The 72,089-nt window shown below is 37.7% G+C and overlaps 4 protein-coding genes across 4 annotated transcripts; 2 read left to right on the top strand and 2 right to left on the bottom strand.

The window, feature by feature from the left end:
- Positions 1-19,226: 19,226 nt before the first annotated feature.
- Positions 19,227-23,620, top strand: LOC130722115 (uncharacterized). The gene is made up of 5 exons (XM_057572743.1): positions 19,227-19,556; positions 19,840-21,306; positions 21,515-21,709; positions 22,705-22,856; positions 22,941-23,620. The coding sequence occupies exons 2-5, from the start codon at positions 19,878-19,880 to the stop codon at positions 23,406-23,408; spliced, it is 2,244 nt and encodes a 747-aa protein (XP_057428726.1). The 5' UTR covers positions 19,227-19,556; positions 19,840-19,877; the 3' UTR covers positions 23,409-23,620.
- Positions 23,621-25,947: 2,327 nt separating this feature from the next.
- LOC130722904 (uncharacterized) lies at positions 25,948-30,143 on the top strand. Its single transcript, XM_057573787.1, has 7 exons — positions 25,948-26,445; positions 26,805-27,052; positions 27,669-27,824; positions 27,986-28,142; positions 28,216-28,358; positions 28,482-28,517; positions 29,150-30,143. Exons 1-7 carry the CDS (start codon positions 26,370-26,372, stop codon positions 29,822-29,824), a joined length of 1,491 nt encoding a protein of 496 aa, XP_057429770.1. The 5' UTR covers positions 25,948-26,369; the 3' UTR covers positions 29,825-30,143.
- Positions 30,144-30,925: 782 nt separating this feature from the next.
- On the bottom strand, positions 30,926-33,785 carry LOC130722905 (short-chain dehydrogenase RED1-like). Its single transcript, XM_057573788.1, has 3 exons — positions 33,273-33,785; positions 31,808-31,967; positions 30,926-31,479 (listed from the first exon to the last, which is right to left on the bottom strand). The coding sequence occupies exons 1-3, from the start codon at positions 33,637-33,639 to the stop codon at positions 31,143-31,145; spliced, it is 864 nt and encodes a 287-aa protein (XP_057429771.1). The 5' UTR covers positions 33,640-33,785; the 3' UTR covers positions 30,926-31,142.
- A 25,853-nt stretch (positions 33,786-59,638) lies between these two features.
- Positions 59,639-63,290, bottom strand: LOC130725014 (uncharacterized mitochondrial protein AtMg00810-like). The gene is made up of 2 exons (XM_057576278.1): positions 62,409-63,290; positions 59,639-59,851 (listed from the first exon to the last, which is right to left on the bottom strand). Exons 1-2 carry the CDS (start codon positions 63,288-63,290, stop codon positions 59,639-59,641), a joined length of 1,095 nt encoding a protein of 364 aa, XP_057432261.1.
- Positions 63,291-72,089: the final 8,799 nt, after the last annotated feature.

The raw sequence follows: 72,089 nt of genomic DNA, 5'->3' as shown, positions 1-72,089 counted from the left end.
GAACTTGCAGAGAGCCATAATGAAAGAGGGCAACACCATTGATGTGTTACTTCTGTGAAGTATGTCAATGCATTCAACAATGGTGTTGGAGAGGATGGCAGCAATACTCACTGTATGCTTAGTAAGTATGGACCATATTAAGCATGCTTTAGCCATCGGAATACCAGACACATGAGCAGTTGAGTAAATATTTGCAAGAATAAATTCATTCCAGATAAGGTCCCGATCATTCAGACAGATCCTAAGGACGAATGAATCTGATATTATTGGAAGATTTGGAATACATAGATATCTTCTCACTTCCTCTTCTTGGTGCCCACCTTCTTTGTTCAAGCTCGCCTTACATTTGTTGATACTGACACAATTCATTGGGTTTCTTCCATGGTTTCCATAGAAAATTGTTGATTGTTTGCTTGTCATAGGAAACCTTCACATTGTTGACCCAAGTATACCGTTTCTCCCTGGCCTCTTGAGAATAGAAATCATTCGCATAAAATTGAGTGACCACCTTCTCACTGTAATCTTCTGGTTTAGTTAACTTAAACCACTTTCCCTCTCTGATCTCATCCATGAATGCTGAAAATTCATTGGGTCGAAGCTCTCCCCTTCTTGGTTGAACAAAGGGCTTTGCTTTGATAAGCTCATACATTATTTGAGTGGTTGTAGATTTAAATTTGTCTTGATCATACTCACCACCTGAGTCACTCTCATAACTTGAATACAAGCTTCATCTGAACTTAAAGGAGAGGACCGCCCTCTTTTCTGAGTTGTATGTTTTTTGTTACTCCTGCAAAATAATCAGAAATTCCAATGTACAAGACTCAAATGATTAACATTAGAGAATTAATGGAAACTATTAGCAATTGTCTCTTTCCAACATCAATGAGTATTCCCTTCCAAATAAATTTTTCTTATGCATTAAATTTACGTTATTTTACACAAGAGAGCAATTAAGCCAATGGTCCACTTCCACTAATTCACACATTTTATCAAATAATTTGCATGCATACAGTTTTTAGTGAGGAACTACACAATTTTTACAAACCGTGCAAGAAAATAATAGTGCACTTTTTAAACCCAACCAAACTAGTTCACACAACTTAAGTTTCTATCCAACCATGTTCAAGGAGTTCAAATATTCACAAGTGCAAATGTACACAATCACAACCTAAAAATTTAATATCACACTCAACACAATAACTTTTGAAGTCCACAAAGTCAAACTCCTCAACATCAACACTTGGGTTTATGAGATATTTTCAAATTAGAAACCAAGAAAATTCAAGCAATTTCATCATCTAACATGCAAAACCCATTAAGAGTAACCCAAATTACAACACACAATCCTCAAAATCCAAAACCCCCAAAGTTTAGTTCTAAGGTTCATGTCAAGAATATGATAAATCCCAAAATTAGAAACTCTATCACACATAGTAACATGCAATTAGACATCTAACAAGGAAAACTCAAAGACTTAATACCCAAAATCCAAACAATTAAAAAATCTCCAATTTATAACCTAGAATTTGAAATTCATGGAGATGAGAAGAAGAAAATAAAAACAAAACTTACATGGAGAAGAAGAGAGATAAACACGTGAGGAAGTGAATTATTGATGAGTGGTTCTTGAACCTTTGAGAGAAGGAGAAGAGATTTCATGTTTTGTGGGAGTGTGTGTTGAGTGTTGTACGTGTGTGTGTTTTAAAAACGAAATCAGTGACGGACACAGAGTGTTAAAATTTCCGTTACAAAGCATGTTAGTGACGAAATTTATGACATAATATCAACCATAACAGAAAGTCATGTTACTTACCCTTTGTGACAGAATTTGTGGTTCGTAACAAACTAGTGACGAAAACTATCTGTAACAAATAATAACATTCCGTCACTAAAATTCTTAAAGTGTTGTTGGAACTATCTGTAACTAATTAGTGACGGATATATTTCGTCAATAAACTGTGATGCTCTAAACCGTCACAAATTTTGTTACGAATGACTTTCCATTACAAATTTGTTATCTGTCATAAACTTGTGACAAAAAATTCCGTCACAATTTTTTTTTCTTTTTCTTTTGGTATTTATTTGAAATTACAATTATACTCATTTAAGAAACCTGTAAAATTTGAAAGTAAATCAACAAAAATAAATTTCTAATAGCCATCTAATGGGCAAGTTTAATAATTCATTCAAATTTCAAATAAGCAAGTTCAACACACTATTTGCTATGTCATGCAACACAAAGGTAAACTCCATAAAAGTACTTAGTCAACTAACAATAAGCGTAAGGTATCAAAATACTCTTCCATCAAGTAAGTCACATCTAACACAAAGTTAAATCAACATAAGACTTGATAATAACCTAAACACAAGTCAAATTGATCCAAAGTCTCATTCATCAAACTCGTCATCAAATTCACCATCATGATCATTATCTTCCTTCGTAAAAACAGGTGGAGGTGGATTTTGAGAGCGTGGAGGTCTACGTGGAGTCAATGCAGCTGGAAAACCATGAGAAATACTCTCCATAATTTGATACATTTGCAGTCGAAGCAAACATGATTTCTCTTGGGAAGAAAGAATCATCTCCTCATGAGATTGTAGTATAGTACGCAAATTTTTATTTTCATTTCTCATATTTTCATACTCTGATTGAGTGAGAAACACCATCAAATGATGTAGTAGAGCTAGATGGTTTGAATTTTCCACCCACTTGGCCCAAGCCGTACATCTGTCCCCTTTTGTCAACACTAACAACATCTAAGAAAATGCTATTGTTAGATGGTTGACTGGACACATCATCCGAAGGGAGCTATTGTGAGTTCCTTTCTGCAATATGCCGCTGATACTCATCCTAAAAATAAAAAGGTTGTTGTTAGTCCTTAAAACTTTATAAAAATGCAAGGAAACTTTTATTTCAAATTTTATAACTTACTACAATCTTTTCAGATTTTGAGGACACCCACTTTGAGCAATCTCCCTTCACTGTGTGGATCTTTCGAAATAGATCCCAACAATCTGGTTCCATATCAGAAGATGTTTTCTGCAAAAAGAATTATTCATCAAGAAGTTATAGAATATCAAGGGTCTTATTTTACCAAGTAATTCCCAACTTATGAAGCAATAACTCTCAGACTCAGAGTAAAGTAAGTCAATGCAAGGGTGAGTAAAACCAATCAAAAACCAAAATGAGTAAAATCAATCAAAAACCAAAATGGACAGAAACGAAACTCACAATGTTATAGAGCAGAGTTACCAGGTGCTCCTTCCTGTTTGCACGATATCACACCAAAAAACAATAGAGCAGAAGAAATTAACAGTTGTAAGTACTGTTCTTTTTTGTCAAAAGCTACAAATAGGTTTGGGCAAAAATTTGAATACTAATGGAAGCAATCACTGCATGAATATGTGGCAATCATGACTTTTTATGCCAAACAACTGTGCATCCTTCATGTCAACACATCTAGCTAGATTGGAAGCATAGCCATCAGGAAGTTTGAGATTTTGAACCCATTCACAGATGGCTAGTCTTTGTCGTTTCGTTAATGTGTATCTTGCCTTTGGTTTTCCCGGTTCTCCAATCCCAGCAAATTGTATGTGAAGATCTCTACGTCTACAATGTTGTTCCAAGTCTCTCCTAACTATGTAAGTATCCTTTGTCTTGCCTTTGGTGTCCATCACTGTGTACAAGATATTAAGAAATACATTTCGCTTGATATGCATTATATCGAGATTGTGTGGGAGAACTAGACTTTTCCAATATGGAAATTTCCAAAAGATACCTCTTTTGGTCCAATTGTGCTCTACACCATATCCTGGTATACATTCTTCTGATAATTCCTCCTTGCTTGGTAAATGTTTTACTCTTTCCCACATTTCTTCACCACTCAACCTTCGTGGAGTAGTTGATGTCTCAATTTTTCCTTTTTCTGAAATTGTTTATCTTCATCCTATACTCATGAGCATTTGGCAAGAACTGTCGATGACAATCAAACCATGAGACTTTTTTACTATGTGAAAGGAAGAATGTTTTCCCATTGTCATCCAACTAGATAGCATCCCATAAGCTGGAAAGTCATTGATTGTCCACATTACTGCAACATTCATCACAAAGTTTTGCTTCAAAGACACATCATAAGTTATAACTTCACTCGCCCAAAGCATCTTCAACTCATCTATAAGAGGCCGCAAAAACACATAAATTTTTTTTTTTGGGCAAGACGGGCCAGGAATTATGATGCTTAAGAACATAAATTCTCTTCTCATACACATCCATGGCGGCAAATTATTAGGAGTAAGAATGACAGGCCAGTAGGAATAAGACTTTCCTGTTTTGAGAAATAGAGCAAAGCCATCAGAGCATAAGCCTAATCTAACATTCCGAGGATCTTTAGCAAAATCAGGCCATTTCTTATCAAAAAATTTCCAAGCTTCTCCATCTGATGGATGGGACAAGACACGTGGATCCCTTTCCGTTTCACGATGTCATCTCATTTCTTTAGCAGTTTGTATTGAAGAATACAGTCTTTGTAGCCTTTGAGCAATCGGGAAGTACCACATCTTTTTTAGTGGAACCAACCTCACCTTACCTCTTCTTGCAATACGCTTATAACGTCCGTACTTACAAAAGTTGCACCTTTGGAGGTTCTCATCTTCATTGTAATACAACATACATCCATTTGGGCAACATTCAATCTTTTTATACGCTAATCCAAGTTCAGCAACTAACTTCTTGGCTTGGTAAAAATTTGTAGCTATTGAATTGCCAGAGGGTAATGCATCTCCCATAAATTTCACCCAACTATTAAAGCATGCCTTTGAAAAACCATAGTCTGCTTTCAAACTTAGGGCGGTTAAAGCCGCTGACAATGCAGAGTGTTTGTCACAACCATCATATAAGGGGATTGTGCAGCTGTCAACATTGCAAAGAATCGTTCTGCTTCTGGATTAGGATCTTCCACCATTGTTTCTTCTTCATCATGATCTTGCTCAAGTAATTTTCCGATATCTGGTCCAGCGGCATCCATTACTAGCTGTTCATAATTATCAAAAGCTTCCTTATGCCCACTGCTACGTTAGTATGAGTGATCGACAACCATTGGAGGAATTTGAGGAATCGGTTCCCCATGGTTCATTCAATAACAATAGTTACTCATGAACCCCTTCATGCATAAATGCACATTCACAGTGCCAATGTCTTCGTATTTCAAACACTTGCATTTCTTGCAAGGACATCTAATCATCTCACTTTGACGATGTTGGCTTTGATCACACGCGAACTTGATAAATTCATGAATTCTAATTGCAAATTCTTCAGTGACATTGTTAGTACGATCTAATCTATTATCCATCCACATTCTGTTTTCAGGCACTTCCATTTCTGACTCAGATTATAATATGAGAAACAATACATGCCTTAACAGAGACAATATTGTATAAAACTAGAACAAAATTATTTAGATATCACTAATATTATAATATTATATCACTTTGTTATCACTCACCTCAGTGGTCAGTGATAACACACACATATAGATCAGAAGGCAATATGGTCATGCCTAAATATAATTCAAGTGTAGGACATGTCTGACTATCTCGCAAGCAGCAGTATCAGTCATACACAAATATTCCTAAAGTCTAAAGTGCAAGAATTGTGCATACCTTCAAGTGTGAATTGTACTCTCTCAAGTTCCAATCATTCAACTGTCAGCAACACTAGTATAATTCCAAGCTATCTGTAGGGTGCACATTACCATCAAAGCTAATATTATTCATCAATCTCATCACAATATCACACACCCTGATGGTAACACCAGGACATCAATTCAACTAGAACTCACTATATGCCATATCACTAAAAACACAAAAAGCATGTTTATGAGTTAAACTGTGTAAACATAGCTAGTTAATAAATTAAACTTACACTAAGCAGTTAGTTCTTACATCTAAACAAAAAGCATGTTTCTGTTTTTCTGTTATGTTATAGCTTTCATTCCCTTTGGATCAGTAGCTACTGTTGTACTATTAATCAAGCTAAGTAGAATAATGAAATTCACTACTTCACTGATTTTCTTCTATTCTCTTTAAGTTTGCCTGATACCATAGTTTTCAGCAACCAATCAAAGAATGTTTTGAGCCTTGGACCAATGGAATATATATTATCTTGTCTTCAAGTTTTGCACTGGTTCCTAAATTGGAAGTACATTAATCTGTGGCATTTCAAGTCCTTATGGAGATAAAGAGATCCAGCTTCAAAACCAACTATAATGATTCAAACATAAACATAACAGAATTTGCAATCCAAATTAATGTACAAGTTACACAGACTATTTTGAATGGCATCTAATATTTTCAACACACCAACACTTCTAAAATGGAACAAAACTACTATGGCCATCATGTGGTATACAATGAGTGAAGTTGCTATTTGACAGTAATACAAACTCCTGCTTCCAACAAAAAAAGCACCTAGAAATCAGACCTATAGAACTAATTGTTGGGAGCTGTGAGACAATATTTCATGCATAGTTAGTTAGGCCCATCTTATATATTTCTAAGAGAACAATGTGCACTATTCCCTTAGGAGGCAGTACACAATCGAATCCACCTCTTCAACCTTTAATTATGCAATTTCTACTAGTATATGGTTTATCTTAGTAGATGCCACCTGAAAATAAAAGTCAGTTATCCTACCATTCTCAACCATCCTAACTATCACCTCAAATTTGGTTTAGCATGATTTTCCAATAGACTAGCAATGATTAAAGAATTATAATCAAATAAATCTACAAGCACAAGCATTTTCTAAAATCATAATCAAATAAATCTACAAGCACAATAACCAAGGTTTCCAGCAAAAGAGTAGAAATTACCTTAGGAGATTCAAAACCATAGTTCTCAACAAAGAAGAAAAAACCACAGTAGCAGATCCTACATAATCCACTGGTTAGCCTGAAAAATCAACAGCAAGTAAGAATCATGAACCGAGAATTGAAAATCTAAGCTACAAAGAAATGGTGATTGACATAATCAGAAGTGAATCTTGGTAGAAATTGAAGAAATTAGGGAAAACACATTGGGATTTTTGGCTACTTGCAGCTCCAATTAGTTGCTAGAGGTTCGTTTCACATACCTTTGAAGCTAGGGCATGAGCAGCACCAATGCCATGGCCGAGAGAAAGAGGAATCTGAGATTGTTGGAAGAGAAAGAGGAATGAAGTGTGAGCAAGAAGAGAAAGATGAGTGAAGTGTGAGTGTCAAAATGCACGAGTGAAGTGAAGGTTAACGCGCGAGAGAACACGCTGAAAACATGAAAACTTTTTTGAATTTTGAATTTTTTTTCTGAATCTTTATTTATTTATTTTTGTTAGTTGTTTTTTTGTAAAAAGTTTTTTAATTTAATTAAGAAACCATAATTTTTTTTGTTAGTTGTTTAAATTTATTGAGATATTATTTTAAAGAAGTTTCAAAACGGTAATCAACGTGTTAAGTGTGGAGTACAAAATTCCAAATTAATTAAAATTAGTGATGACAAGATTTCGTCACTATTTTCATCACAAAATTTAAAACATGTGTTCTGACGGATTCAGTGACGAAACTATTTAGTGAAGGATAATTTCGTATCAAAATTCGTTACTAAACAAAAAATTAAAAAAATTAGTTACGAAATTAGTGATAAAAATTTTAGTGACCAAAATTTCCGTCACTAATTTTGTCACTAAGTACTTGAAAAATTAATCCGTAACAATTTTATCAAATCTGTCACTAAAGTCGTAACTATTAGCTATGAACTATAATCTGTCACTAAATTCCGTCACTAATTTGCCTTTTTTAGTAGTGCTTACGTCGATTCGGGCCTTACAGATAATCAGGGCTAATTGAACCAATGTGATCGGTATAAAACCGGGAAAACCGAAAAAATCGAGGTTGAACAGTCCAACCGGTTTAATAGTAAGAAAAAAAATTGTTTTCCCTATGCCAGTGAATTTAATGTTTTGTCATTTGTGCTAATCCTTTAATTTTGCCTAGGAAAAAGTAGTTGGGAACAGAACCCATTTATACCACTTTATAAAACCTTTCAATGGTTATTAATGTTGAGAATAAACCGAAACACGACTACAATATTGTTGGACTTTGAAAATTGCCTTTTCAATTTTTTTTCAATTTGGAACCAACAAATCCATATCTGATGCTTGAATATAATTTGCTATCCTAAAATATATGACTTGTAACACTAAAATATGCAATTGTTTGTAAAGTTTTAAAAATTAAAATTGGAAAAAAGTAATGATATTCTTTACAGCTAGCAAAATTAATATAAAAATGTATTTATTTTTAGTTTAGTTTTCTTTGTTATGTGAAGTTATAGCGCTAATAATATTTTAAAATAGTATTTAGTATATTATATAATAAAATTATATTAATTATGACCTAGTTCAACCTTTGTCCAACCAATTAAACTTAAACCGGTGCCTCTACCGGTTCGATGACCGGCCCGGTTCTGCAAACATTGGTTTTAAGTGATAGAGAGCAAAATAATAATGAACAAATAATTTTATTTTTTTTAATTCTAGGTCAGAGATGTCGGGCGGTTACTCAGAACCGTTGGGCGCCCTGCCCAGTACACCTCTTTTTTTAGAAATGATGTAAGTTCGTTGCGCACTCATTTATGAGTGTCGGGCGACCATCATCAGAGTTTGATGCCGCTGGGCTCCCTCTTTGATGTGTCGGGCGCTACACTTGCAGTAGCAGAGCGTTGGGCTTTCACTAATAAGCGCCCAGAAGACCTAGACAGCGGAATGACAATTTTCTTCTTTTATAAAGCAAAATCACAACTTAAGTGGTCAAATTTTGATATGATCACTTCTACGATATGAAAGTCACTCCAACCACATACAAGTAACCTAAGAAATTTGCGCCAAGCTTAAAATTGATTGTTTAAAAACATTTAACACAAAAGTTAGCTTAGGCTTCAATTAAAGTTCATTTCACACTACTTACACAACCTAACATCCCAAACCTTTCAAATCTCACTCTCTCCTCAAGTTAGACCTCAGTACAATTGTATACCACATTTGAAACTTGTTGAAAGCCTTAAAATACATAATTAAGCACAACTTTTCCAAATTACTCCTCAAGTGTCACAAAATGCTTAATCATTATCCAAAGTACTGATTGACTTCAAAACTCACCAAATACAACATGAAGCTATTCTAACACATAAAGATTAACTTGAAAACCCAAGATGGAGCTTGTCCAAAGGTTGGAAATCAATCTTTCAAAGTTTATGCAGAAAATGGTTAGGAGGGACTAGTCTTTCACTTGGAATTCACAACTTCACACCCCAATTTTTTAAAAACACACAAATCATACAAACCAACCATCTAGTTACAATTCAAAACATAATTTGGACTTGTTTTGACATTCAAACACAAAAAATTTCAGCTTTATCACAAAATCCATCTTTCATTAAGTTCTCAAGTAAATCACAAGTCACTAACCTATATTTGCAAATCTATCAAATCATTGATCCCTAGGTCTTTGAACAAGCTCAATATGATAATTACAAACTATGAAGCACTTGAAAGCAAAAATTGAACTGAAACTTCACAAAATTACCATGTCACTTACTAAAACTAGTTAAAAACTATAAAATTTAACTGAAAACTAGGTTGCCTCCCCGGAAGCGCTCTTTTAATGTCACTAGCTTGACACAAAAGAGTTATCAAGGTGTCCACTAATGAGAAAGGAAATACATTCCCTTCCTCTTCTTTGGCCTCTTCATTCTTTTTACCCTATTTTTCTTCAATTTCGCACTGCTCCACCCTAATTCACTTTCAATTCTTGTAATCACATCAAATTCACATATGAATTGGTTATTATATACAAATATGCGAATTGTTTTGTTTTCCAATTTTTCCCTGAAAGCACTAAAAGAATTAGGTGAAGTGTCATGTTTATCCAACATATCACCAAACACAAAATTAACATATTCAACACAAGAATCCGTACCTGTGTTTTGGTGATCATCATAAATTTTGGAGTTTACCTCATCCTCTACTTCTTCCTTTTTTTTTCTAGCAACCTTCTCACTTTGCTCAATTTTGTCACTATCAATCTCTTCATCATTGGTTGTTAATTTACTTTGTCGTTGCTCAGTCAACTTCTCCACCTGAATCTCCAAGTTCTTGATGGAAGCCTCAATATTCTTTTGATTTATCATTGATACTTGCATGAACTGAATCAAGGTATCCTCCAACTTTGTAATTCTATCTTGTTCTGGTGGTTGATATGGTTGGTGTGATGGTGGTGGCCAAATGAAAAGTTCTGGCTCTTGCATTCAAAAGTAATCCATATGTTCTTCCCGTGAAGCACACATACCAGTAAGGTGAGTTCCAAAACACAATTCATATCTCATTACCTTTTGATTGGAAGATGACTTTTGCATTTTCATGAGCTGCTTAGGAAGATTGATTAGTTTCCTTTCAATCTCCTCTAGTTGTTGTTGCAAGAGCATATTTTGTGCCAAGATATCATCATCCAATACATGCTCTATCATCTTTCCTTACTCAAAGCTTAAAAGAGATGTGAGCATAACAAGATAGATGAAAACAAAAACAGAAAGACAAACTATATACAACACATATGAACCATTATATTCTTGATTCCATCACCTCAGTTCTTATCTAACTCATTAATTTCTTGCATGAGAAGATTAACAGTCTGCTATCCTAATTCTCGATGTCTCGCATAACTAACAAAGCGAAGCGTGATTGATTCGAGTGTTTAACGACTAACAAACCTAACTCTATGTTTAGAAATTAGGATTATTAGATGATATAACCTAAATCCAATTCAAATATGTATTTTTCACTCACACAGCAAATCTTTAATCAATTTCTAATTGATCAAGTTAAAACAAGTATTAAGAACAAGATTATACCATTGAAATCAAGAGATAAATAGATTCATATGCATAAGAACTAAGTTAGATACATATGATCAAGGTACTACACCAAACCCCAACAAGAAAAGCTTAGTTATCCATAGCCAAGGATACTAAAAAAGCTTACAAGTGAAAACTAGAAGAAGACGAAGCTCCGCGTCGTCATCGCCATGTTTCTGGCTCGTCGGGAAGTTTAGAAACCCTAAGACCTCCTTTCCTTCTTCTCTCCTTTGAGCTCTCTAGTTTCTCAAGTAAGTTTTTTGTTTTCCAATCTTACTTTTTTAGCATATTTCTAAAGAGAGGGCTTAAATAGGAAATTTAGTCAAACAGAGTGCCCGACGATCTCTAAGGAGCGTCCGACTCTTTGATTTCTTCAAAATGGGGTTTCCATGACCGATAGGGGCTCCCGACAGCCTCTTAGAATTGCCCGACGCTTAGGAACTCTTCAAAATTGCTCTTTCCAACCAAAACTTGCCTTTTCTCCTTAATCTTCAATCCTACAACACATTTTGAGATTAGAATCAAACTTTGTGCACATTCTAACTCAATATCACATATCAACAAGTTCTAATCAAAAGAGGGTGGAGTTGTCAAATATAATTCATTAATCACAAAGATAAGTTCCTAAATTGCACATCAAAACTAGGTAAATATGACACTTATCAAACTCCCCCTAACTTAAAACCTTTTTGCCCTCAAACAAAAGGTATTGACAATCAAAATACATATATACAATTGTTCTCAAACAAGCATGACTCATGAACTACCATTGCATAAGATTCCTCAATATGCATGATTTTCTTTGCAAAACAAACTTCTCAAGAAAAGATCATGTGAAGCCCACAACAATGAACTAAAATCATGATACAATAGCATATTCAACATGAGATTCCAAGCACAATTTGAATTTCCTACTTTTCAATCAAGGATTCACTTAAAACTTTTCATCAAATACACAACTCAAGATATCAAGGGTAAGTGTTTCACTCAAATCTATCAATGAATCACACAAATCAAGTTTGCTACCCATCTCAGTAATCATCAAACTGCATGGTTAATCAAGAATCACATAGGTCTTTCTAGGATTGTAATGAGGTTTGGTTTCAAAAGAATATTGGTTTTTTTAGATATTCAAAGACTTCCAAGCCAAGATAGCATAAAATGACATCTATCACAACTATTCACCTTTCACTCTCTCCTTAACCAAGAGTCTCTCATTTGTCACCATTTCTTTATCATTTTTACTACACCTCAACCCTTTCATTTCTCAATTTTCTTTTTCCTCTTTTTTTACATACACATTTTTTTTAAGAACAAAGATGAGAAGATTGACATCGATCACTACACAAAACAAAAGACATGTTTATTGGTTTTTATTCCCCCCCAACTTACACATTTATACAATCCCATCATTCATGCTCTCTTAACTAAGAAAGTGAGGGAGAGACATTATTTTTCTTTTTAGGCTTTGGGATCATATACAAAAAAGGAAATTTTAAAAAAAAGTCGCTCAAATGGGGTAACAAAGTGATTTCCTAAGTAATAGTAGGCTATATGGCTAAGTAGTTATTTACACTAAGAACAAAATGTATTGATTTAGACAAATTGAGTCTATAACCTCATGTGAATGATGCAATAATGTCATGTCATGGTACCAAGTGAGTGCAGAACACAATGATCATGGATAGAAAAAGATTCGTTATGACCAATAATACTTTAGGAATAGTTGATTTAGCTTGTATCAGATAGATGGAGAGTCAATGGTTCACATGTGAGCTTTTAGCATGTCTTCATCATTCATTGTACTTTTATCAATTATTTTAATCCAAGAGTAGTCGGTATTGTGATGTACAATAAAATGCTTCTTGACTATTGATGCAGCTGTCAGATATTATTTTTTTAAGCAAATTGAATGCTTTAGGCTTTTTGAGACTTGACAACTTTATACTTTGCATTTGATTGTTGTGCTCAGATTTTACGCAAGTCACATGTGAACACATTGAGCTTTGTGTTTCTCTAATTCTTTTGTCACTTTTCAATAGACGATTTGACGTTCTTCTTACTCACCTAAGTCTCCATAGACGTGAATCACTTTGTTAGAAGAAAACTTTGTGTGATGATCATTTCTTATAAATGGAAGTGGGTTTGGATAGTAGCAATTCCTCTGATGTGACTTGTTCTAGCTTCTCGTTGATTGTGAGCTTGACACGTGTTTTGGTCAAACGATGCAGATGATAAACAATGAAGCTTTAGATAGTCCAAGTTATGGACAATGGATCAACAGACATTGTTTACTTGGACTGTAGAGATTGATTCTTCTTCAGACCATACTTGTGTGAACTATGCCAAAAAATGATGATGCTTGATTAAGATAGTTCCTTGGTTTTGTACACCTTAGTTTATTTCTCTTTGCTTAGTGACTTGCCTTTCCCATTCCTCATGCTGACCTTTAGTAGCTGTTTTCTCATTTTGTCATCATTTAAACACTCCTTCTCCTTATGTAGAGATCTCTTTTGACCTAACAACACTTTGCACTAGTATGCTATTTGTATGTGTGTTTCTTTGTGTAACATATGTCCTAGCCTCACATGAGTTATGACAGTAAATGCATCAAGCAAGCATGAAATGATAGTAAAAATAAGGCATTTATCATGCAATTTTGACGTGCACCACTCACTCCTTTGATCCCATCCTTCTTTAGAGTGTTGTTCTTTTACAGATTAGGATTTTGTTTGAGACATTATCCTCTAGTAGGCTTTTTTTTTTAGTTATGAGGCTTCACTCTACCAAAAATATTATCAACTCTACACATAAAACATATCCACACACCAGAAAATAATTATACAAATAACACAACCACAATTTTGATTTAAATGTCTTCTTAAAGAAGATAACTACAAATTTTTTAAATATCTTAAAAACTAATTAAGCAAATGCAAACAACATTGTCTTATATAATTAAATTGTATATTTTGTCTGCGAAGGATAGCTCAAGTGGTAAAAGCTCGGTGACATATGAGTTTGGGAGAGAAATGTCCAGGGATCAATCATTGGAGGGTGTAATTTATCTTTTCAATGTACAAAAAAAATTATATATTTTTAATGTCTAATCCTACCCAACCCAGATTGACCCATCAATTTAGTGGGTTGTAAAGTGGACTATTGTGTTAAAAATGTTTAACCCAACCACCATTAAACACATGTCAAACTAGCTGGTCTAGCAAGTCAAGTTCATTTTTCCATCACTGAATATGATTGGTAGGGTAGCGATGTGGGTCAACCCGAACCGACTTCAACAGGCAGAAACAAAGGGTGGGTTGGATCGACCCTCTTTTAAAATATAGGTTGGAGACCTTGCCTCGCCCTGCATTGGGTTTGGTTGGTGGGTTGACCCACCAAATAAAAAAATAAATAAAAAATAAAAAAAAGTTTGAGAAATGAGAACTGTCGTATATAATATATATGTACCCAACACTTATCAAGATTTAAATTTTCAATTTTTGTAGATGTTATCATTTTATTGCAATTCATTCAAAATGAAATTTAGTATTTACACTTTTATAAATTATAATCACACACAAAGCTTTTTTTTAGATAAAATAAAATGGGAGTAGTGGGCCAAGTAGAATTATTGTTTTTTCTTGAAATGGAAAATTAAAAAACAAACTTATATTTTAAAAAAAGTTGATGACTTGATGGGTCAATGCTTCCAACCCGTTTTAAAAGTGGATTAGGTCAAAATAAGTTGAAGGGTTAGATTTGTCCAAAAATATAAGTTGAAGGGTTAGACATCTCATCCCACCCGCTTCGTGTATATTGATTGTTAAAAGTCTCACATTAACTAGAAATCTGACATAAATAGTTTTTCAACAATGATACGTTCACACCTATTTTTATACACTTCATTAGCACCTATTTTAATTTTTATCTATTATATCTCATATTTTTTCTTTTACTTTTTTCTTTTCTTCCTATCTCTCTCATTTTTTCACCTCTTTCCATCCCAACGAGGCGTGTGAATGCAACATTATTCATAATTTTTTATAAAGAGTAAAACAACCTCATTTCTTAAGATAACTTTTGAATTAAGTAAATTCTAATATTTTTTATAGGCAAATGTTAGTTAGTAATGTTAGTAAATTTGAACCCTATACCCTTCACCATTTATCCCACCCAACCCTTATGTCTTATAATTCTTACCATTTTAAGCTAACCCTCGGGACAAGTAAATTCTAATAAGCGGTTATGGCTTGTGATGGGGATAAGGCTCCTGGTCCTAACAGATTCAATTTTACTTTCTTCAGAGAATTTTGGCAGATGATCAGAGGGGAAGTGATGAAGATGTTTCGTGTTTATGTTCATGGTAAACTTATGAAAGGCCTGAATGCGTGCTTCATAGCATTAATTCCCAAGAAAAATATTTCGGAGGTTGTTTCTGATTATCGCCCTATTAGTCTCATTGGGAGGGTATATATACTGATAGCTAAGGTGCTGGCTGCTCGTCTATAGAGGGTGATGCATGGGCTATTATCAGATAATCAATTTTCTTTTACCAGGGGAAGACAAATTGGGAAGACAAATTGTTGATTGCATTTTTTTTACTAATGAGGTGGTTGATTCCATGTCACGAAGGGGACATGGGGTTTTTTGTTGAAGCTTGATTTTGCAAAAGCCTATGACAATATAAAGTGGGAATTTTAATGTCTATGATGGAGGATATGGGGTTTGGGGAGCGTTGGAGGATGTGGAGTTTTTCATGTGTGTCTACGGCGACATTAGCGATGATGGGTAACAGGTCTCCTACTGATTTCTTTTCTATTGATAAGGGATTACGACATGGTGATCCATTGTCCCCATTGCTGTTTAACTTGTGTGTGCAAGGCTTGTTTGCTATTTGGAACAGGTTGGCAATTGGAGAGGAAGCGTGTGGCTTTCGTATTGGACCTGGTTTATGTCTAAACCACTTGCAGTTCGCGGATGACACGTTGGTTTTTTGTGAGGCAAAGGGTGAGAAAGGTGAGGAATTGTTTGATGTACTGGTGGGGTTTTTATGGGGATCGAGTTTAAAACTCAATTATACAAAATCAGTGCTGGTTGGATGTGGGGTTGAGGAGGGTGTTGTGAGGAGGTTGGCCACAAATTTGGGGATTGAAGTGGCGTCGCTGCCTTTGCCCTATTTAGGTACCATGCTGGGGGTAACCCGATGAGGAGAGGCTTTTGGGAACCAGTAATTGAACGGATGCGGGTGGCTCTTCTGTCATGGGGGTCGGAGTCTGTGAATTTGAGCGGAAGATTGGTTGTGTTAAAATCGGTTGCCTCTGCGATCCTTTTGTATCAAATGGCTTTGTTCAGGGCACCGACATGTGTGGTTTTGTCGTTTGAGAAGCTGATGCGTCGATATTTATGGGGGAGGTCTAGGGGTGGTCAGAGGATTGCATGGGTGGCCTGGAATCAAGTTTGTAAAGATAGACAACTTGGTGGGTTGGGAGTGGGTTTTATGGGGATTAGGAATAAGGGCCTTCTCCTCAAGTGGCCATGGCGGTTTGGGGTTGAGCGGGAGACCTTGTGGAGGAAGGTGTTGTGCCAGAAGTATATTGTTGATGCGTCTGGTTGCTTTTGCATCGATCAGTTGCTCACCTGAGGCAACTGTCTCGATATGTCTATGATATTTTGCAGGTTTTATTGGACGCTGAAGGCCCTGACAAACAGTTTTGTGACTTGAGCTTGTGTGCGGTGGGGACTGGCACGAGGGTAAAGTTCTGGGCAGATCCGTGGGTGACGACGTCACCGTTGAAAGAGCTTTTCCCTAGGCTTAGTGTGCTAGTTTTGGAACCTGATAAAACAGTGGCAAAAGTTGGTCAATTTTCGTCTAACGGCTGGTAGTGGCAGATTCACTTACAACGTAATTTGTTTGGCTGGGAGCAGCAGAATATGAATGAGTTCACGACCTGCATTAATGGAATAGTTCCTGGACATGGTGAAGACTTGATCATGTGGCTAGGTGATGTAAAGGGTTTTTTCTCAGTAAAGGCAATTTTCCATGTTGTTGAATTGGATATGTTCAGACCGCCATCTTGGGTGGTTCTTGTGGCTGTGCGAAGGGTTGTGCCACCAAAAGTGGTGCAATTTATGTGGCAAGCAGCGGCTAACAGGATAGCGGTCATGGAGAATCTTCGCAGAATAGGTGTCCAAGTGGATGGAGAAGCAGTTTGTGTGATGTGTGGGCATGAGGCGGAAACGATGAACCATTTATTGTTGAGATGTTCTTTTGTGGCCCAGCTATGGGAGAGGGTGTTGTTGCGGGAAGGTATCTTGTGGCGTGCACTAGAAACAGTAGAGGCTTTGTTGCTGCAATGGGATGCTCTAAAGGCAAATTCAGCGGTGGAACTTTGGCGTTTGATACCTTATGACGTGGGTTGGTTTGTTTGGATGGCGAGCAATGGTGTCATATTTAGAGGGCAAGCGACATCGATGGTGGAGGTCTGGGACACGCATATTACAAGGATTTATGGATGGATTAGGGCTTCAAGGGGAAGTTGTGACTACAGTTTGTATGACTATCTGCATAATTTTGAGAAGGTTAGGGTTCAGAATTCAAGTGCAGTACGTAAGAATGTATTGTGGTGTTGCCCAGAGGAAGGTTTTTTCAAATTTAATGTTGACAGAGCTGCTAAAGGTGCGCCTGGTGAAGGGGGTGCGGGTGGGGTTTTACATGACTCCAACGGGGTGCAGCGGGGTTCATTCTTTGTTGCCTTGGGGGTGGTTTATGCTTTCGAGGCAGATGTCAAGGCGATACGGCTGGCTGTGCAGTTTTGTAAAGAGTTTGGAGTAAGGCATGTGCTGCTGGAAAGCGCAAGCTTAGCCGTGGGGTGGGTCACGAATTCATCTCACAGGCCCTGGAAACTGATGAATGATTTGCATATGATTGATATATTGATAAGAGAAGTGGATTGTGTGAGTGTGAAGCATATATTTCGTGAGGTGAATGACAAGGCTGATGAGATGGCGAAGTTAGGTTGTGGTCGAGGGGAGCCTCTGTGGATTTATGGTGCGTGAGGCATCCAGTTTTGGTGTGCCGTGGTATCTATGCAGTGTTAAGGATGCTGCTATGCCTGCTGTTGCTGACAAATACGGTGTGTTGCTGCTGTTATGGAGATGACCTGTTGCTGTCATGCATGTTTCTTTCGCATGAGTGTTTGTTGTTGTTGTTGCATAGAATATATACATGAGAAACCTGGCAGTAGAATGACACGGCTGAGAGGATGGTTTTGGAATGCTGGTGCTATTAATGTTGATTGATCTATTGCTGGTATTGGAATGTATGGGAGCTTTAATTTGTGTGTAGTTTGGATTGTCTGTATTCTGGTTGAGATGTTTTTCTTAGGTAAACAAAATTGGTTTTCTTAAGATTGTTGTACTCCTTTTCCTTGCTAAGGTTTTTCCCACTGGGTTTTTTCTTAGCAAGGTTTTGATGAGACACTTTCTTAAGATGTCGCTTGACCAATTTTGTGTAGTTTTAGGTGGTGATGTTAGTTTGTGATGCTGGGACAGAAGCTGGCTTGGGCACTTTGGGTGCATATGTTGTGTAACATGTCTTTTTTTTGTTGTTGGTACATGAGCTAAAAGAAAGGAAAAATTAAGGACGGAGCGAGGGGATGCTGGCATCATCTTTAATCAGGATATCTTGTAAGCCCATCGACGGGAGCTCGTAGATCATCAGATTATCAGTGGAGGAAGCACCAAGATTGGCCAGGAAATCTGCTGCCATGTATGTTACCCTCTCTCGGAAAATGGCTAAGTCTAACCTCCCAATCCTGGTGGAGGAGGCTTTTAATTGCCTCGATGGTAGCTGCAAAATGGTGCCAGCTTGGAGTAACACCGAGAATCAGATTCACCGCTTGCTGAGAGTCCGACGAGGCCATCACACGACGCCAACCACGCTCCCAGCACAATTGCAGCCCGTGGTACAAGGCCAAGAGCTCTCTGCCTTGAGGATACCGACAACCCCAATCGAACCTGCAAAACCAAAATGTCATCCCCCAAAGTGGTCACGGACAAGCCCGAGGGTCCTGGGTTAATAATATTTTCATTTTTAAAAACAAAAATTCTAATATGAGTTAGCTAGTGAGTCACCATATTAGTTGCACGGTTTCCATGTTCCAAAGTACCATCATCAACCATTCTCACTTGAAACTCTGGATCAAGCAGTCGCCACGTGTCAAAAGGGTAATATCGACATTGCAACCACGAACCAAATCTTAATGTAACTACCACGCCTGTGCAGAAAATGAGACAAACCCAGACGGGAACATAAGGCTGAACCCTAAAAACAGAGCCGTTCCTTCCTTCCTCGCTCCCCACCCAACCCAGAATCAAGAACCCTATTTTTATTTTATTTCTTAATAATTGTTTTGGATAAGAACGTTTTCTGATTCTGAATCTTTATTTGTTTGGACATTATTCTGTTTCGCTGTTTTCAGGAAAAGGAGATATTAAAATTCAGCGCTTTCGTTTCGGTTCGATGTCCTTCTCTGTTTCTTCTTCTCTGCTTCCTCTTCTCAAATTAGGGTTTTGATTTCGAAGTCTCTCTCGATTCTCCGCGAATTATCATCATCGTGAGTAAATTTCTATCCTTTTTCTATCTGTTGGTAAATGATTCTTCCGCCATTACTGATTATTGTGCGAATTTTCATGGTTTTCTTGAATTTTCCCACTTTTTAATTTGGGGTTTTGTTTGTAAATCTTGGCAAGGTTGCAATTTTGAGAAATAATTTGTATGCATTTCAGTTCAGTTTGATGTGGTTTTAGGACAAGCCTTGTTGTTTGTTTGCGCGGTGTTTGAATTGATGGGTTCTTTGTTTCTTTGTTGCTGTGTGGATTTTTAATTGATGTCTCCAGGTTAAGGAAGGTGATTTGTGGTTTTGATTTTGGATATAATGTTGACGTCAAGAGTTCTCGACAATCGGCCCATTCATCAGTGGAAGGTTACGGAGCTGAGAGAGGAGCTGAAGAGAAGGAGGTTAACTACCAAAGGTTTGAAGGATGATTTAATCAGGCGTTTGGATGAAGCCCTTCAGGCTGAGGCGGATGAGGCTGAGGCTGAGGCTGAAAATGCTCGTGCTGAGGATGCTGAGGCTTCTGAGAAGGACGATGCTGAAAGGAAGGGTGCTGATCCTCCTGATGCTGAAAGGGAGGGAGCTGTGGCATCTGAGAAGGACGAGGCCAATGGGGTTGACGGGGATGTAGCTGGTGTGAAAGATTCCCAGACAGTAACTGTTGATGCTGAAGCAGCGGATGTGAATGAAAAGGAAAGGGCTCAAACAATTGAAACTTCTGAAAAGGTGACTAGTGTTGAAGTTGAGACAATTGAAACAGAAAATGCAGAGAAGATTCCTCCTGAGGTTGTGGATTATGACAGCAATAAGAATGACAAGCAGGATGGTGTTACCATACCAATTGACATCAATAATAGTGTGTCAACAATGGATCAAGAAATTGAATACTCGCGGTTGCCAGCTGGTGCAGATTCTGCAAACGCGGGAGAGGATGTTATTGTCCATTCTTCTACCTTGGAGACCACTGTTACAGTCACTGAGACTGTATTAACAGAAGTAGTAGTCAGTGGTCAGGATTCTGACAGGGTATACAAGAATAATGAGGATTCTGGAATCAAGCTGGATAATGAGCAGTCAAAGGTGCAGCTGGATAGTGAGGACTCAAAGCCCCAACTGCAGTGTGACACAAAGGCCCTTTGCGAGGATCTCATGCCCGACTCTTCTATTCCGGAAAACCAGGTATCTGAGGTCAACCCTAGTTTAGGGTCTCAAGTAAAATCTGATTCTATTTCTACTGATTCTGTGTCAATTAATCAAAAGAATGAACTAAAGGATACTATAATTGCTGATAATGTCAAATTAGAACAAGATTTTGTTAGGCCGGAGTTGGTGCAAGAACCATCATCCAGAAATGATGAACCTGTTTATGATGAATCAAATTCAATGGATGTTGGAGGGCTGCATGAGAAAAAGGCATCTGTTGAAGAAAATACCAATAATATTACAAGTCCAGACTTCAACAAGACCATTAACAGTGATGATGCGGGGTATCCCGAAAAGTTGAACTTGGATAGAAGTTCTGGTGATGATTCCATGGAAGAGGATGTGCCTGAGACTAAGCAATTTGATTCTAAGTTTAATGTTGATGAACTTAGTCTTAGAGACAAAGGGGAGAATATTGAAGTATCTATTGTGAAGGAGGAAAATAATACTGTAGTTGTGGGAGATGGTCTATCTGCAGGGAAAAGTGATACAAATCTTGACATTGACATGAGTCCTGTTGCCTTGGCTGATAAACGGAAATATGCTGGTATGCATGATATTTTTATTTCTTATTTGTCCTCAAATCAACTTTTTGGTGGTTGTACTGTATTCTTAAGGACATGCAAGGAATTATATGTTCAGTATATGTTAGTTCCTGTCATGCTTTTTGTTATCATTTGTTCTTACTGATAGCTTCTTTATATATTTGTTAATCGTCCTAATTGCCCTGGTTTATTTGGAACATTTGGTCACAGAACAAGCATCTGTTGGGAACAATGAGCCTGCGAAAAGGCAACGCAGGTGGAGTACTGAAACACGTAAAGGAGCAGATCTGCAAAGCACTACTCCCAGACCTCCTACTACACCCAAGGATGAGCCAGTTGCGCCGAAACGCAACTTCCCCAGGTCTGATTCCTTTGCTGCTGCTGATGCTCCTAAAGAACGCATTGGTAAGTAGACATTATTCTGATTGTGGTAAATCTATGAAGAACTAATTCCTCTATTTCTGCTGTTGGTATGAATGGATATTGATTTTCTATTCATAGCTTGTAGCTTAAATAAATAAGCAAACTCCTGGGACTTTCAAATTTGGATTCCTAGATTTTGCATCAAAGAACATTCTGTGCATATCTTATTCTGTTTAAATCATTTTTGAATTTTGAATATGGGTGATCTCATATTTGTTGATTTTCCATGTTCATATCATATGAATTTACTAAGTGAAGATAAGGCTTGGTTGGTGGTGTTGTATTCATTTACGCAGTTGTTTTTCTGTCTATGCTATACAATATGCATATTATGTGGACTTTAGTTTCTTGTCTTACTGGGATGCTTGTTGAACTCTAGTTTTAACTTGTTTAACCGTACCTGTTACGGTCCCAGGTGACAAAACCGAGTTACATCGCATGTAAACTCGGGTGAACTAGTTTCTTTTTGAGTTTATGAGTTCAGCTAGAAATGGAGAAAATCCTTTTTCTTTAAACAACCGCATTTCATGTCACTAATCACTATCTCTACATTATTACTTTTTTTCTTTACAAACTCTCGTTTCCTTTTTACTTGTTTCCTCTTTTAGGTATTTTGCCGGCTGGATTATTCCTACAATTGTCTACAAATTCCATGACTTTTTTGCTCTTATACGAAGTTCAGTTCTTTTCCCGTATTAACTTGTTAACTTTTTGCTATGGACTGATACTTTTTCATTTTATTTATTATTTTAACTTGTCCTTGCAAATTTATCATCTTATGATTTTCGTTATTAAAGTATGTTATTAATTTCATCATTATTATAATTATTTAAATACTAGTTTTACTCGAGTTTATTTCGTGCTTACAATCACTCCATGAGTTAACTTAAACTCAGTTTGACAACCTTGAACGGTATGTGTTTATGTCCACTCTCTATTTTTCAAGTCTAAATAGTGTTTTCTTTTATCTTTGGCAGTTCCACCATCACAAAGGACCCCAACTAATTCCCTCAGGATTGATCGTTTCCTCCGACCATTTACCCTAAAAGCAGTGCAAGAACTTCTTGGCAAGACTGGGAAAGTTAGCAGTTTCTGGATGGACCAAATAAAGACCCATTGCTATGTTACTGTAAGATGATTCTTTTCTCCCTGGCCTCCTGCTACTGCAATTTCTAACTGTGATATAATCTTTTGTTATATCTTGTTGATGTAGTACTCGTCCATTGAAGAAGCCACTGAAACACGGAATGCCGTGTATAATTTGCAATGGCCTCCAAATGGTGGACGCCTCTTAATTGCTGAGTATGTTGATCCTGAAGATGTGAAAATGAAGTTAGAAGCTCCTCCTCCTCCTCCTCCTCAGGCCGCCTCTGTCAGTGTTCCAACAGTTGCTCCTGCACCATCTTCCTCACAGCCAGAGCCTTCCCCTCGTCAGCAAAGGGAGCAGCATCCAATTCCAGTTGCTCTTCCACCTCCACCACCATTGTCAAGGGCCCCGCCAGTAGCAAGGGAACGGCTGCCATCCCCACCTCCCCTACCTGAGAAAGTGGACCCACCTATTGTCACTCTGGATGATCTCTTCCGCAAAACCACAGCAACTCCTCGGATCTACTATTTACCTTTGTCTGAAGAGCAAGTTGCCGCCAAACTTGCAGCACAGGGAAAAAGCACAAGGCAGTAGGAGACTACCCTTCTATTCATCCTTGGCAGCTTTTACTGATTTTCTTATTTTTGGCCATCATGCTAGTTAGTGTTATGGAAGCATTTTGAATACATCTTGGCAGGTCTGCTGATGCTCAGTAAGAAATTGTCATTTCCATCGCATGCATCTTGAGACTTAAATTACATTAGTGTTCGAACGTCGTTTAATTAAGAGCTACTTGGATTCTTAGATTTTCTTCGCTATTCGAGCTAGTTAAAATGAACCTATCTTTGCCAAACATCTTGAACTTTCATGGGGAAAAAATTGTTAGACTATCTTTTCTCTAGGACTTTCATTGCATTAATGCTCTCCAAAAATAGTGCATGGCTTTTTCTTGGTACGTGTTTCCTTTTGTTGAATGCCAATTTTCAGCAGTTGTTTGAGCATGCTATTTTTCCGTCATCAAGCCTGGTAATTAGTCATCAAGCCTGGTAATTAGTTCGACATGCAGGAGTTAGTGCGCCAAGATCCAAAACAAGTGTTATTCAAATTCCAGAATAAAAGCGATACAAAGTATGGTGGTCTGTCTTCTTCCTCAAGAATATGTCGGTAGGAAGTTTTGGAATGAGTCTAAATGTGAATATAGCTCTTAAAATGGGCCTAATTGGCTTACTATGGCTTGAATAAAAAAGGCTTGATTGCATTTTTGGTACCTCTAATATGCTTGATGTGTGATTCTGGTCTTCTCATATTTTTTAAGCAAATTTAACTGTATTTTTTATACTTGTTATTTAAGTATACTTTTATATTATGGGTCTCTCTAAAATGAAAAGTGGTGTAAAATTACGCTAGTTAGATTAATCGGCTATACTAGGTTATTTTGTCCTTTTCAATGATAAAAATAAATTAAGTGAAAAAATAAAATACAATCATCTCCTTAACCATTCCCCCATTCCCAAATCTCCATTTCTCATCTTCCTAGCTCAAACATAGCAATTTCTATTAAATCAAGCTTCCAGAATCAATCACGAATCAATCACTGATACTATTATGATAAACACCATAATCAATCAAGCTCCCACAATTTTAACACCAGAGAGAACATCCATAAGACATGGAACATATGCTAAATGAACAAGCTCCACCTCAAATCATTGATACCCGAAATGATGCAAGAAAAACCTTTCACCGACCAATCTACCACACCTGTAACACTAACAGCAAAAACCCCAATTAGAAGACCACCACCAACAGAACCATACCCTCTTTTGCGGCCACTTCCTCTCTAAACTGAGCCAAACCAGATATCAAACCCAGAAATTCAACCATCTAACGAACAAGAAGCCTTAATCACCAGTCCCCTTCTCCACCAAGCCGGACCGCCATAGCTATCCCAAACGACAAACTGTCGCACCATCACTAACTTGTCACCACCGCACTGCAACCGGAGGGTGAAACGTGCGACCCCTCCCAGTCGTGGCTCGGACCACCGCCGCTGTTATAGTAGTAACCACCACCGCTTCACCTACGAAAGCGTCGTTCTAGGCACGATCGATTTGTGCAACGAATATCAGCACGTTGTTGCATAAGACTCTAGAAAGAGCAGTGAACGATGGTAACGGTATCATGCTCCAGCAAGGCCGATTGGAAGTTTTAGGGTTTGTATAAGCTTATCGTTTAAAGCACCAGATTCATGCCCCTCTTTCAATCTTTTTTAGTTTTGATTTTATTAATTATTATTTATTATTAACACAAAAGAGACAAAATAACCTGGACAACCTAGTATAGCCGGTTAATCTGACTAATGTAATTTTGCACCACTTTAAAAGTGCTGCATATTAGGGGAACCCTTATTTTACATGAAACTCTCCTATTATGTGGAAGATTTTCGGGAAATCACCAGCCCTACCGCGGTGCAAAGACTTTGCGTGGCGGGCTTGCTGTTCTCTCCTCTTTGTTCGCAATTCGCTGTGGCGGAAGGGTGTAGATGTCGACCCCATGTGCCCTTTATGTGGAGTGGTGAATGGGACTGTGACCCATCTTTAGCTTGAGTGCTCGTTGTCATGGGGTTTTTGGTTTGCCCATTCTCTTGCTTTAAGGCTAGACCATTTCTCTTCCTTGCCAGAATTCTTGTCACAGTTTCTGGGTGGTGTTGATATAGACGAAGTGGCACAATGGCAAACGACGTCTTACCCCCTTTGGGAAGCGCGAAACAAGCAGATATTCCAAGGAAGAAATTTCGACTGTAAAGAGGCTCTCCGGCGGGCATCCATGCTGGTTGTGGTGGCGAGTTCGACGCCGGCTCTTTGTCAATCACCACCAGTGCAATCAGCGTGTTGCCATCGACCTTTACGTTTTAACCATATTGACCAGCACATCACTTGTATTAAACCAAGTTGGGCAAAAATTTAGCTTTGAATTATTTTTTAGTCATAAGTTTTTGATTTTTCATAAGCCACCAAACCTTTTATTTTTAATCGATCACCCAACTACTAAGCCAACCCAAACCCAATTGAGCCCAAACCCAATTTTCATGAACCCACCCCAACCCTTACATCCAAACATGTTACTGCGGAATACCGATACTAGATTCACCCCGCGCCGTTTAGACAAGTTCCCATGTTTGCGCCAAATACCCAACCCTTAACTTAAACCTCTGCATGTAACGCATCTTTCTTCTTCTTCTTCAATTAGGGTTTTTTCAAATCTGAAACACCTACAATCCCTGTTTTCCAATTTGCCCCAAGTGCCTTTGTGAATTGTGATTATCACTGATTTCATGCTCTGCATTCGCTTAATTATGCGGCATTCGTTGATTTTTCGATAACACTTCAATTTTCCCTCTTTGATTTTTCTTTTCTTTTTGGCCAATTGGCTATTGGTACTGATATTGATGCAGTTCCGTTCTAGGGTTTCTGTGTTCGTAGATTGAGGCGTTTTTCGATTAGTTAGATTTACAGGGGATAGGGTTTGTGGTGAGGTGAGGGTAAAGAGTTGAACATGAATGGCGTTTTCAGCGATCAGATACTTGCGGATAAGCTTTCCAAGCTTAATAACACCCAGCAGTGCATTGAAAGTATCCTTTTTGTTTTCTATTACTTGATTAACGATGCTTTATTTTTTCTCTGTATTTGGGGATTCCAGATTTTACCCTGGAATCAAAGTAATCTTCATGATTATTGGGCTTAATTTTTTGTTTTTTGTGTTACTGATAGTGCCAATTTTTTACGTTGTTCGTAGCTGAATTGTCGCAGTGTGTTTTGGGGGGTTGGGAGTTTTCCTGATTATATGTATTCTAGTTTATTGAAATTAAAATGCAATATATGTACAAAATGCTTACCACGATTATTGGTATGGGATATATGTGCTAGGATGGCAGTAGGGAATTGAAATGTGTAGTCTGAGGTTGTTATTATCCTTAACTTTCTGATATAGCTTTATCACATTGGTGTATATTTCACCGGAGCAAAGCTGAACTGGTTGTTGCAACATGGAAAAAACAATTTGACATATCGGAGATGGCTCAAAGAGTACCCCTTTTGTATCTTGCAAATGACATCCTGCAGAACAGCAAGCGTAAAGGAAATGAGTTTGTGAATGAGTTCTGGAAGGTTCTTCCTGAAGCACTAAAAGATGTTATTGAAAAAAATGATGATCAAGGAAAACGTGTGGTGTCTAGACTGGTAAGCCCCTTTTTCAGTTTTTGGTGTAAGTATTTCAAGTGAAATCAATAAATGGTAAAGGGTGGGGCAGAGTTTTAAATTGAGGTTGTGGTAACTGTCGATCCCATTAAGGTTGTGTTGCGGTCATTCGTATCGCGAAAAATTGTAATAAATGTAGTTGTCGCGGCCGAAATCAGTTACGGTCATGTCGCAGTTTTGGTTAAAACCATACGGGGGTGGGGGTGAATGATTCAAATATGCAGTTTGTTTCAGATAGTTGTTTATGCTGATTGGAATTGGTATAAAGAAGATAGAATGCTTCTTGGTATTCAAGAGACCAGCACTCTCCCACTCTAGATCCTTTTCTGAAACCAAAGAAGATCCTCACTAATTGCCTTCTCTTATTAAAAACCTCTCATTTCTAAATCCCCAAACTGACTATTCTAACTAACTTTATCTATTACCAATTCTCTCTAACTAACTAACTAACTAACTAACTAACTAAGTAAGTAACTGGCCATGGAGTTACCTATCACATGCATTTGCTGAAACTTAAGACATGGCTGGCATATACATGCTGATCATATGATTTGCATACCTTGATATTGATTTTAACTTGGTTCTTACATTGCGTTAGTTTGAAGTATGGGAGCAAAGAAAGGTGTTCGGATCTCAGGCAAGGAACCTTAAAGATCTAATGCTTGGAGAAAAAGCACCTCCACCATTGGAAATCAGCAAAAAGCGATCACGTTCTGTAAGAATTGTGAAAAGGGATTCTCGATCCATCAAATTGGTGAGACTCAGTAACTCCAGGCCTTTGTGACTTCACTTCTTCCTCTTCCCATTTTTGTACCTATCATTTTATTGATGCTAGATTATGGCATCTTTCAAAGTGGTTTGTTATGCTTTTTTCATATCTCACTTATATGATATATGATATTTTATTGGTGCCAGAAATTGTCCATAGGAGGTACAGAAGAAAAAATAGTGTCTGCATTTCATTTGGTGCTCAGTGAACAATCCATTGAAGATGCAGAAATGGGTAGATGCAAGTCAGCTGTTCAACGTGTGAAGAAAATTGAAAAAGATGTTGATATTGCGTGCTCTAGTGGTATGCATACAATAGAATAGAAGCAACATCTGAATTTTGGAGGATAGGTTTCTAATATTGCTTTCTTTTTCAGCTAAGGATCCTAAGCGAAAAACTTTGGCTAGGGAGCTAGAAGAGGAAGAGAATCTTTTGAAACAATGCATAGAAAAACTTAAATTAGCTGAAGCAAATAGAGTAGCACTTGTATCTCAGTTGAAAGTAGCGTTGCTTGAGCAGGTACATTATAATGCCCATGTGCTTGAGAAATCTATTATTTTCTTTCTTCAGGTGTTTAGATTTTGGCTGTTTGGTTGTTCCTAACTTCATCTTCTTTCTATTGCTCGTGAATGTTTGTATTAGGAATCTGAACTGGAGAATGTTCGTACACAAATGCAGGTATGTATTACTAATGAATGATTCTTTTTCACATAAAGCTGTCATTTTTTGACAGTCATATGGTATGAGAATTGAGAAGTGTTATGCATTAATGATTTAGGTATCTCAATATCTCATGATTTAGTTACTTCCCTAGTGATACCTCTTCTACAAATACTACTAAGAAGTTCTGATTTGGCATATTGTGAAGTCACTTCGCTGCTTGATGTTTGTGTTGGTGGTTGTAAAACATTATCTAGGATAAATCACACTGATCCGACCTCCCTTGAAGTTTGTGAAACCTATTCAAAGTCACAAAACCCCCCTTACAGTTTTATTATTTCCTTTTCAGGGGATTAATTGTCTCCGACATTTAAACGGGAGGGGATGCTTTGCCTGATGAAAATTTAAATAGGGGAGGTCAGTGTAATAAGCTATATTTATAAAAGAAAAAAGCAATTTCCATTGGAAAATCACTTAGTGAAAGAACCACCACACCAATATGGAGTAATGGATTCTTGTTATGAGTGTTGGTTATTACTTATTGCGTCTGCTTTCATAAGGTTGGAACTTGGATGTGTTTTATCTAATAACAATGCTAATGAATTTGGACTTTATGCTTATATATCTTATTAATGATTAATGATATCTAGGTTGCTCAAGCACAAGTAGAAGAGGCCAGCAACATGCGGGAGCGACTTGATAATGAAGGTTCTTCACAGAAAGCTTCCACTGCAGCTCCTAATGCAAATGGAAAATCAGAAGCAGCAACCAAAAAGTCAGCTGCAGCAATTGCTGCGGAGGTTGCGGATAAGCTTGCGGCTTCTTCATCATCTCAAATGATCATGACTTCTGTTCTCTCATCATTTGCAGCAGAAGAGGCAAAAAGTGCTCGTCTAACGTCTGATTCTAGATCAACACATGAGAAATCAATGCCTACTCCAGATCCCCATTTCTATATGTCTGCGCAACAGTTGGCAGCGGCACCAAACCATTCATATCCTTCAGTTTTGGTAACCCAACCAATCATGCAAAATCCAGCCCCTGCGTCCCAAGGTCAATACCACATGCTTTGCAATCCATCATCACAGCAATACATGCAGTCAACAGGAGGGGGCATCTCTCCATATGGTTATGGCAGCATCTCATCATTACCACCCCAACCTCATGTAGTCGGGGCAATGGCGCCGCCTTTGACACATCAGACACAGCAAATAATACAGCATCAACCATTATCAATACCACAGCAAGCTCCAGCAGCTCCTAGTTTTCGACCACTTCAGCCACCAGGAATGGTGTACTATGCAACTCATCAGCATCCTATATGAGACCTGCACTAGGTAGAGTGTGTTCAAAGTGACCCTTACTGAAACAAGGGAATTCTGGAGGTTTGAAATTTTATTTTATGCCAATGATATGCTGTGACCGGAGGTGAAATTGCCAGATTTTGCAATAATGTTTAAGGAAACTAGCCTGCCGCAGAATCTAAAAATGAAGTCTGTCCCTAAGTGAACAGGGATCTCGAATGGACAAGGCATTGATTTCAAATGAATTGGACAAAAACCTATAGAATAAATTAGCAAGAACAATGTAAACAAAGATTTTGACTAACCTTTTAAATTAATATCATATATTTGACTTCTCAAATGATTCGTCGATCGTATCCCAAAACTATTTTGTGCATTTTCGAATAAACGTTGGAAAATTGCTGTGAACTAAAAGACTGAAGTCATGGATAAAAGCAAGTTTCTTAGCCGTGAATTTCAGTGGTTAATTAACCCTTGATTTTATAAAGAAATTCTGACAAGGATTTTAAGGTTTTCACTTCATGGCTTCATGGAATGACTGGCTAGCAGATTTTGGGGAGCATAGTCCTTGCACTACTTCATAAATGGGTTGAGACTCCATTGCATTTTCCAATACAATTTTCTGTTTGTACTTTGTATAGAACATGAACACGGGGTACAGTGCCTGAGTGCCAATATCTTTTTTTTATGAGTTTTCATCCTCCTTTTTATCCAGTTTTTGAAAATTTCAGTGGAAGAAAGCATTAACGGTCGTAGAAACGCACAGTTTCATTTTCATTATTGTTTTGAAATACTGCCTTTCTTTGAGTAGATTTGCCTTTCTTTGAGTAGATTTGTGTTTTTATTGGAACTTAAGAGGACTAGTCACAGGAGGTTGTTGTCCAGGACCTCAAACTAAGACGTATCTTGCCGTTGTAATTCGTTCCTATCATAAATCAAGATCACAAGATGTAATTTGTAATTCAATCCTGTGCAACATGCATAACAATCATTTTTATTTTATTTCTTAAACTAACGGTTGCAGGAAAAATAGATGATATAAGTTTACATAATGGTAAAGCTAGCCAGATTTCCACTAAAAAATCTGTCCTGTGTTCATCGGTGTTTTGTTAGTTTGAGATGGGCACCAAAACCAATGTACTTCTATGCAAAAGTCACACTTTTGTAATTTTTATTATAATTGATATTGGAATTTAAATTGATTTGCAAAAGCCAAACTAAACACACTTCATAAACCCTAGCAAGACATTCATCAACAATATCTCCTGCTAAACTGGGAATGTCTTAACAGATTGTCCAACAATACTATGTGCAAAAGTTGGGTACATCCAGCTGTAGCTCAACACTTCATTATTTTCTTCAAAATAAAGTCTCTAACACAGATTGGTAAATGGTACATGATAGCCATGGCGGTTGAGTAAGGCCCATAGGAGAACCATGCAGGTGGGTTCTTCTTGAGGATGACAGCTACAGTGTTTTTAGCAAACATATCTGCAGGGGTTGTCCTGCTCCTCTGAGAAAAATTGGCTCGCTCTCTAATTCTCGCTTCAAAAGGCTTGAATAACTCCAACTCAGGCATGCGATCGTACCTGGCTAAGGCAGAATTTCCAATGTTTGACTTGATAGCACCAGGGACAACATTGACAACATCAATTCCAAAGAGTGCAAGTTCCAATCTGTGCATGACATGTGCATGTTGTTGAGCAGAAAATAAAAAAAACTGGTTGACTCCAGGCACCACATCTCAAATGGTGTCTTGTTGCATCTACTAAATTTTAACTTCAGTACAGTATATACAAATCTAGTGCAGTGCTTAACACACTCCACTACATTCCAGTTTCATCAAATTACCACTTTGATTTAAAAGCATGCACATAACATTGAAACAATATCTATTAACCAAGGTGAATTTCTATTGCCAACACTGTTGCTTCTAGTTGATTTGATGCAGATATGAACAAGTCTAATGGTAATGCATGTTTGAATTTGAAGAAGAAAAAAAACCTTAATGTATCTGTCAAAGCATGAAGAGCAGCTTTAGAAGCAGAGTAAGCGCCTGACCAAGGTCCAGAAGCAAGAGCAGAAACACTACCAACGTTCACAATCTTTCCTTGTTTCCTAGTTGCCATGTGAGGAACAACAGCCTGAACCATCCTCAAGGAACCTGCATGTGTCCAATGAAATACAGAATCTCGTTAAACGTGCAGTTCATCGTCATGAATACTAGATAGACAGCAGGCAAGAGTGACTTAAGTTAAGATTCTTTCCATCACAGATTCATTCAGAATAATTAATTTTAAAAGTGTAACTGGCAAAAAGTGCTTCTGATAGCTTGTCTAGATTCGCTTTTGTTCCTCCCAGAATCACTTCTCCCCACTAAGGCCCCGTTTGGAAGAGCTTATTTGAGCTTATCTGATAGCATGTTTGGATCAGGCTATGTCATAATTGATGTGGACAAAATGGATTTAGTGAAAATTAATTAAGGTAAAAGTAAGTTGAAAGTGAAGTGATGTGGGATACATTTATAAGAGAAGTGATTTCTATAGGGTAAGTTTTTTAAATTCAATCATGAAATTTCTCAATTGATTAGATAAAGTGAAGTTCTTTAGCTTTCTTTGTATTGGATCCACTCTTCTGTTAGCATGAACATGAACTAGATTCTATTCGTCTCATTTTATTCTTAAAGGCACCCCACCTGAACCATTCTTAAGACCACCAACCTCTCTCGAATGCAATATATTTTTTCTCTTTTAAGATACACTGGAGGGGTCAAAATTTCCTCCTAAGTAACAAGTGAAACTTTGTATCTAGATCATCCTGAAGATGAATACAGCAAAAAGATATGACATCTGGGAATGTTGTTGACTTGGGTGTGCTTGGAAACACATTCCATTTATAGGAAATTAAGAAAAACCAACTTTCATCCTAAATCCAACAACTAGATCCATTGCCCTTTTCACCAAAAAAGTCGAAAAGCCGCAAAACTCTGTTAAATGTCATCCATCCTAAGTCCTAACTTCAGTTTACTTCTCACTGTACTCTGTTTAACAAAACTAGAATCACTGAAGATAGGCCAAACACTCAAAAACATTTATTTAGAAAGTGACAAATCAATTATGACAGCGTATTCAAACATCCAATTGACGAAGCTTCTCCTATAATCAGTTATTGGAAACAAGCAATCTAAAGTTCCAACATGGAATCAAATTCTACCATGAATTGAACAAATAGTAAGTCAGTGTTGTGGGAGACTGTGGGAGCCCATGGGGCGGAATAAGACACTAAAAGATATCGACGGCACGTCTTAACCAAAAACCTTAAAGACATTAGATGTATGAGTCACATCTCTTATAAAATCTTCTCCTTACCCAAACTTAATCAATGTGAGACTCGAACTCCGGACTTAAATTCTCAAAACAAGAAAAAAAAGCATACTTGACAAAAATTGAAAGGAGAAGGATGTACATACCAAACACATTGGTCCCAAAGGCATTTTCAATGGCGGAAAGAGGAACCTCAGCGAGTGGGCCCACACACTGTATTCCGGCATTGTTAACCAGAACATCGACCCTGCCGTACTTGCGAACAACAGCCTCCGTCACACGGCGCACGCTCTCATCGGACTGAACGTCGAGCTCTTGCAAGAAGAATCTCGGGTCGGGTTCAAAGTCCGCCATGCTCGACAGCGACCTGCTCGTAGCCACCACCGTGCAATCGTTGGCCGCGAAGGCGCGTGCGAGCGCGTGGCCTAATCCTCCCTGCGAGCACCCGGTGATGAGAACCACTGGTTTTGGCTGCTCCCGGTCATCGTCGCTGTCATGGCTACGGTTTACCATGTCTCGGAGAAAACTGTGATGCTTCGTGGTGGTTATTGTGGTTCTGGATTTTCACTCAGTGATCTGTAGTTAACGTAGGCATTTAAACAACTGAGATTGTGAGATAGCACATTTGGGTTAGTGAATGAGTAAGACAAAAAAATGGTCCCAAAATACTTTCCACAAGTAATGAGGCACAATTGATAGTTTGTCATTTGTCAAGATTTAAGCTTTTTTTTATGGGTTGTCTAAAATCTAAATGATTCATGAGAAAATTTAAGTTAAGTAATCCATTGTCCGTCCAATTACCCTGAAGATAAGTAAGTAATTTTTTTTTATAAAAAATATGATTAGTCCATTGGGTTGTGGCCTTGTGGGTTAGTAATTCACATGAGTCATTTAGACAATTTTTTTTATTACATCTTAAATATACTCTATACCTTTTCGGGATCGATTTTTGGACCTCCATCCATCCAATCTAATGTGCACTAGCTTTTACCACTTAAGTTATTTTTATGTAGTTTAGAATTCGATCTCTAAACAGTATATATGAATAAACATTTATCGGGAGACTCACTTAATTAGACACTTTTGTGGAAGTAGTCTAGGACTATAGTTTATCTTGAGAAATAAAATATACTTTCCAACACAATCATTGTCATTGGTTGAATTTTTGAGAGGTTAACATATTTTTAAAAGTGAGAAAAATATATTGACTTTTAAAAACATAAATCAATTAAAATGAGTATGGAGAAATGTGTCTTTTTTTTCCACAATGAAAATATCTTATTGAATGAGAAAAGATATGAGAACATCCTCTCATGAAATAGGGTAAACAAATTCATCAAAACCATAAACTCAACACATCCTTGACAAGCCACGTAGAGAATGAGCCTAATTATAACTTTATTGGGAAAAATCTATTGGGAAAAAATTTAGTAAAGGAAAAAGAGTGACACACTCTCTATTATGCGTTTGATACAAATTCACCAAAATACCTCAAAAAATCCAAAAAACAACTGGAAACCACCCACTGATAACAGTACCATTAAAAAAAGTAGAACACACCACAGAAAACAACCATCCCATTTTTTCCTCCATAGCCTTCTGGTGGTGTGTACCATGATATCAGAACTACCGAGAACAATGGAACCAGTAATTTCTTTGGACGACAGCACAACAGACAAAGACAATTTATTAAAGGTTGACAAAAAGTGAGTCAGGCCCATGTGACGTGAGCGCAAAGGGAGGGCGGGGGGAGTCCTCCGATTTGCACTACGTTGGGCCAACAAGGCAATCTCATGTGCGCGAGGGCCTACCTCTTACCAAGCTCTTTAATGCCTCCAAGTCAAGCCCATGTGACGTGAGCGCAAAGGGAAGGCGGGGGGGGGGGGGGGAGTCCTCCGATTTGCACTACGTTGGGCCAACAATGCAATCTCATGTGCGCGAGGGCCTACCTCTTATCAAGCTCTTTAACGCCTCCAAGTCAACTTCTATATGTAAGCTCTTAAAATATTCCCTACATGAGCAATGTGGAACTTTTGAAATACTCTAGTTTTTCCAACCAAATGCAGAAATAATTGACACCAGGCTCCCACCAAAAAGAACTGCACATCTTCAATCAACAAACCTTCCAAATTGGTACACTAAAAAAGTATGTTGATATCACTTTTTAAATGAGTAATTAAATATTCACACCAATATTTTTTTTCATCTTATTTCATCCATTGTTTTTTCTCCTATATCTCAGACTTTTATTTCTTAATTTCTAGCTTGAAATCAAGTTTGAATGAATCTTTATTTGACACGTAAACTACCCTTCAATTTTAATGTGTGTGTCATTTCATTTTTTAGGCGTGGGGTCATTTTCGAGTAGGACCCAACAATCTATGTTAAGATTGAAGTCTTCATTTCATTACACATTCTTTGATTTTATTTTAGAGTTTAATTATGTACGGACAATATAGAATAATAATATTACAACGTTATCATATTATAATTTATCAATTTATTATGTTATACTTAAATTTGATTTTAAAATGAAAAATAAAATGATATGATTCAATGTATGTGTAGAAGAACTCCGATTTGCACTACGTTGGGGCAATAAGGCAATCTCATGTGCGTGAGGACCAACCTTTTACCAAGCTCTTAACGCCTCGAAGTCAACTTCTATATATAAGCTCTTGAAATATTCCCTACATGAGCAATGTGGAACTTTTGAAATACTCTAGTTTTTCCAACCTAATGCAGAAATAATTGACACCAAGCTCCCACAAAAAAGAACCACACATCTTCAATCAACAAACCTTCCAAATTGGTACACTAAAAAAGTATGTTGATATCACTTTTTAAATGAATAATTAAATATTCACTCCAATATTCTTTTCCATCTTATTTCATCCATTGTTTTTTCTCCTATATCTCTTACTTTTATTTCTTAATTTCTAGCTTAAAATCAAGTTTGAATGAATCTTTATTTGATACGTAAACTACCATTCAATTTTAACTGGAGTGTCATTTCATTGTTTAGGTGTGGGGTCATTTTCGGGATTGGACCCAACAATCTATGTTTGGATTGAAGTCTTCATTTCATTACACATTCTTTGATTTTATTTTATAGTTTAATTATGTACTGACAATATAGAATAATAATATTACAACGTTATCATATCAGAATTTATCAATTTATTATGTCATACTTAAATTTGATTTTAAAATGAAGAATAAAATGATATGATTCGATGTATGTGTAGAAGAACTCTTTACTATATATAAATTAATTTTTTCTATTTTATTGCCTAAATATAAGTTGGTATTTAGCAAAAGTTTAATTGCTGGTTGAGGCAACTGCTCTGAAGATGGGCCTTCAATCCGTGTGGGAGAAGGGATACATGGATCATGTGGTGTGCAGTGTGGATTGCAGGGACTTGCTCCAGGCTTTGCAGGATGATTGTTAGTTTCTCCCCATCCTGGGTGACATACGCCAGCTTCTGCAAAGGAGATGGGGGGTAGCCTTGTCTAGTATTGGGTAGGGAGGGAAATGAACCGACTGATTGGTTGGCTAAGAGAGGAGTGTCTTCTCGGTGTATCCCGTGGTGCTTGCTGGAGGCTCCGCCCTGAACTTGGAGGTCCTTATTTTGAGAGATCGTTTAAGCTATTTGTAGTTGTTTGTTTGTTGTTAGTTTTCTGATGTAAAAAAAAAAGAAAAAGTTTAATTTTAATAAATTCCACTGTAAAAAATCTTTTACACTGTAAATTTTGAAAACCAATTGGTGGGAAAACCAATTTAACGATTCTCTAATCAAGCGCAAGGGCGTATCCAACGGAAGGCTAACTAGGGCCATGACCCACCAAGAATCTTAGTTTTTTTTCCTGACCATATGTGTTTTTATGTAGAAATTAATACTATTCTCATTCTCTTTCTATACCTCTTGTTGCTATATCCTTCACAAACTTATAGAATAAATATATTTTATTCTGCAATTAATTTGCAATTATTTGAACTTAATTGAAGATTTAATGTTGAGTCGCCGCAACTTCTTATACTTAGTTCAACTTTAGATCCTACGGAATTTTTTAAATCATTCAATAATGAGAAAATATGTAAGCTTGTTGAGAAACTTTATAAAGAAGATTTGTCTGAAGTTGGAAAAAATGAATATACCGTTTCATTTAAGACACTGTCATTCAGATGTTTCTCGAGATCTTAATTTACTAAAAGTATCCAGTTTATCCGAGTTTTACCAAGGGTTTGTTGAAACTGAAAAAGCAACCATGATTCCACTTGTTGATAGATTGATACGTCTTGTTTTGGCACTTCATACTTCAACAACATCGGCATAGTTTAATTTTTGTGCAACAAAAGTTGTTAAGACTCAGCTTCGCAACAAGATCGAAGATACCTTCTCATAAGCTTATTAGTTGTATATATTGAGAAAAATTGCTGAAAAATCACGGTTGATATAATAAAAAATAAATTTAGTAGTATGAAAGAACATTTTTTTTATTTAAATAACTTTTTAATTATATAAAGTATAAATAAGATTCATTGACAAAGTTTTTTATTTTACTTCGACACCTCCAACAAGAAAATCTTGGATATGCATATGATCAAGCGATTATTTGAGGAAGATGCTATGTTCCTCAATGTAGGTTTCTACGAGACTCCAAAAAGCTCTTAGTGATCGCTACTGAGGAGTTGTGACTAAGGTAAAACTTTGAACTAAGTAAACAACTAAATGGTTAAAAGGCTTTAAAGGTATAAAAACAAAGGCTGAAGTAAACGATTAGAATGTAAAGGGGTGAATAACTGTAAGCGAATTAAAGTCCTAAAAGGTAAAAGAAGGAAAGTAAAGGCTAAAGATAAATGAGGGAAATTTGTATACTTGATTGATTATTTGAGATATGTCTTTGAAAGATGATCCTTCATCTATTTATCGAGCCGAATTCGGCTAACCTGCGATAATTAACAACCACCTGCCACTACCCACATTCCCCGGTATTTACATATCATGGGGTGTTAGTGCTTTGCTTCTCCTAATCAGTCTGGAAGCTTGTTTTGAGTTAAATTTCCTTGTATCGGTTGGTTAATTTGTAATAACCGCTTTCCCTAAATCAAAGGGATTGATCCTGTTGATGCTTTTGCACGTGAGGATCTTCTAGAAGCTCGTAAAATCTCTTCAATTCTGCATTTGAGCCCATGTAACTTTCCTCAAATCTTGTCCATGTACACAATTCCTTCATTTAGTCATTTTATTTTAGTGTGCCAACGACTGACCCATCCTCGATTAGCACTTCCAATGTCTTGGTTGCTGGTAAGTCTTTTTGGCTGCCCACAAGACGTGACAGATTTTTTGTGTTTCAATACATTGCCCCTGCATTCTCGATTTAGCCGTTACGCGGTGAATCAAAATACAATATTTTCCATCTTCCAAGGTGTTAGTTTCCATCCTTTGAATTTGAACTTCTCCATCGACCACCAACTTTTATTCTTAACAAACCCGCCAACATGTCTATTCTTCAAAAGGAGAAAGGCAAGGTTCTCGTGGATTTTGAATGGCTAAATAGGGAACAAATGGATGTTATTCATGAACGAGATGACATAGCCACTCCATTGGAGGACATGAACTCTTCCCTCACCCATATTTAGACCAAGATTATCATTTTTCAGCCCCAACATTGCGCCCTTTCCGACTTCGTGAATAATAGTACACTAGGGATGACGAGTTTCTATACTCGATCCACCTTTATGACGATGAACTTAAGAGTCTATGGAGGAACAAGAGGATATCTGAGTATGATCTCCAAACTGGTCAGGAGGTAATCAACCACGCTTTAATTATATGACATAGACTTAGAGCCAACCTTGGATCGATTCAACCTTATGTGGCCATGGATCCTCCAACTGTCGTTTCTCCCTTCGAAACTGATACCAACAGTGATGCGGCTCCGTAATTTTCGTCATCATGCTCCAGAATAAATGATAGACCCACGAGGAAGATGGTTTATGCTTTTCTCCATTTCATCCCCGTTTATGTCTGCTAGCTGATAGGCTCCTCCTAGGATTACTTGGCTGATGATATAGGGACTTTCCTAATTTGGCGACCATTTCTCAATACAAGGATCCCATTGTTGCGTTATTCTTAAAATTTCTGTAGGCACATAGAACCTCAGGAAAAGTCTCATGCCACCCCCTTGACTTATCCCGTATGTATTTCTTGATCAAATCAATGGTGATCTAATTGGATGCTTCGACCTGCCCATTAGCTTGGCATAATATGGTGAGGAATGAATCATCTTAATACCAAACTACTAGACGAAGGCCTGAAACTTGCTCCTGGTGAAGGCTGTGAGCGTCATAGGGATCTCAAATATTAAAATAATTCACCTCTAGATGCCTCACGTTCTTTTACAACTCTGCCTCCACTCATTCTTGTATAACTCTATCTCACGTTCGTGTTAGATTGAGGGTGAATCTTGCCTATAATGTCCACTAAACGACCATGGTTTTATAATAAGATGTAGTTCCTCGGGTTGAACTTTCTGAATAGGGCTATGCTTACATCGTTCTTCAAATCCTTTTGCATACTTGATACAATCAGATGATATAGAAGCCCAATAAAAACCATATCTATGTATTAAGCACATTACCTTTGGCCTTGTCCTGTGTGCTCTACAAATACCTTCAAGGGTTTCTCCCATAACCTTCATCGAATCTATAGGGCTCACACTATACCACAATGACACAACGAGGGGGTTGGATTGTGTTCATGTAATTCGATCGCGATTGACTAGTTTCTATTGGATTTCGTAGATGAATAAGTTTGGTTAAGCTTGTAGTCAAGAGACGAGTTGTGCAGGCGAGAAAGTAAAGAGTTAAGTAGCGGACAATGTACACAAGTATTTTATCCTATTTCACCTTTATCGGTGGGCTACGTCCAGTCCTTGGCAACAATCATGATTTACACTATCAAGTTTCATGGAATTCTCCTTGCAAGTATGATTGTATGTGCCTCTTCAGGAACATTGATTATTATTTATCCCGCCTCTCCAGGCATTGTTTAGGATTATGTAATACATTGCCTCTACAGGCAATGTGTATTCTTTTGCCACTGCCACTCAGGGCATAAACAACATTTTTTGTCCTGCCTCTCCAGGCATTGTTGATTATTCTTTAACAAGCCTCTTCAGGCTCAATGTGTATTCTTTTATCCCTGCCTCTCTAGGCATAACGAGTACTACCTCCGTTCCCTATTAACTGTCCACTTTGAAGAAATTTTTTTGTTCTTATATATCTATGCACTTAGAGTTTCAAGAAAGCATTAAATGGTGTTTTTCCAAGAAATGTCCTTCCAGGAACATTACATGAGGAAAGATAAATTGCAATCTAAATGGTGAAATAGGAAAACAAGTAATACTTTCATGAATATTAACAAAATGAGTAAAATACACTCACCCCCCTCAAGGTTTGCAAGAATGACACTGCACCCCATTGTTTTTAAAAATCTACACTACACCCCATTTTTTATAAAGGCAAAATTTAGTGACGAAAACAAATTCGTCACTAATAAAAAATAATTACGAATTAGTTAAAATTTAAATAAATTAAATGCATATACACTATCATACATCAATTTATGAAAATAATTTTACTGAATTAAATTTAAAAAAACCATCCACTCTGTCTGTTAAGTCCACGTCTCATCTATCTCCAAATCATATTTCTCACCACAAACGGTCACCACCAAACCTTTGCTCCCTTTAACACGACGACAACCATCCCAGAATGTGAAACCCCATGGCACCACCATGCCTCAAAGTTTTGTTGCGACCTGAACCCCAGAACGTGAATCGCACATCCCCAAAGCCACTTGTTCAACTACTTCTTGTGAACTTCACCCCTTTAAGTTGTGAGGGAACGCTTTGTTGGTTTAAGATGTTGTTGGATTTTGTTAAAAACGGTGCTCCACCGCATCGTTGGGTTCTAATAACCTCCGATCCACTTCATATTTCTTAATTTTGTTTCTCTATTTTCTTCACCCATTTGTGTTGCTTTTTGGGTCTACAATCCAATTTTAAAAATTGGAGGTATAAATAGATTATTTTGATTAAAATTGAATTATTACCAAATATGAAAACACAAGCATGTTTCACTATGTTCGAGATATGGTTTGTCAACCGGTCATGTGTGCTATTGCAGAATTTGCATTGTGAATTTACGGAGGAAGAACGCGATTGAGAGAATGAGGAGGACTGTGATGTTTTCATTTTTATATTTATTGGATTATATTGAAAATATTTTTTGAAATTATTGATTAAAAATTTAAATAATAACTAATTATTAATGAATAATATTTTTCGTCACTAAATTTGCCTCTATAAAAAATGGGGTGGGGTGTAAATTTTAGATAAGAATGGGGTGGAGTGTTATTCTAACAAAACTTGAGGGGGGTGAGTGTACTTTACTCTAACAAAATTAATTGCACTCCTTAGTATGTGTGTTTCTTATCTCTCTGGACAGTTATATAGGAACAAAGGTAGTATTCTTTTTCCATTGCATCTCCAGGGATAACAAGCAGGGCCAGTCCCGACATTTTGGAGGCCATGGGCAAATTATTTCCTTGCACCTCCGTTTCAGAGTTAATTGGTTCACCAATTAATATCCACTTATCTAGTGAATTAGGTAGAAGAACCCAATGGAACCTTCCACATTCTAATGCTAATTAAGCTCTTAAATATGACCAATAAATATCAAGTTACTTGTATCTTCATGCCTCTCTTATTAATTGTGAACACCTTCAATACAGAAGTACATAACTGGTCTTGAATGCAACTACTAAATTTGTTTTTTGGGAAAGTTTAATGGGAATTTTTTTAGGCCCCTTCTTTTTGGAGGCCCTGGGTTGTGGGTCTGCTTTCATAGGCCCAGGGCCGGCCCTGATAACAAGTATCCTTTGTCCTGCCTCTTCAGACATTGTTGAGTATTCTTTAACAAGCCTCTTCAGGCCCAACAAGTATTCTTTTACACATGTCTATCCAAGCATTACAAGTATTATTGTCCATGCCTCTTCAGCATATAGATATTAATTGATTACAACCAGATATGTCGTTCATGCAGACTTATGAGATGTATACAGATATACAATAAAATCAATTCATCTCTAGTTGTATATGATAGAGCAAATATACAATGAGTATATGAATTGATTACAACCTGGAATGTTGTTCATGCAGACTTATGAGATGTATACAAATATGCAATAAAATTAATTCATCTCTAGTTGTATAGGTAGAGCTAATTGACAATGAGTTGCTCTTGATCCTTTCCTGGAATTAACTTGATCACCTTATTGATTAGACATTGGACACTTTTGATCAAGATCAGTCTTCTATCTAGCGTAGGCTTGAATATCTTTGTTGAATCAACTCTGTCTTTTGATTCATCATCTCGCTGTTGCTCCTTGTATTTGAGGTCACTTGAAGGTAGGAGTGTAGATCATGCCCTTCAAAAAATGGAAGTCAAACAATTTTGACTGGTTGATAGAATTGTTTATTAGTACGTATATAAATGCTTTCGCTCAAATTTTCAAAGTAAAATCAACCTATTTACTTATATTCTTTCTATTTACTTCTTTCGTAAACACTCATCTAAGTAGGAGCATTTAAGTCCTCTAAGTGTTACACTAGGAGAAAAGACTATCGAGGATGTAATTAAAGTAGAGGAATAATTAGCTTAAACTTATAAGATCAATTTAAATACTTCATTTAAATTAGGTGAGTTTTTTTTTGGGAAAGAGAAATCATATATTGATGAGAAACTCTTGAGGACAAAGTTCCCTCAAGTGAACTAAGAATAGAGAACGACAATAAGAAGAAAAAACAACAAAAAGTAAAACAAAAGAAGAAAAAAAAAACACAAAAAACTTAACAACAATAGTGGCAAGACAGAGTCAAGGGCGGGCAGAAACAAACCGCGAGGCTATGAAGACAGCAACAGAACATCAGATCATAGAAGAGTTCTCAGGCCATAAAGGATCAAAGGATAAAAGCTTCCGAGGAAAATAATATACCAATCCAAAGAGCATAAAGAAGGACACCATTGAGATAAGTATTTTAGCTCTTAACTCCAAATATTGTCCCCCACCCAATACATAGTAGCAGCAAAAAAAAAATAGTAGCAGCAAACTAAAAACATGAGTAAAAGCAGAGACAAACGAGTAGGGTAATTCAGGGGAACCATTCCCATAAAGGTGACTCTCTTGTGCATCCCGCTTTAGCAAGGAAATCTGCCATGGAATTCCCTTCCCTAAGAATGTGAGAGACCCCTAAACAACCCACCTCTTGAGTTAGACTATCAATTAGGTTCAATTCATTGATAAATTTCCAAGGTCTATTATCTCTGCACCTAACCCATCATACCGCAAGAGAGGAATCACTTTCTATCAAGAGTTGACCCACCGGAAAGTGCTTGCGGAACATGAGAGCGTTTACATTTGCTTTCACCTCTGCCTCATATGCCCAACCAATCCCCACTGCCTTGGAGAAAAAACCTTTCATACCCTATTTTAGTCTCTTAACACACTTCCTACTCTACACTCCCCCGACGAACCCCGAGAAGACCCGTTGACGTTAAATTTGAAGTCCCCCCGGGGGGGGGGAGACCAGACAATAGATCGATTCGGCCGGGATCTCCGCTGAATGCTAACCTTCAAATTGATACAAAAAGTCAAAAGAGACATAGGAACAATATTTCTTCCATGCTTTGATCCACCATAGAATCCTTAAGATATGCATCTCCAAGATGGAGTCCACCGAAAATTCCTTATGTTGAAAGACTAGACCGTTACGGGATAGCCAAAAAGCCCAACTCAGAGAGAAAGGAATCAGATCCCATAATAACCGATCTGAAATAACTCGAAGCCAATGCCATTCCTCCATGAGGTTGTTAAAGAGGAAGGAATACACTAGAATACCCCTTCACGCCTTAGAATCGAGCACCAAATACTCCATGGCTTCGTGCAATGAACCATACGATGGTCTTCAAATTCCACATACAACCCACATATATTGTATAAGCCTCCATTTTCAACTACAATGCCTCTCCTCATAATGTTTGATTTCACTACAATGCCCTTACTCATAAGTTGCCAAGTGAAGAGGACAACTTTTGATAGTGCGGTCTTCCGAATATGATTCGGAACCAGCCAAGCACCGTCAATAAAGATCCTCGCTTCCGTTGCCTTAAAAATACCTTTAACTGAAAATTTTCCAACCACATCACCAAGCTAGAGAATATAGTCTTCTGTATTGCTAGGGATGACAAAATTCAAATGTTTAAAAACTGGTTGTGGACTAAAATCTCCCAATCAAAGAGGCACCTCCTAAAATGAATGCTCCAAGACCAAGATCCGTTTGCAAAGATGGCCAGATAATTTTTCTCCTCTGCAAGTGCATAAAGGCGAGGAAATCTGACTTGCAACAGAGTCATATCAATCCAAGGCTCCAGTCAAAAGCGAAAAGAATTTCCCTTACCCAAAGAGTAGCCAGTTGCTTCCAAAAACACCTTAGTCCGCATCGTATCTTCCTTTAGCACCTTGATAATGTCTTGGATGACATAAGTGCCGCTCCTAGCATTCTCCACCATGCCAGGAAGGAGAAGAACATTGTCATCCCACTCGTATTTTGCACATAATACTCTTCTCCAAAAGGCTCTCTTCTCTTTACCAAATTGCCAAAACAGGTCAAGAGAGATGATGCAAAGTTAGTATTTTTATTAAATAATGCTTTAAACATTTTTCACACAATCATTAATTTAAAAACCAAAAGCATTAATGCGTATACATTACTGCCTCCGTTTATTAATTCTATCTTTTCAATTTTCCACTACCAATAAATGAAGGGTATAATTGGTAAAGTATAAATGCTATATTGAAATTGTAAAAGTATCAAATAAATAGAACAAAAAAAAAATCAAAATAATATCAGTTATATAGAAACATAGGAAAAGTACATAAGTAACATAACAATATATATTTAATGATCATATGAAAAATTATTTTCAATGTATTAAATGTTTTTAAACACAGGTCATTAATGATTTATTTAAAGTTATAAAAGTCAAATAGTGGGAGTCAAACAATTTACATAAGTTTGAAAAACTAAACCTGAAGTTAATATCAATCTTTTATTAAATAATGTCTTTAAGTATGTTCATGACAATCATTAATTATTTATATTAATTTAGTTAATTTTTTTTAGATAACCATTAATTTAGTTACATACAAAATAGTAAAAACATTAACGTTGAAAAAATGTATAACAATATATATATTAATGAAATGATGTTGTTAAATTTTTTGTCCGTTAGAATTTGTGATATATTGGATCACATTAATATGAAACCTCGTGCACCATCTCATTCCATAATATATAATTCGAACTTGGATCCTCTGTAGCCAAGCCTCTCTCCAGTAAGTTTTCAACCATTGATTTTTTAACTTGTAGCTGAGATGAATTAATTACAAAAGAAAATAATGCTTAATTTAAAATTTTGAATATATTGTTTTAGGTTGGCTGCGTGGTTAATTGAGAGAAGATCTCAATCTATATAATCTGTATAAGCCTTACTCTCATCCATCCTCATCTCTCACAACTTTGATCCAGTATTGTGTTTTCTTTCACTTTCTCTCTATTCTCTATATATTTTCGAGAGCTTTTGATATATTCCAGTTCACTTTTCTTTTGTCAAAATTTCACAATTTTTTCTTTATAACCTTCATTTATTTTGATATCACAACATTAGCTATAACTCCCATTCTTTTTATACGTCTCAAATTCGGGTGTGAAAGTATTACTTCCCTTTTTACAAAGATTCATTCACTTTCTCACTGCACACACATACACATACTCAAAACTCCATTGGCAAGCCCCAAAGGTTTTGTTGATTAAGGATATACAATATTCTCATGGGAAGTCTACATGAGCCTTGTCTTCGTATATCCGAAAGAAAATTAATTTATACTATTTGTAAAGGTTTTTAGCAAGAATTTTCTTCATACATAGTGTACATAAACCAAAAGTTCAAAACCCTAATTTGTTAATTTTTTTTATTTTACTTTACAGATTCAAAGCCATGTTATCAAATAACAAGCCACTGATGACTATTGAAAGCACCACTGAACTTTTTCATTTCCAAGTGAGTGCACTTGTTTTGCTGAGCTATAACGTCCAACAAAGTGTAAAATTATTGAGCTTGGGACGCTTCTGCATAAACCTTATTATGCATGCCAGTTGCCCCATTCTCGCCACCGTTTGTTACGTGGACAAATTTCAATGGCCCCTCACAAAGGATACAATTGTTGTTCGATTTGCCAAACGAACCTTTGCAATTGCTTTGCCTGGCCTCTTATATGGCCTTCAATTTCCCAAGGGCTATGAAGGAGTCATCGACGACATTCTGGAGGGAGTCTTTGTTCATTTTAGTCATTACATAAATATTAATGATAACGGCCAAGGTATGTCTCATATCTTTTTAATTATTCTATTAGATTGAAAAACTTTATTTTCACATCACCATTTTAGTCCATGAAAAAGTATTTTTTGGGCATGTAGAAACCAATTGATAGTGTTTTTCTGGGGAACTTGATTGAGGGAATGCAATTTTTTCAAGATTTCAAATTCTTTATTTTTTTATAAGCCAAAAAACATTAAGGGGTATAATTTCTTTTTTGAAAGGGGTAGAATTAATAACCCATTAATCATTAATCAATAAATAAAGATAAAATTTATAACTTTTCCCAGAATTGATGCAATCCATAAATTACCGTTACAGAAGATAAGCTTAGAAAAGAAATCATTTCGGAGACCCCAAAAAACCAGATGATCACAAACCAAACAACTGACAAAAATTTCTTTGGGATCTTACCATATAAGAGCCCTGTAAAAGTTAATCCTGAATTCAACGTGAGGAGTGCCGTGTAGACCCCTATTAAGACAATGCTGATAAATAGAATGAGAAATTGAACAATAGAAAAACAAATGAGAACAAGATTCATGGTTATAATTATGGAGAGGACATGGAACATTTTTTCTTTTACAAAACAATTCATCTCCTAGCCTCCAAAAATTATATCTTGTCTGCATCCTTCAAGATTAGTTTCTTATCCAAACACTTAATTAAATTGATGCAGAAACTCTGATCCTTTTCCCCAGCTCTGATCCTTTAAAGATGCAGAACCTGAACATATTGAAAAATATCCCACTAAATTAAAGTATAAGCTTTCCAAAACCTTGTATCATTAACTTTCTCGTTGGGCTTATTTTAATTGATAACTTGCAATAGAGATTAAAATAGTGGTATTTCCTATTTGAATAATTCACTTCCCCAAACTAAATCCAACCTCCAAACACCATTATCCCCATTTCCCATCTCACCCACCTTACTTTTTTTTATATCAAAATTGTAAATAATCTAGAAAAATTTACACAACACGAAGCCAAACATTTACAAGTACAGACTCAGCAACAAGTAAAGGGGAAACAGGGGATGCGAAAACACATAGTCTTTTACAATAACCTCCATCGCCATTCACCAAATAAAACATTATTAAATTTCTCTAAATCTCTAATACCCAAACCGCCATCCTTTTCTCTCTACAAAATACATTAATTATTATATACATATTACTTAGTTTTATTTTCATACTTAATTTTTTTCTAAAATTTATGATTACTAACTAATATATAACTATTTTTAATTAATATTTAATAAATTATTTTTTTTTTGAAACTGAAAAGTTGATAATTTTTTTGAAAACAGAATATATATATATATATATAATAAAAAGTTGATAGTACAGATAACACACCTCGTGTGTATAGTCCACAATGTTACAAAGAAAGTCCTAAGACTTTCTGCCGTTGGGTTTGCTTAGATCTGTGCGTGCCTATTGAGGCCAGATTTGCAAACCCAACGCACAGATCTAAGCAAACCCAACGGCAGAAAAGTTGATAATTGATAGTTGATATGATTAATAACAAAAAAATAGTTTATCTATAATTATTAATATATTTTCCCAAATTTATGTCGATAATTAAGAGTTTACCTACTTCTTATATTTCATTTTTAGTTATATATATGTATAAGAAGTTTTTTAATTAATATATTAACAATAAAAAAATTTGTGTTTAGTGCAAATCTCATCATTGGAGGTTAATTCAAGTGATAAGTGTTAGGATGATAAAAGAGTTGCCTGAGATGCAGGGTGAAGGGTCCTCATAACTAACATGAGTGCAAAATTAAATTTAATATTTTTTATTCAGGGGGCTAGTAGACCACCTCAGTGAGCAAGCCAGGGAGGTGGCTAGTGAAATTTCAATAATATATATATATATATATATATTAGATATACTTAAATTTAATATTTTTTATTCTCACTTTAATACTTAATAACTTTTTTACATTAAAATAATAATTAATTTAATTTATTATTTTAAAAGAATCATCAATTCGTGATTAATAATTTAAATTAAAATAATACTAATCTTAAATTTAATATATGAGAAATTAATTTTTTTTATAATTAGTGGTAAATATAAGAGAATAATAATAATCAATTATTATTCATGTAAATGTCAAGTCAATATTATTTATTTGAATCATTATTATTATGATTTAAAAGATATCCTAAATTTGTGATTCATAATTAAAATTAAAATTAAAATAATGTTATTATTTAATATTAAATATTAAATATTAATAAATAATTAATATATTTTTAATGCGAGTCAATTTTACTTTTTTAATCATCATCATTATTTTAATTTTTTCTGAAGTTATGATTAATAATTCAAATTTAAATGATGATATTTTTTTATTTTTAGATGTGAAAAATAATTTTTTTTTCAATTTGTTATTAATATAATGGTTGTCAATAACTACTTAATCTGTCCTTCATGCATTTATTTTATCTTAGAGTCACTATTGACATTCATTATAACTTTGATGTTACATTAAATGTGATATTGGTTAGGCTTGATATACACCAAAAAAATAAAAGTTTACTGATATGGCACTTGTTGCTGTTGACATTGTCTACTCTGTATTCTCTACTTTAGAGTTCAGACTTTTTGCTAATATATACTTTAATCTTTTTGGAAAAAAATACATTAAAGTTTGTAATAAGACAAATTACAAACTATGCGATAAGTTACCGTATCAATTACATATCACTAAAAAGTTTAAGTTAGGGTCTCAAGGGTGTGACCATTTGAACCTTTTGTCATAATTTCAGTCATTAGGAGACACATTGTGAGACTTATTAACGTGAAATTGATAGAATGAGTATCTACTGTTAACACATTTATGACAAATGATATGCGCTAATTCTTAATCTATCCTAAATGATATTCAAGGAGTGATGATTGTTCTAACCTTTATAAGAAACTATTTTCCATATTTTTAGTTAATATCAGACTTCTGAATACTAAGTAAAAATTTCTTATAAAAAAATTGAAACAGTGTTCATGCATTTCGATCATCTTATATTGATTCATGAGTTATGAGATATATAGGTTTTCTATGATTAATGGGATGTGAAATGGTTACAGGGTACCCGGTGGATGACGGTGAACCACATATGTGGAAAAAGATGCGCGCGCGTGTGGAGTGCCTAGCACATGAAACCCTCACGCGCCTAGGACAGTGGGCAGGGAGTTCTCGCTATTGTATCCCTAACCAAAACTCATGTTTCTTAAGGGCTTTTCGGTTGTCCTCAACCACAAAGTTGGTGGTGGAGAGCATTCTCTCGAAGACACTTGGCGATAACCTTATCAAGATCAGAGGAACGAACCCACCTGATGCTCATCAAGACAGAGCCTACGCTTCCGTGCGTGCGTTTAGTTGCATCGTTGATGGCATTGAGCTCGCTTGGGTGGTGTCTTCTGGCCTTCAACACATGCTCATGAATACTATTAATTATAATAATGGTGAGTCTTTTAAACAAGCTTCTGCTCAGGATATTGGGTTTCGACTTTGGAGCTTGAATGAGGAGGGTTTGAAGGCATTCATGATCAGGTTGGGTCCCGTGACAAAAGAAGAAGAGAAACTTAAGAGCCAAAAAGTTGAGGAGAAAAAAGAGGAAGCTGAGGCCTCTACCCGTGCCAAGAAAAAAGGGAAACAAATCATGCCATAGACAGTGAGCTAGTGTGGATGATTTACAATGATTTAGATTCTCACATTTCCCTTTGAGGGTTGAATAGTGTGTTGAAAGGAAAGACAAACATTATCTTAATTTCTTTCTTATATCTCTACATTTTCAAGTTCTTGAGGAGAGTGAGAGGATATGGATCTGCATGTAATTGTTCACATAATATAATCTTAAATAAAATAAGAAGTACTATTTATATATATGATCATGTGTCTGATATAAATCTTAAACTAACTATTTTATCATGTGTTTGCGTATGAGTTCTGCGTCAAAAAAAAAGGAAAGAGACAGGGTATAGTGCGAATTACAAGGAAAAAAAGTAGAATGCAATAGATTTGAAGGGAGGGACTAGGGGCAGAAAGTGAAGAATTTCAACAAATATCTATAGTACGCAACAACCATGGAGTGCACCAAGGAAAATAGAGATTGGTGAAGAAGAATAAAACGGGGCCATTCACGTTATTCATAGACGGACTCAAGGATCACATAAACAACAACCCGATTTGCAGTATTTTAGGATCACATAAACTAAGAGTGCACATTTTTTTTTTTTTGGATTTTAGATCCTATAAAGTTCAAACGCATATTCATATCGTTTATCATATTTTGAACGATAACAATTTTAAAAGTATAAATGTAATAGTAAAAAATTTCATATGACATGTATTTTAGGAAATATCACTTATTGTCTATGCCCTTTATCATCTATCAAAGCTGAAAGTCAATTCCAGTACAAGACAGTTTGGACAAGAGAAAAATCCATTGACTGAGTGTTTCTATTGTCTAGCCCCAACTGACCAATGACAACAGACGTTGTCTAGATAATGAACACCATCTTTAATTTGGAAAATATCTCTGATAAGTTTGGAGAGTAAGTCAAGCTACAACATTTATTGTTTTTTGGAATAGTTGAAAAATGTAGCCATAAACACAAAAGGTAACGGCTTTTGTTTTTTACAACTTCACGCTACACTTTTTAGTTGTCTCATGTTCTGGCGTTACCTATTCTTTTTGGGACAGTTTTTTGTGTTCTCTATTAACACTGTGAAAAAATGTAACCTATTGTAGAGAAAATGCAACAATTATCATGTAATAATTGTTCCCTATTATTACATAGAGAACACTTATTCAGTGTTGTTATAAAATGTGTTGCCTAAAACGAACCTTTTATGGCAACATGCACAAACTAATTCCTGAGACACTTTTAGCAACACTTTTTGCTTGTTGCATATACTCTTGTTGCACTAGTGCAAAAATCACGTGATTCTCTACAAAACACATTGACCAAGGAAACAAGTACAACGTTGTCACAATCAAGTTTTCATATTCTCTCTTCAGAAGAAAAGGAACAAAGATCAAGTGCCACCAACTAGCTAACAAGGTACATCTTTATGGCAAAACGTCTTCATCAAACAGTGACATGCGTTTAATGCACCTGACAAAAGGAACATTTGATCCAAAAGCTAGAACTTGCTATGACTTACACGCTCCAACAACTATTACCACTCAGCACTCGCACAAGCTCTTGAAGTATAAAAAAGGACTTGAAGACTTTTAGAAGCAGAACAAGAATTACAAGTGAAAGAAATCCTCATTAAGCTTTACAAAAAACATCCTCTTCTACTTCCTTCGCTTACAAGAGAGATCAAACCCTCAGAGTCAAATCTCTTCATCTTATTCTCTCTAGATCTAGAACTAAAAGTATACCTTAGAGTCAAATTCATTTTAACACTTTGTAGTTCCTGAGCTTAGAATATTTCTACTATCAGTCTTGTGAGAAGAGAATTTTGTAGAAGCAAATGATCTTGGAAAAGAATGTAGGAGAAGTCGTTGATAATACTTGGGTTAGGAGAAGTCATTGATAATACTTGTGAAGGAAAAATCCTTGATAATACTTGTGAATGAGAAGTCCTTGAGAACACTAGTAAAGAAAGAAGTCCTTGATACTTGGTGGATAGTGAAATCTTGGTGAAGTCAAGGACTTGACGTTGCCTTATCATTTAAATGGTGAACCAGGATTAAAAGACAGTGTGTCTATCGTTTACTTGCATTGTTTACTTATCCGCTGAACTAAACGATTGCGAAAATGTTTTGAAAATAATATTCTTTTGAAAAACCCACTTCTTGTTTGATCAATGAGGATTTTTGAATTAGATAATAGATTCTTGCGTTGGTAAATCTTATCTCGGAAAATCTTCAAGTCCTCCTTTAATACTTTAATTACTTCTAGGGTTTGTTGAGAGCTGTTGGATCGTGTAGAGCACAATAAGTTCTAGCTGTTTGATTAAACATTCCTTTCGTTAGGTGCATTAAATGCATTGTACCCTTTGACAGAGAGAGAAAGAGGAAATTCGATTCTGACAACATTGTACTTGTTTCCTTGGTCAGAGTGCTTTAGATAAGCGTATCACATGATCATTTTGCACTTGACTTTCCCTTCAAGAATGTCAGAGATATTTTCCAATTTGAACATGACACTCATTCTCTGGACAAAACTTTCATTGGTCAGCTTGAGATAGACGATGAATGTATTCAGTCAGTGTAGTCTTCTCTTGAGGAAGGCGGTCTAGTGGATTTGACTGTTGTTCTCTCGTGTAGACTGTCTTGCAGCTTAGACCTTTCTCCTTTTGGTTCAGACTGTCTTGTAGCTTTGTCTTGCATATATCATCAGACAGTAGAAGGTGTGAAACATAAGTGATATTTCCTGAAATATAATTCACATGAAATTTTTAACCGTTATACTTATATCCTTGAAATTATTATTATTCAAAATATGATAAACGATATAGATAACATTTGAACTTCACATTTAGTGGAGTTTGCTGTTGTTGGGAGGCCTTCGCCCTTGCTAGTGGCGCCACTTGTGACGGCTGTGTAGTTTGGGCGGACCTATGCCAAGTTCGACTCTGTGGACATTGTCTTAATTGCTGATACGGTGTCACGTTGGGCTGGTGCGATGTTTGCACTAGCCTGGAATCCTTGGCCGGTCGTTGTTGTTCGGTTTGACTTGGAGGATTCTCACTTGCTTCTATATCTCTTCGTCATTCGTTTGTTTCTTTCTTTTGTAAGTCACCCTCCTCAACCAAGACAAATTCCTAAACTCTCGCCCTTAGTTCCGACATGAAATTCTGGTTCACGCATGTAACGCCCCAATTTCTCAACTGAGGAGTCACATTAGTAACCTAACAAAGTCTAAGGACTATTTCGTAATCCTAAGAAAACACGATAATTTTTTTCCTTTTCAAAACAACTAAACACAGTTTAATACATAACATAGTCTTAATTAAACAATCCGTTCCCGACATATAATAATAATGTCTTACAATATCATAAGCAAGTTTCCAAAATGAGTACGCTCACTTAGACAAGTGGCGAAGATAAGATTTAAACAACAGAGTTTTCAGATGGAGAAAGAAACTCAGATATAGTCCTCCAAAAAGGGAGAAGCAACTGCTTCATCCACCTTTACTCGACCGCCCACGGTCACGATCTCCAACTCGAACAGCTAAGCTTCAGCGGAAGGCTCTCCATCGCCTAATAGCGTTAAGCGCCCAAACAACAAGTAGCAAATAGAAAAGGGTTAACTCCATGCAATTACCATGTATAAAAGAGAAAATCATGCTATTCAAATTTAAGTACCTAGCATAGTAAATGAACTAGCATCATAACTCAACTCATATATCAACAACTTAACATCATAACATTTATTCAGGCATCAACAATCCTCAACAATTTAACGACAAATCAGATATCAATAATCCTCAACAATATAAATCAAACTAGATATCAACAACCTCAACAATATAGATTAACTCAGCTATCAACAACTTAAACAATATAACATCAAATCAGATAACAACAACCTCAACAATATAATATCAATTCAGATACCGACAACCTCGACAATACAACATCAAATCAGATATCAACAATATCAATCAAACAATAACGTCTCGCAAGACGGGACAACCAGGTGAACACAATCACCTGACCGCCACTTATACGTCACACAAGACGGGACAACCAGGTGAACACAATCACCTGACCACCACTTATACGTCACACAAGACGGGACAACCAGGTGAACACAATCACCTGACCGCCACTTATACGCCTCACAAGGTGGGACAATGATAGGACCACACCTGCTCATCGCCACTTAGCGTCGCACAAGACGGGACAACCAGGTGAACACAATCACCTGACCGCCACTTATTGCGCCACACAAGGCGGGACAACCGGGTGAACACAATCATCTCATTGCCGCTTATCGCCACACAAGGCAGGACAACCAGGTGAACACAATCACCTGACCGCCGCATATACGTCACACAAGATGGGACAACCAGGTGAACACAATCACCTGATCGCCTCTTAGGCTTAGGCCCTATATGCCAAGTCAGTCAACAACAATGCCCAAACCAATTATTAATTCGGAGTAACCACATGTTATTCCTATTATCAACGAACATAAACCAATTCAATTGCATACCAACTCAGTTCAATGACAGAAACCAGTAAACGGCCGAAGCCTCTCAGAAAACGGAGACACACGTCTCAATAAGTTCACTTGGCCGAAGCCTTTAGAAAACATTTGGCACAAGCCTCAGAAACAGTCAATATAAGCAAGCATACAACATTGCAAACATAATAATCATAATCCAATGCCAACCAATATAAACATCTTCATCTCAAACGCAGGCAGTGCAATAAAAGCAGGCAAGACTCAAAGACGCTCTAAAACTGAGTTACCCTTACCTTCGTGAGTAGAAGTTGGGCATGGAAGTTGTGAACCTAGAACAAGGAAACACAATCATCAACACAAGCTTCACTAGGAGCAACACGATCTACTAATACTAATCGAAATCGTAAAGAAAGCCTCTAAAGCTTCAGAGTTCCTATTTAGGCACAAATTGACAACGGAGACTTCGTTCGCTAAAACGAGCATAACTCGAGCTACAGAACTCGGAATGACACGAAACCAGCGCCAAAATTTCGAAAATCGAAAGAGCTACGCTATAGCTCAGGTCATAGAGACTCAAAAATTATTTTTGGACACGGTACCCTAACAAATAGGTTTCGGCCACTATGGAAAATAGGGTTTCCGAACTTTTTCTTCGATCTAAATCAATTCCTAGGTATTCTTAGGCGATATCTGGCCAGGGAAACTCTCAGAAAAATTATCGGATCGAAAACTGTCGCAGGGGTATTTTGGTCAATATTTTTAGCTCGGAAACTCAAAATCAGAATTTCGAAAAAAAAATTAGATGGGGTCGACACCAACGACGATTATGACGACTAATCCTACTAAAGCTAAGCTCAGTCGAGAGTTTTAAGCCCAAAGGACGGAACTTTAGCCAAAAATGGGTATTTTGAGCAGAATTGAAGTTCGGCGGCATTTCGGCGAGAATCGGCGAAATGTAATCCGCTAAACATGCTCAGGGGCACGCAGGGAATAAGTTTAGACAGAGAAATCAAGTTATTTGGACAGTTTTACAAAAAGCTCAAAACTTTGAGCATAGAAAAACATAGAGAAAAGCGACAGAATTTACGATCAGAGGTAAGGAAAAGCATCAGTACCTCGAGGCCTACGCGTAGCAACGAACTATGGGACGATCAGGCAAGAATCGGCGAAAATCTTTTCTCCTCCTCTCCTCCTCCTTGCTCGCGGGTTTGGGTGAAATGGGTGAAAGGTTTTTGGAAATTTTTAATTTTCTTGCTATTTATAGGTTTTGGAAAATGCGGAAAAATGAAAATTTCGCGATTCCAATTTTTCCTACGTATTCCTCTGTGAATTCTAAGATAGATTCTGGCGACAGATTTCCAAAACTCAAAAGAGGTTTCTTGGAATTAAATCAAACGATCCAAAGTCGGTGTAAATCGATTTTACCCGAAAAACTACTTTTTGCAGTTGATGTCGGATGAGAAAACTTCTTTCTGAAGAAAGATTGGAAATATCAAGAGAAATAGGCGTAAGCGTGTGGAATCTTCGTTTGAAGCTCCGAATAGAAAAAGCCTTCATCGTCGGTTGATTTTAGGTTTCTTGAACTATCAGTGATTTAGTTTCGGCAAACTTCCGAGTATTGGAATTTGACCTTCGTACATTCCAGGGTTTCGTATCGAAACGCTTGTTATGGAAAGGAATAAGAGAAATTCTTATATTCCTCTTGAAGATTTTTGGAATTTATTCCTATAGTGTTCCAAGGGTTAAATTAATCTTTTCCTAAGGTTTTTGTCCTAGGCGTAAACGAATAATACTTGAGTCATAAGTTCCGTCGATTCGAATCTTGTCCTTAACCTTCTCGTGAAATATCTTCTCCATACATTTATTCCATTTAATAAACGTTTATCCAGTTTTCTTACTTCACGTTACATCGAACTTATTCGTGAATCGGAAATTTCACTAATTTATTCTAAGCTTAAAAACTTGGGTCTTACAACGCACATGACAAATGTCGAACCAAATGTCAAGGACATCTGTCACAACGTACATCAGATAACTCACAAGTTCAACACAGTATTAAATCAACAAAAAACAATAAAGAACACAGCGAAGTTCACTGTCTTTCCTACTTATTCCTACCCGTGGTTTATTACTTAGGTCTCCCCCTAAGTATGAGAACCCCCTCTCACTTTCTCACACACAATCACTGCCACAATGATTGAAACAATAAAGAACATGATAAAGATGAAGAGATTACAACTCAACTAAACAAACCAACTCTATGCCATATGATCATCAATGGAGGTAGTAGAGTGGTGTACAAATAACACAATAAGGACTCACAACCACAAACCCTAAAAACACCACCAAACGGTGCCAAATGCACACTTAGCAACTAGGGTTAACACTCCGTAAATAGCCGTTCTTCAGGTCTTGATCTTCAATGAGCTTGCACGAAAATAGAGTCCACAAAACAGATATGAAACAAATCTTTTAAACCAGTAACAAATCTTATTTTTGAATAAAAGATTACAACTTTCACAATTTAAACCAAATCAAATCCTCTTCAGCAGATTTGATTCCACTATAATATATTACAGATAGCACACAGAAGTTTCTTCAACAACCCTAGCTTGAATACCACGTAATCAAAGCACAGCTTCACAGATAACTTAGCCAACTCATATTTGATCCGCAGGGACACATGTCATAGTGAAGATGTTACAACATCGTGTCCGACATGTTGACACAGACAAGTATACCTTACCTAAAATGCAGACAACCATGAAAAAAAGAACAACACGACATATCTTTGGTGGGCCTCCTAGTTAAATCACTGTTCAGGGAATCCGCCCGAAGACCATCAAGTTGAACCAAATTTTTACTAAAGCGCTCCATGTATGCTTTTATCATTTCTCCTTGCCACTGGAGAACATTGAAAAAATCTGTCGTTGTCGCCTTTTGCACTTGATTTGCAGAAAATTGAGTCAATAAGATTGTAGAAAGATCTGAGAAAATAAGGCGGCTGCCTTGGTCGCCTTTTGCACTTGATTTGCAGAAAATTGAGTCAAGAAGTTTATGGAAAGATCTGTGAAGTTACGCACTAAATAGAGCGGCTGCTTGATAAAACAAGTCATCGTCGTACCCTTAAATATTGATGGCAACAACCTACACTTTACTGAACTCGTGGCATTTTTGTGTTAAAATATTGTAGGTCCATTAGGCATGTCTTGCCCGAATACATATCCAACATTAGAGTTTGAAGTTGTTCGGGAATCTCCACAGCCAACACCGCCGGTGTACACGACTGAAATTCCACCACATCCTCAGCCTCCACTCGACATCCATGACCTAAATCACGAATCTAGCTCAAATACTCCACCTAAGCTTGCAAATGCTCGTTTTGCCGTTGAACCGCCTGTATGGTATTAAGAACTTGTCCAAGGTCCGCTGGTGTTACTTCTTGCTGCGGATCTAAACCACCCAAAGGTCCGCCACCCACCCTTTGACCCGAATTTGGGCCTACTGATGAAGGACTACTGGCGGAACATGACGACGATGTGCCAATTCATCTACATGATATGTAGCTCGTCGTACACCTCTCAAAGTCAATGGAAAGAGAGACTAAGTTTTGCCACAGAACACCCCAATTTCTATACTCCAGACCTACTACTACTAGATTTATGAATATTCTAGTAAACCCTATAGCAGAGCACAAATAAGGAAATATAGTGTAAGAAAAAATGTACTAATATCATAAAATGAGTAAAGCTAGTGAGTACTATAAATAACCTCCTTTTTATAGTGGGGAGGCCTAAAACCCTAAGATGATTTGGGGAATTGGGTCTTGGAGGCCAAGGCCCAATTCCTCCCAATTTCCGATACTGAACATAAATAAGCTTAAGCCCATCGTCAGGATAGGTGACCCTTCTTGTAGAGTTGAGATTGTCCTAGATTGGTGACCTCCTCCTTTCTAGTTGGCCCGCCTGCGCAAGATTTTTACGCTTTTTTACCCTTTCAATAGTATATGTGGCGGGTCCTATGTTTGTCAGAACCCACCCAACCCACAAACCCAAAAGACATTGTACTTAAATGTTTGGAGAGATTAAATGTCTTAAATTCTTTAAGTTCCTCAAGAATGTCATTCTTGCTTCTGATATCTGGGAGTCCGCCCAGCCCACGGAGAGAATTAACCATTTGTCAGCACAATCTCACAAGTCCTAAGTTTAGCTTATTAAACTTGAATTGCCAAGTTTGAGATTTCGATATTCGGCGGGTACAAACTATATTGCGCAAGGCTTTGGAAGTGTGTACGTAGACAACAAGAAGCTGGATGAGATGTTAGAACAGTTGACAATTTCCTCAAGATGAATCTGGAGATTGATTGACACGTGTACGTTAATGTAGATGTAAAAATTCTGAATTATTTAACCGCGACGTGAATATAATAATGCTTCTAGTTTCAACTTTTCTTAACTAAATACGGATTTATGAAAATGAGATGTTACACACAAGTGACTGTTTTATTCTATTCATAGATGCAACGTGCTCCTCTGCCATGGAACACAAGTTCAAATTTAAATGTTACTATCTGCTAATAGACCACACCATTATCAACAGTCCTTTATCACATAAATTCAATGACTTAATTATAAACAAGCTTTTTATTTGTGGTGGAGAACTTAGAGGTGCTAGGTTGTGAAACAAACATTCAAAACTAAAATCATACAAACCATGGAGAAAGAAAAAAAAGGAAGGGTACTATGGTTACCATATGAGCTAAACCTCACGTAAATAAAACATAGAAATTGTAATTTTGGAGAGAATCTTGCTCTTTGGTCATCCCAAAGTTACTGGATTAACGGTATCAACTATCAAGTGGGAGTACTTGTTTTCCACAAGCAGGGTGCACCTTGTTGGTCTTTCCAACACTTGAGGTAGCCACCTTTTTCTCTTCAGCACACACGTCCCCTCTTCTAACTCTCTCTTCTTCCATCATTTTCATCTTCTCTTTCTGCCTCTTCTGCATGACATATATTTCAGCTGAACGAGCCCCAATGGAAGACATGTTACTTATTATCTGCAAAAACAACAAACTAACTACTGAAGTACTTAACAAATTATGATTAGACTAAAGTACTATCAAGTTAATGTCTATATTTGTGTAATTATAGCGTTCACAAAGGTGGAATTTATAGGAGTTGGAGTTGACTGAGTGCTAGTGGAACAAGCAATCACATTAATTTCATAAGTGCCCTTGTGTTGGTGGCTTTGCTTTACAACCAACCACTGGGCAATATTTGTCTTAATTGGAAAAAACAATTAAATTTTTGTTGAGTAATCATTCATTTACACTTATCTTTTTATCTCTTATCTCACTTTCACTTTTGTTTTTCTGTATTTTTTATCGTATCACTTATTATTTCTTTTCTACCTTTATCTTATTAGAATTGAGAACATAACTCAACTTAAAATTAACTCAAGAGTTGATAGTTGTTTTACCTTTTATAAGGGTTACTTATGTCTTATCTGTAGCCAACATGAGACTTTTAACACATATTAACTTGGTGGAGTTTATGGGGTTTTTTTTTGTGTGCGCCTCGCAATTGCTGTTATCTCATCAAACGATACTAAACGACCAATAAGTGATTATTTAGTGAAATAATTAAATATTTTTCAATGACAGATAATTTTTTATACAATAAAAATGTATTGATTACATAGATAGCTTGGACATTAAGCTTGATAATTAAGAGGTTTTTTAAACAAAATTATATTATTTATGAAAAAAAAATAGACACTAGGTCAATACATCATGATCAATGAATAGTTGGGCAAAACCATTATGAATAGTTATAACTGTATATCTTGTATCTTGTATTTTGGGGGTGAAGCACCCCTTGCTTCTTCTTAATTAGTAATATATTTCTTTTGGCCTGTTAAAAAAAAAAATAATAATCCACGGCAGAGTAGATAAGAGTCTAAAAATTGTATTTTAGGTATTAATAAGGAGAGCATGTTTGAGCTCTCATTAAAAATAGAATGTCATGCATCGTGCCTTGCATGAAAAAATAAAATTTGGTCTGCGCACCATCTTTGTGTGTTATGATTATATATTAAACCTTGTAATTAAAAACTGCACCAATTTTTATTATAAATTTATGGTGGTCTGAAGCAGGGCGGAAGTGGATCAATTTGTTTAACTATACTAGTTTTCTCAGGGCAGTGTATGTATAATATTGAATACATATATATGTGGTGGTTTGGAGCACAGGGGAAAAAGATTATATATATAAAATGACAGAAGTGGGTTTCATGGATAAGTAGCTAGTGTGCTCTGGCAACATGCACCACCAACTATTGTTGCCCCGAAGATGACAAGTCAGCTTGACTAATTGAGTGGAATAATGATATTGCACAGATTGGGAATCCATATTGCTTTAATTTCTGAAGACAGGTCAATTATTTGCCCCAGAAATAACCTATTCTGCAAGCTAGGATGCATCGATAAAATTTACGTGTTTCGGTACACACTTAAATGTTTCATCTGATGAGGCAAAATAAGAAATAAAAGAGCCATAAGAACTCAGAGAACAATATCATCAAGTGTCTGTTAAGGGAAGGCAGGTCAGAATGCCATACGTCAGTGGGTCACTAATAAGTGGTCTTACCGTGACTTGTTTTTTTTTTCCTAAGGTATCTCCACAGCCAAAAGCTATGAGACTAATTCTTCGAGGCTCTGAGATCACGTTAAGTGGGTAGGCCTCTCCCAACAAACACTTCTCCATAAGCACCGCCCAGGAATCGAACCCTGAACTAGTTAGTTAATGAGTCTAACTATCTACTAGTTGTGCTACATCTTGTTAGTGTATTTATTTTACCAAACTCATTGGTTGGAGTTTAGTTTTGTGCTCTTAAAATGGATGGGGTGATATTAATTGCCGGCATTATGCTAAAATTGGATTCTACCAATTACTATTTAAAAATCTTGAATGGAAACGTATTATGTAACGACTTTTGTGATCCCATTGAAGGTGATGATACTGAATCATTGATAAATTTGAAGCAGAGCGAATGCAAATTGAAAAGCTATTACTAGGGAATTGATGGACTAGAGCATCTATCGTCATGTATTTAACTAGTGAAATTCATGCCCATAGTTTGTCCAAGAAATTTTAGGACATGTTTGATAAAAAAATGCACATATATAAAAAGATTTTTATTATAATTAGCAAAAAAAAAGATTTTCTTATTTCATAAACTGGTAAATCTAAAGTACAAGTAATAAGGATCCATGTTCCTTGCTCCATGAATCACTCTTTAAATGAGTGAGCCTAACTATACTTGAATGAATTGTCATCAAAAGGAGGAACAAACTTCAAAATAGTTGAAAAAAAGACAGGCGTCACAGAAGAAATTAAAAAGACTCTTATCAAACTTCATGTCAAGATTTCTATGTAATCTGTAGGAAATATTTTCCGTGAATGTTATTGATGGGTAAACACCCTATTTATACATATACACCGTTGACTATTAATAAAAACTAAACCCTAATTATAGACATAATTACATGAGAATTAATACAAGAATATTCTATTCTATCACACCCCCGCAGTCGAAGCGGGAGGTTCACCAACGCTGAGACTGGAATGAAAATCATCAAAGAGGACCCAAGGAAGGCCCTTCGTAAATATGTCCGCAATCTGATGGCGGGTAGGAACATGAATGACGCGAGCCTGGCCACGCGCGACATTTTCCCGAACAAAGTGGATATCCATTTCTATATGGTTGGTACGCTGATGGTGCACTGGATTTCCAGATAGGTAGATGGCACTAAAATTGTCACATTGGACCAATGTTGCCTGAGAGAGAGGAAAGTGAAGTTCGAGAAGTAAATTGCGGAGCCAACATGACTCGGAGACAACATTAGCAACACCCCTGTATTCAGCTTCAGCACTAGAGCGAGAGAGGGTGGGTTGCCGCTTGGAGGACCAAGAAATGAGGTTGTCGCCAAGGAAAACACAGTAACCAGAAGTAGAGCGTCTGGTGTCAGGACATCCCCCCCAGTCAGCATCAGTGTACGAAACAAGTTTCGCGATGGGGGAGGGATACAAATGTAGACCATAAGTCAAGGTGCCACGAACATAGCGTAAGACACGCTTGAGGGCAAGCATGTGCTCTGTGTGGGGAGCATGCATATGTAGGCAAACCTGCTGAACTGCATAAGAAATGTCAGGACGAGTAAATGTGAGGTACTGGAGAGCACCAGCAAGACTCTGATACAAGGTGGCATCCTCACAAGGATTCCCAGAAGAAGAACTGAGCTTCTGCTTGGTGTCAACCGGAGTAGCAGAAGGGTTGCACGAAGCCATGCCGGCTCGAGCAAGAATCTCACTAGCATAAGTGCTCTGACTGAGAAAGAGGCCACCTGCATGTCGATGGACAGCGATGCCCAGAAAGTAATTGGTTTGGAAAGGCTTTTTAGGTTTGGAAATACCGTGCATGCTACGGGTGGTCATGGTCCGAATTGGAGGTGCAGGTGGGACCGGAGGCAAGGGTAAAGGTGCAGAAGAAATAGGCGAGGAGGTGGGGGCCGGTGAGGGCGGCGTAGAGTCAGTGGGACTCGACGGTGGGATTGAGGGGTCAGGAGGGCGTGTGGATGTAGTTTGCCAATGATAGATCAGAGAAGGAGGTAGGTTCTCGGTGAAACAATCATAAGAGGACGTAGAGGCCAAGGGCAAATCAGCAAAAGGAAATCTAGTTTCGTCAAAGATAACATGCCGCGAAATTATTAGTTTTCTGTTTAACAAATCATAACATTTATAACCTCTGTGATGCATCGGATACCCTAGGAAAACACACGGAGACGATCGTGGTTGTAGTTTGTTTATTGTAGCGGAAGGAAAAAGAGGAAAACATAGACAACCAAACACACGTAAGTGGGAGTATGAAGGGTCACGATGATACAACAGCTGAGTGGGAGAATCATTTCTAAGAGTCTTGCGGGGCAGAATGTTCAGAAGGTACGTTGCCATTTGAAGGGCATGATGCCAAAAGGAAGGAGGAACAGACGAATGAGCCAAGAGGGTGCGGATCATGTTGTTAATGGTGCGGATTTTTCGTTCTGCTTTGCCATTTTGAGAAGAAGTGTGAGGGCAAGAGAAGCGAAAAATAAGGCCATTAGCATCACAATACCGACGAAAGGAATCATTGTCATATTCACGGCCATTATCACATTGAAGACATTTAATATTTGCAGAAAATTGAGTTTTAATAAGTGTAGCAAGAGTAGTAAAGATATCATAAACCTGAGATTTCTTGCTAATCGGAAACGTCCATAAAAAAATCAGTGTGATCATCCAAAAATAAAACGTAATAACGATGACCAGCAGTGCTTTAAACAGGAGACGTCCATAAATCACTATGCAAAATATCAAATGGCCTCAAAGTAATAGTTTCAGAGGAACTGAAAGGCAACCGAACATGTTTTCCTAAAACACAAGAATCACAAACAGTACTAGAACGCGAAGGTTCACAATAAATAAGTTTATTATTCCTAAGATGATTTAAAGCTGAGGAAGCTGGATGACCAAGACGATTGTGCCAGACAACAGAAGCAAGACCAGCAAAATGAGAGGAACGGGTGACTGGGTAGAGGTCGCCGAGGCTGTTACATTTCAGGAGAGGCATCCCCGTCTGGAAGTCAGACACCGAGAATCCAAAAGGATCAAAAGAAACAGAAACATTATTGTCAGTAGTGAGTTGTCGCACAGAAATTAAGTTTTTAATAATTCGCGGAGTGTGCAAGACATGGTTGAGTGCTAAAGGTTTGTGAGAGGTGGGAATAGAAGTGTGTCCCGAACCTTGAATTGGAATGCCCTGACCACTACCAACTATCAGTTTCTGATTTAAATGACTTAAATTAGAATAAGACGTGAGAGTACCTTGAGATGCCGCAGTATGGGACGAGGCGCCGGTGTCCATATACCACGTGGTGTCTGGAGGAGTCAAGGACATAGTGTGCATGGCAACAGCGATATCAGTGGGTGCTGGAGAAACAGTAGCGGTGTAGGCTTAAGGACGCTGACCCAGAACGTCGGGTTGCGGCGGAGAAGCCATGGGACGCGACCACTGAGATGTCGGGTACGGACAAGGAGGCATGCCCCAAGGGGAAGGGGCCCAACCAGGGGGAGGAGGCCAACCCCAGGGATTCCAGGATGCATGTGGAGGCGGGCGCCATGGTGGAGGCGCTGCAGCAGGGGAACCAGAGGAGCTAGAGGATCCAGTATAGCGGGAGCCACCTTTCTTTTTAGGTTTACCAGAACTACCCTGATGGGTACGATTGTGCCCTGACCCAGAACGGTAGTTAGAGTGTCCCTGATTGCTGCGGTTGGTGGTGCGCTGCTGAGAAGAGTCATCAGAGTCCCGTGGATGAGAAATAGTAGTGTGCAAAGCAGTCTGAGAGGCAGGGCCTGACATCTTGGCGAGACCGGATTCCTCTAGAATCAGCATGGAGCGGACCTTGAGGAAAGGAGGCAAAGGCTCACTCGGACGGATCACGGTGGCAACACCACGAAAAGGCTCAGTGAGACCAGAGACCAACTGAAGGACAAGACGATGGTCACTAACGGGGGCACTAACATTGCGCAACTGATCAGAGATATGTTTCAGACGCTGACAATAGGTCGAAACATTAGGAAAATCTTCCATGGGAGTGGAGATGAAATCCTGGTCGAGAGCGACAACACGAGAGTTCCGGTTGTCCTCAAACATAGAAGCGATACGGTTCCAAGTAGCCATAGCAGTAGAACCTTTCTCCATAACAGTGGAGAGAAGGTCAAAGGAGATGGTGGAATAAATCCATTGTTTGACAGTGGAGTCAAGAGTGGCCCACCGGGCATAGGAAGCATCGGTGTGCGCAGGAGGTTCCATGTCAGCTTGAGGAATGATGTGGTGGAGCACCTGAGTGGCGTGAGCATGAGTCTCAAACAATTCAGCCCACATAGCATAATGATCCTTGTCTATCTCGAGTTTGAAAGGAATGTTGTTTTTGATATTGGTGACAGCAAGGGCCGGATGAAAATCAGGTTTAGCCGGCGGGGCTAGTGGGGGGACCATAGTAGTCGTGGTGGCACTGGTTGGGGCACCGTTTGGAGAGCCGGGGGTAGAAGCAGATGTAGCCATGTAATCTGCAAAAAAATAAAATATTTAAAAAAAAGAACACTTTTTTTTTTGGATTGAGTCCTGGGTGAACCGCTGGTTCGGTTCACTGGCAGACCGGGTTGGTCTAGGCCGGTCGGACCGTGTTTGCTGTTATGAGCAAATGGGTCGGATCTGGGTGCAGATGCCCGTTTGGAGCACAGCAAGGAGGTAAGGATCGACGGTGCAGCACGAACGGGACCGGCGATCAAGGAATGGAGATCCGGTGGCGGCGCGGGCAGGCGGCGGCTGTGGAAGCAGCCGGGGGTGCGGCGGTCACGGCAGGAGGCGCGGCGTTGTTCGTTTGGAACGAACGCGAGCGACTTTGAAGTAGCACGCGGAGGAGAGCGACGACGCAGGGAAGGAGCGCGGTGGCTACAGCGTGGCCGGCGGCGCGACGGGAGGCGCTGCAGGGCTTGGCTGGCGGCTGCGGCTGCAACTGTAGGAGAACGAAGAGGAAAAGAAAAAAAAAACTAGGAAAAGTTGAAAAGAAATTAGGTCAGAAAAGTGGATCTGAACCTGCTCAATGATACCATGAAGGAAATATTTTCCGTGAATGTTATTGATGGGTAAACACCCTATTTATACATATACACCGTTGACTATTAATAAAAACTAAACCCTAATTATAGGCATAATTACATGAGAATTAATACAAGAATATTCTATTCTATCATAATCAATAGGGTTTTTGTGTTTAATTTTTTTTTTACCTATTATGACTTGACATTTAAATGACTTATTGGTTGTGGTTTGGAGAAGGAGGAAAAGTATGATAAATATTAAATTAAATGTCAGAAGTGAGCTTCCTATATAAAGTAGTGTGCTCTAGAAACACCAATTATTAATGTTGCTACGAAGATGCGAGAAGTCTTTTTTTGTAGATTACATGGCGGGGAAAGGCCCGAGTAAAGCAAAAACTAAAACTCAGGCACTACAAGCCCAAGAACCGTAGAAGCTCTAGAATCCAAGCTAAGGAGACGGTGACAACCCCGAAAATGAGAATCCAACACGTGTGCAGCCAGAGGGAAGGACAAAGCTGCATTTTCCGACCAGTCAGCAACAATGTTGCACTTTCTATTCACATTGGAGAACACCATATTGTCATGGAACTGAGCAGCAAGTGCTATTTGACTAAGGACATCGACATAAGGATGATGCAACCCTTGCGGAGAAGAGACCAACCGTATCAACGAGTCACTCTCTATTATCATCTGAGAGAAATTTCGGCCGACGACTAAATTACGGGATGCACAAATTGGACATATATTTTTTTTTGAATACTCCTCAATTAGTTGCCATGGAAATATCAAATAACCTATTGTGGAGAGGATTTGATAAGATTTAAGTGTTTCACACTTTTGAATTTCCAATAATTTTTCTTAGAAATACATCTAGATATCCAACTGACATATGTGGATTATGCTAGTTTTTAACCACCACAATATGGATATTATACTAAGAAAAGTAAAAATAACTATGTCAATTCTGGAACACTACATAATTCGACAGAAAATAAGGATTTAATTTCTTGCGGATTTTCTCATGACATTTTCTTACGTTATTTTTCACAAAACATTTCTTTCGAATTTTCCCGCGAAAAACTAATATAATACTATATAGATGAAGTCCTGCATATTTTCCTACAAATATTTCCTCCGACTTTCTATATTTATAGGAATAGGGTTGTCCAACGGGCGGGTTCGGTCGGTTTCAGGCCAAAATCTTGGTTTTGATCGGGTGAAAGTCACCCAACCACCAGGTCCATCGCGGACCGCCCAATTGTCATGGGTAGATCGGGTTCGGTTTCGGCGGTTTACAGTTTCAGCGAATGGTTTCGTGCGGGTTCAAGATCCAAAAAAAATCCAAAAAAGGAGATGAAGATTGGAAAAAAAAAAACAGATATGGTCTTAAATCATGATTTCATCATTTAGCATATATTTTTACAAAAAAAAAAAGATGGAAGAACCCAAATCTCAAGAATCTTTATCTTCAACAAAGGAAATTCAAGGCGGTAGTTGATGATACGAGGGTGGTGCGACGGTGCATGATGGATCTGGACCTCAAAGAAGGAAAAGGTTGTGCGTGCCCTTGATTGTGGTGATGGCGCTGAGCGTAGAGAAGGAGAAGGCGGTGGTGGTGTGGTGGACGACGCTGTTCAAAGAAGAAGGTTGGGGTTGGCAGAACGTTCATCATCTAGACATCCCAGTGAAGAGAAAGTTCATCATCCACAATCAAAGGAAGGAACGTTCATCATCCACAATCGAAGGAAGGAACATTTATCATCCATCGAGAGAGATCACACATCCACAATTCTTTGACGTTGTGAGTGGGGAGAAAAGAAGAACGGTTGTGGGTTGGTTTGAGATTGATAGAGTGTGGTGGCTAGGGTTTGGAGATGTTGAGAGTGATGAGAGATTGAGAGAGACAACAAAGGTTGAGAGTGATGAGAGGTTGAGATAGACAACTAGGGTTGGATAGTTGAGAGGCTGAGGGTTAAATAAGGTATTTATATTGGGTTGGGCTAAGGAGACTAGCTTTAGTATAGGGCCGGGGTATTTTTTTTCTCTCAGACCTAGTTCGGTCGGTCTGGAGCTCAAACTGAAACCTACCGGACCAAACCATCTGAATCCGGTTTTTTGCACCCGAACCACCCGCGAACCGAACCGCCCGATTCATAAAAAAAGGCGCAGTTTGACCGGGTTCGGTCGGTCCGGTTTTTTTTGGACATGCCTATGTTGGAATACTTGCAGGAAAAATTTGCAATAAAATCCGTTAGAACTCTTATATCCCACGGATGTTGCAAAATCCGACTGTCTATGCATCGGTATTCCAAATATTTCATATGTTGAGGTAGAAAATAACATATAAAGATGGAGAAAAACGTAGGGACTTTCATGGTTCGATTAAGTGACTTACTTTTTCAGATAACAAATTATATATGCAGAGACTATTGTTTGTTCTAATGGTACTTGAAAAACCCACTTTTTTTTTTTGAAAATTCAAAGATTTATTGATAGAAGTTGAGGTCATAGACCCAATACATGAAAAACCCCACTGATACATATATTCATTACCTAAACCAAAATCCAAAAACAGAAAACATACGTCCCAACACTCTGACGTCCAAGTTAAGAGGTGAATAATATTTGAGTATATGAGATGGATTTAGCATGCATACCTTGGTCTTCAACTAATGCTTCTTTATATAGTTGTGAGGCTTGTTTTTTTCTAGACAACAGGGTACAAGATCTCAGGGAATCACTTTATCTGGTAGTTCCTAGGATGTTTGATAGGAAGCGGTTGTTCGATCATTTTTACTTCTGCCTCATCGTGTGGTTCTAAGCCTAATTTCATGTGGGCTTGGCTTCATCGAGCATCGTGTTTGTGCCTTGTGCATGGGGCCTTTTGCCTTTGCGGGACTCGTAGAGAGGACGTGCTAAGGAGTCGCTCAACGTGCATGCGATTTATGTTTGAAAGATTGAAGGTTGGGTGGGCAGTGGGATGGGTTTGGAGAGATTTGTGGGAGTTGTGAGAGAGTGTGGAATAAGAGCATGTGTGGTGTGTAAAATTTTGAAAATTTTCATCATTGTAGGAAGAATGTTAATAATATGAGAGATTAGATGTGAGTGCCATGTATACACTTCAGCTTAAGTTGACACGTGTCATTGCCACATATGCACAATGGTGACATATAAGCGTGTCTCTTATTACTTTTCTTGTATTCCCCTATTCATTGGATACAATTCAATCCTGCTATGGCCAAATCTTAGTTTGTGTCCAGAGCCACCCCTAAAGCGAGAACCAAATCCAACCATTACTGTAAATGCAGGAACCACTTCTAGAAGCTAGTCGACGAGGGACAAAAATCAGTAGTCATCGTTCAAAGTTCAGAGACTAAAACATATTTAACTTTTTCCTTTAATAAGAAACGTAGCATTTGTATTAACTTTTGTGGTAGGTTATAGATATGAGTGATGCTTGATTGCGCCGAGAAATCTGAGATAAAAAAAGAGTAAATATATGGGCAGCCAATCAAATTGAAGTAATTGTTATGAATAGGATGACCATTGGGCCAAGCCCATGTACTCTATACTTGGCCCATTGTCTATTGCTATAAATATAGAGGAGGTTGCATCAAGCAACCTATCCCTATTCACACATTCTCTATTGTTCTCTTGCTCCTCTCTTCTCCCTCTCCCTTCTACTAATTTCTTAACACGTTATCAGCACGATTGTGCTCTTTATCTCTTCAAGGATCAAGCAAGGGAACATCACTTGTTCTTCATCCATAGCTATATTTTTCTTTCTCAATTTTTCATCTTCTCTTTAGTTATTTCACTTGTTTGCTTTTGATGTCTTTTTGCATGCACTACCTGTTGATAGCTACTGGTCATCTCAAACTAATATTATCTATTTTGGTTTTGTAAAATACATTATGCAGGTTGTTATGCTTGTTGAAATCAGATAAAGTTTCAAACTTTATCATTTATGTTTCAAGCTGTGGACTGGGCGAGACCCTAGGGTCCCTCGCCCAGGACCGCCAGCCTAGGGCAACGAGCGGACAGGGACTTGGGCCTCCTCCTAGAGGCCCAACCGGCCCAGTAGGAGGGGTTAAAGGCGCCAAGCCCAACTCCACATCTATAAATAGGGGATGAATACCAATTGTAAAGGACTCTTAGCTCATTTGAGAAATAACAAGATTGAAATTCAGTTACTTTCTCTCTCTAAAGCGGTTACGCTCTCATTCTCTCTAGGAATCTCACATCACGTTCCTTACACTCTAGGTACTATACCTCATCTCAATGTTCATGGATAGAACATTTGGCGCCGTCTGTGGGGATCGGTAGATTTCGATTCCTGGACTACGTGGATTGTGATTTGGCTGAGAGAAGTTCGATTTTCCGTGCAATTCCTTTTTGGTTTCTTGATTTTCGGTTAAATTCTTGATTCGCTAGCGACACTTGATGGAAGAGCAACGTCGGCGAAGTAAAAGAAGGATGAAACACGTGCGTGATTCGTGCCGCGCATATGGAAGGCGGCGCGGTGAAGAAGCAAATTCCTTAGTATACTTGATGGAACCTTCAGGAGTAGGGCCGCCATCATCTCAGCCGATGGACGCTCGCAAGGATTGGAGGTGGCTGATTCATGACGTCCATAGTCGCCTGAAGCAGCAGGACACGGAGCTCAAAGGGGCGAATGCAGCAACGGAGCCTTGGACACTGCAAAGGAAAAGCTATTGGAAGTCCTCGAAGGAGTGGAGGAATTCGTCTCCAAAAGGAAAGCTAGCGTGCTTGGACAAATCGTACGAAGCAGAGAGTCTCTGGGAACCGCGAGCGACGCGGATGAGCGGCAAACCGGGAGGTGAATAGTGCGCTTATCACCAGACCATAGGCCACGTCACGGAGGAATGCCGCACGTTGCAGTGCGAGGTGAGAAAGCTGATAGCGGCAGGAAAACCTATTAGAACACAGGGCAGTAATGCTTTGATACCTAAAGGAGTGAATACGATCGCTGGAGGGTTTGGAGGAGGAGGAGTCACTAGTGCAGCTCTAAAGTGCCACGCCAGGGCGGTGAACGCAGTCACGGAGGTTCCTTTCGGCTTTTAACACCCAGACATTACCTTTTCATTCGATGACTTCTTTGGAGTAAAGCCGCATTTGGACGATCCGATTGAAATCCTCCTTCGCGTCAACCAACTCAATGTACAACGAGTACTTTCGGATCAGGGGAGTCCAGCATACATCATTTATGGCGGAGCGTTTGATAAGCTCGGTTTGAATGAGGGAGATCTCACTCCTTATGTAGGGACTCTAGTGGGATTTGCAAACGAGCAAGTATGGGTGAGAGGTGTCCTTGACCTTGACACCACATTTGGCGAGCGAGAGAACGCTAGGACGCTGAAGGTGAGATACTAAATCCTAGGAGCGGAGGGATCTTACAACATGATCATTGGCAGGAACACCTTAAACCGACTGTGCGCCGTGATCTCGACGGCACATTTGGTGGTTAAATATCCTTTGCCAAATGGACGAATTGGGTGAGTTGTTGTGGACCAGAAGACTGCAAGGGAGTGCTACTGCAACGCGGTAGATCGGTATGGGAAAAGGAGCGCCTCG

This window comes from Lotus japonicus, chromosome 6, assembly GCF_012489685.1.
Source record: "Lotus japonicus ecotype B-129 chromosome 6, LjGifu_v1.2".
In the NCBI taxonomy this organism is placed as follows: domain Eukaryota; kingdom Viridiplantae; phylum Streptophyta; class Magnoliopsida; order Fabales; family Fabaceae; genus Lotus; species Lotus japonicus.
The sequence above is the reverse complement of the archived record's forward strand: the minus strand, read 5'-3'. Positions and strand labels throughout refer to the sequence as shown.

Excerpts from the sequence above, each read along its gene's own strand:
- LOC130725014 (XM_057576278.1), bottom strand. The coding sequence starts at position 63,290 with ATGACCACCCGTAGCATGCACGGTATTTCCAAACCTAAAAAGCCTTTC. Across the intron at positions 59,852-62,408 it reads ATTTTCATTCCAGTCTCAGC|ATAATAAGTAACATGTCTTC; the intron begins GTTGGTGAACCT and ends TTGTTTTTGCAG.
- LOC130722115 (XM_057572743.1), top strand. The coding sequence starts at position 19,878 with ATGTTGACGTCAAGAGTTCTCGACAATCGGCCCATTCATCAGTGGAAG. Across the intron at positions 21,307-21,514 it reads TGATAAACGGAAATATGCTG|AACAAGCATCTGTTGGGAAC; the intron begins GTATGCATGATA and ends ATTTGGTCACAG. Across the intron at positions 22,857-22,940 it reads AGACCCATTGCTATGTTACT|TACTCGTCCATTGAAGAAGC; the intron begins GTAAGATGATTC and ends TTGTTGATGTAG.
- LOC130722905 (XM_057573788.1), bottom strand. The coding sequence starts at position 33,639 with ATGGTAAACCGTAGCCATGACAGCGACGATGACCGGGAGCAGCCAAAA. Across the intron at positions 31,968-33,272 it reads CTTTGGGACCAATGTGTTTG|GTTCCTTGAGGATGGTTCAG; the intron begins GTATGTACATCC and ends GGACACATGCAG. Across the intron at positions 31,480-31,807 it reads GCTTTGACAGATACATTAAG|ATTGGAACTTGCACTCTTTG; the intron begins GTTTTTTTTCTT and ends TGTCATGCACAG.
- LOC130722904 (XM_057573787.1), top strand. The coding sequence starts at position 26,370 with ATGAATGGCGTTTTCAGCGATCAGATACTTGCGGATAAGCTTTCCAAG. Across the intron at positions 26,446-26,804 it reads CACCCAGCAGTGCATTGAAA|CTTTATCACATTGGTGTATA; the intron begins GTATCCTTTTTG and ends TTTCTGATATAG. Across the intron at positions 28,518-29,149 it reads ATGTTCGTACACAAATGCAG|GTTGCTCAAGCACAAGTAGA; the intron begins GTATGTATTACT and ends AATGATATCTAG.